The sequence below is a fragment of the Periplaneta americana genome, chromosome 15 (genome assembly GCF_040183065.1).
Source record: "Periplaneta americana isolate PAMFEO1 chromosome 15, P.americana_PAMFEO1_priV1, whole genome shotgun sequence".
Classification (NCBI taxonomy): Eukaryota; Metazoa; Arthropoda; class Insecta; order Blattodea; family Blattidae; genus Periplaneta; species Periplaneta americana.
The window spans coordinates 172233194-172305282 of NC_091131.1; positions in this window are offsets into that span (position 1 = coordinate 172233194).

Below are 72089 nucleotides of genomic sequence, written 5' to 3' on the forward strand. Positions count from 1 at the left end.
TCTAACCAACGAGGGAAACGTCTAGAGGAATTTATAAAGGCAAATAATGAAGAGACGACAACTCCAACATTTGAAACAGATAGAGGTAGTAGTCGCATCGATCTCACTATATCAAATTACAATATAGTGCAATTCGTAACAGATTGGAGCTGTGGTTTCTTGGAAAGCTGTTCTGAACACGCGCTAATCTCTTTCAAGGTTGGAAGAGAGAAACAAACCAACAAGCAGATATTCACTGCAAAATTATATATAGTGAAGAATGAAATATATGAAATATTTGAAAACGCCCACTTGCTAATCTAGCCAAAAACATTAAATGTAGAAATAATACAATAGACATGGAAGAGATAGATAAAGAGATCAGCAGCAAGGTAAGCTCCTCACACAGCCCCGAAAAAGAAACTAAACTCATTCATTCGTGCATAGAGGCGGCATGCAATAAAGCATTCTACATATCGTCGGACAAGAAATCTTCAAGGAAAGGCAAAACTGTACCGTGGTGGACTGACCAACTACAACTATTAAGGAAAAAAGTCAACGCACTGAGGAGGAGATATCAGAGGACTACCAACAACACGCAACTCAGGCAAGAGAGAAGAATTGCATACACACAGGGTAAACGACAGTATAAAACACAGCTCCAACATGAAAAATTCAGTTCGTGGAAAAAGTATTGCACTCTCCTGGAAGGGCAAACCCGTGGAATGCGGCTCAAAAATTGGCGAATGGAAGATTAAGGAACCAAACAAGCTTAACAACGCTTAAAAAATCAGACAGAACTTACACCAAAGATATACAAGAAACAATCACACACATGCTTAATTATTTGACACCTGAAGACGACAAGGAGAGCGACAACAAACAGCACCAGCAGATTAGAAGGGAAATAAAGAGTCAATTACAAACACCGGACGACAAAGAATTTACACAGGAAGAAATACTAACAGTTATACAGAAATTTAATCATGCAAAAGCACCAGGGGAAGATGGCATTACTTGTGACATCATATTGTGAGCTTTCACGAAGATCCCTAAATCATTAACTGCAATTTACAACTTGTGCTTGAAACAAGGACATTTCCCAAAGCTGGGAAAAGAAGAGAGTCAAGAAGCCACGAATTTCAGACCTATAAGTCTTCTCAACATTGAAGGAAAAATTTTTAGGACAACTAATGATATACAGAATAAATCACCACATGTACTCAAATAACCTATTAAACTCAAACCAGTATGGATTCACTCCGCAGAAGGATACTGTGGACGCTGCTATGGCCGTTAAAAACTTCATACAGAAAAATCTAAATCAAAAGAAGACCATCATTATAACGAGTCTAGATGTAAAGGGAGTTTTTAATGCTGCATGATGGCCGGGGATACTCCACAATCTAAAAACACTGCAGTGCTCAAGGAATTTGTATAGCCTCGTTACATAGTCCTAACCACAGGCGACAGTATGGAAGAAGCTGAAATGTATGCCAACACAGACGTGAAAAAAATTGGAGACTGGTCGGAACAAAATAAAATACAATTCAATGAAGTTAAGTCCAAAGTTCTGCTAGTAACTAGGAAGATTAGAGAACAATTAGTATTTACGTACTTAAACAACAAAACACTGGAACAAGTTCAGGAAATCAAGTATCTTGGGATAATACTGTATTTGACAGTAAATTACTCTTCAATAAACACATCCAATATGTCAGTGACAGATGCATTACACTAATCAATGTACTCGCAAAATCTGCAAACCTTAACTGGGGACTGGGTCATCAAGCCCTCAAAACAATCTATAAAGGGGCTATACTCCCAATGCGCTAGTGTTGCATGATAGTATCTGGAAACACAAAAATATTACTAAATACAAAAGAGTACAGAGACTCATGAACATATAGATTTCCAAATCCTACAGAACTATTTCTTATGAAGCTTCATGTATAGTAGCCGGACTCACAGCAATAGACATAATAATAGAGGAGAGAATGGAAATCTACAAGACAATGCATAACGAGAGTGAAACACTTTCACAAATTGAGACCGCCCCAGAACTGGAAAACTGGAAGTACCCAGCGGAAAGAGTAAAGAGGCGGAAGAAAATAAAGATAACCCGATAGAAATTTATACAGATGGAAGCAAGATTGATGGAAAAGTCGGTGCTGCTAAGGTCGTCTTTCAAAATGGAAATGTGCTTCACAGACTGAAGTTCAAACTGCACAACGAATGTTCAAATAACCAAGCTGAACAAATAGACATTTTGCAATCGCTTCACACACTCCAAGAAAATCCAGAAAACAGAATCACTGAAAGAAGAGCAGTAGTATACACTGACAGCCAAATAACCATACATCTCTTAAAAAACGACCAGAACCGAAATGTAATAATACACGATATTAAACGAAAATACAAACAGCTTGAAGACGATAGATCGACGATTCACATAATATGGATGAAGGCTCACATAGGGATCTACGGAAATGAACTGGCAGATGAACTCGCTAAGGAGGCAGCAAAACAAGACAATCTACAAATTATATACACGAAGATACCGAGAAAGGAAATAATACACCGCATAATAGTAGAGAGCACAGAAGAGTGGCAACTGCAATGGAATCTGAAAACAAAAGGAGAACAAACCAAGCAGTTCTTTCCAATCACCAATGATAGGTTAAAAACAAACATCAGGCCCACACCAAACTTCACTGCAATAGTCACAGGACACAGCAAAACAAGATCATATCTCCACCGCTTCAAGATAGTAAATTCTCCAATGTGACGCTGCAACAGAGGGAACCAGACAGTGGATCACAAATGTCATGCTGTTAAAACAATGAATTAAAAAAAACACATACCACACAACCACCCGCCCACTCGCCCACCCAACCAACCGCCCGCCCACCAACCCAACCGCCCGCCCACCAACCCACCATCCCGCCCACCCGCCCACCCACCCGCCCGCACGCCCAACCACCTACATGCCCACCCAACCACCGTCCCGCCCGCCTGCCCACCCACCCACCCAACCACCCGCCCGCCCACTTACCCGCCAGCCCACCCATCCACTCATACACCCGCCCATCCACCCACCCACCAACCCAAACAAACATCCACCCAATCATCCACCCACATCCCCACCTACACACACCCACCCAAACACATACAAACACACCCAACCACCTACTCACCCACTCACCCACCCAGACACCTACCACCTACCCACCCACCTACCCACATCATGACCCACCCACCCAACCACCCACCCACCAAACCACCCACCCACCAAACTTCCCACCGAGACATCCATCCACCCACACACCCACACACCTACCCACCAACCCACCCACCAACACACCCACCAACCAACCAATCTGCCCACCAACCCACCCGCCCACCCACCTACCTTCCCACACACATTCCTTAATCTTCTGTCTTGCTGTACATTGGCTTCATTCCTTGACCTACTTTCTTGCTGTACGTTGGCTTCATTCCTTGACATTCTTTCTTCCTGTACGTTGGCTTCATTCCTTGGCCTTCTTTCTTCCTGTAAGTTGGCTTCATTCCTAGACCTTTCTTCTTGTACGTTGGCTTCATTCATTGGCCTTCTTTCTTCCTGTAAGTTGGCTTCATTTCTAGACCTTCCTTCCTGTACGTTGGCTTCATTCCTTGACATTCTTTCTTCCTGTACGCTGGCTTCATTCCTTGACCTTCTTTCTTCCTGTACGTTGGCTTCATTCCTAGACCTTTCTTCATGTACGTTGGCTTCATTCCTTGACCTTCTTTCTTCCTGTACGTTGGCTTCATTCCTTGACCTTCTTTCTTCCTGTACGTTGGCTTCATTCCTTGACCTTCTTTCTTCCTGTACGTTGGCTTCATTCCTTGACCTTCTTTCTTCCTGTACGTTGACTTCATTCCTTGACGTTCTTTCTTCCTGTACGTTGGCTTCATTCCTTGACCTCCTTTCTTCCTGTACGTTGGCTTCATTCCTGGACCATCTTTCTACCTGTACGCTGGATTCATTCCTTGACCTTCTTTCTTCCTGTACGTTGGCTTCATTCCTTGACCTTCTTTCTTCCTGTACGTTGGCTTCATTCCTTGACCTTCCTTCTTCCTGTACGTTGGCTTCATTCCATGACCTTCTTTCTTCCTGTACGTTGGCTTCATTCCTTGACCTTCTTTCTTCCTGTACGTTGGCTTCATTCCTTGACCTTCTTTCTTCCTGTACGTTGGCTTCATTCCTTGACTTTCTTTCTTCCTGTGCGTTGGCGTCATTCCTTGACCTTCTTTCTTCCTGTACGTTGGCTTCATTCCTTGACCTTCTTTCTTCCTGTACGTTGGCTTCATTCCTTGCCCTTCTTTCTTCCTGTACGTTGGCTTCATTCCTTGACCTTCTTTCTTCCTGTACGTTGGCTTCATTCCTTGACCTTCTTTCTTCCTGTACGTTGGCTTCATTCCTTGACCTTCTTTCTTCCTGTACGTTGTTTTTATTCCTTGACCTTCTTTCCTCCTGTAAGTTGGCTTCATTCCTTGCCCTTCTTTCTTCCTGTACGTTGGCTTCATTCCTTGACCTTCTTTCTTCCTGTACGTTTGCTTCATTCCTTGGCCTTCTTTCTTCCTGTATTTTGGCTTCATTCCTTGACCTTCTTTCTTCCTGTACGTTGGCTTCATTCCATGACCTTCTTTCTTCCTGTACGTTGGCTTCATTCCTTGACCTTCTTTCTTCCTGTACGTTGGCTTCATTCCCTGACCTTCTTTCTTCCTGTACGTTGTTGGCTTCATTCCTTGACCTTCTTTCTTCCTGTACGTTGGCTTCATTCCTTGACCTTCTTTCTTCCTGTACGTTGGCTTCATTCCTTGACCTTCTTTCTTCCTGTACGTTGGCTTCATTCCTTGACCTTCTTTCTTCCTGTACGGTGGCTTCATTCCTTGACCTTCTTTCTTCCTGTACGTTGGCTTCATTCCTTGACCTTCTTTCTTCCTGTACGTTGGCTTCATTCCTTGACCTTCTTTCTTCCTGTACGTTGGCTTCATTCCTTGACCTTCTTTCTTCCTGTACGTTGGCTTTATTCCTTGACCTTCTTTCTTCCTGTACGTTGGCTTCATTCCTTGACCTTCTTTCTTCCTGTACGTTAGCTTTATTCCTTGACCTTCTTTCTTCCTCTACGTTGGCTTCATTCCTTGCCCTTCTTTCTTCCCGTACGTTGGCTTCATTCCTAGTCCTTTCTTCCTGTACGTTGGCTTCATTCCTTGACCTTCTTTCTTCCTGTACGTTGGCTTCATTCCTTGACCTTCTTTCTTCCTTTACCTTGACTTGGGTCATGACATGTCCTTCCCCAGTATCCCCCTCCCGGACATCCGATTGGGGGGATAGTTTACGTCCGGAATTTTTTACCAGGGAAAGACTCATCATGCCATTTTTTGAACTTATATCGTCTTGGGATGTAAAAATGCGGCAGCTCCCCATTGCTGTCCGCACACCACTCTCTTTCGCATCTTAAAAGATCCCAGGGGGCCCCAGCGTGGAGGTGAGGAGAGTGGATTTGACTAATTAGGCCCTCAAGACTTCACCGAAATTCACCGCAAGTGTCAAATATCAGTTCCATCAGGGTTTTTGACCCGATCAGAGACCGGGAAATCCCAATTAACCTTTGCCCCCCCCTTTTTGAGTCTAAAGCATTATGAAGGTCATCAATGTGAAAAGGCCAACTAAGATCCATATCGAACATGACACCAAGAAATTTAGTCTACGAGGATGATTTAATATTAATGTTATGTCATTGAAATACTAGATATGTAAAATTAACATTATTACTAAAAGTTAACATGATGTGTGTCTACATTAATAATCAGAACGACACCATTTTTAATTTCACAAATACAGTTAATTAATTTTCAGTGTACACACTGTCTACATGCTGTACAGTAACAAGATGAAGTGATTTTTTTTTTCCATATCTGTATATACTCGTAGTTCTGTGGTTGATACTTTTGTACGCTGTTTGGAACTGCGGTGTTGCCTAAACCCCAAAAGACACAAAACCCTATATGTAAGAACATACTGTTTCATCGTCGTTAAAATCTACTTATTTTCACACATTCGACCATGCAAGCTATTAAAAAATCGCTTCAAACTAATGTCAAGAATTAAGGAGAATTGCCTGTTCAAGACTTGATGAAAATACAATACATTAACATGAACATTCCCAAAGCAAAAGCCTTAAATTTCTAGAGGTAAATGATCTTAAACCCTCAGTTTCTTACTACTCTAATGCAGACCAGGAATATTGATGGAGTAATAGTTCATGCTAATTCAATTTTGTGATCTAAAAACGAAGATGAAAGCTGCAAGGTCTTACCTTGTTGGCGAAACGCTTAATACACCACCATTAATTCCGTTTGGTATCTCATTCCTTTATCTGGTATCCTGCTGTAGCCAGATTTTCGGCTGTGTTAGTTGCAGGGTCCCACTCAATGGGCTGCATGAATCATTTAAAGTTCCCTTTCTTTAAAAATTTTCTCTGTCGCAGGAAGGCTACAAGAGATGTCTGTGTAGGCCTACAATAATGCAAGAAACTTAATTGAATTACATGTAGATTCCTGGAATAATTTCGAAATTTCTAAAAGACTTATAAAGCCGCGTAAAATTTGCGGAACACTTGGAATTTAATTTAACATAGCTAATGATAACCGGCGTAGATGGAGTAGGGAAAGGGATTCGTGTGTTGTGGATGTGAGTTTGATTACACTCTGACTGATTGATTATATGTGCACATATTTTCTCTTTCCACACTCTCGGAGGCAGTGCCGAAAATGCAGTACACAGTGCAGCAAGCATTTCCAAACACCTCTATGTACCTGACTTAAAAACCAATCACCGTCTTTTCTCTGTTGGCATGGCAGCAGTCTGACTGTCGAGTGCGTGATATTGTTGTTTTACGTGTGCAGATTGTGTGAATCTGTTCGTAAGCCTCCTGCAAAATTATTCCAAGTAGTAGAATCCTAACAGAACACGTTAACTTTCCCACTCACAAGGGACCACGTGAAGACAAAACTGGACATGGTACTGTCGAAATACCTTGGTTACAGCACTGTGCCCAATGTAGAAAATAACGAGCAAATGAGGCGTGCTTGAACCTGAATCTTACAATATCACAATTTGTACACAAACATTTTGTCAGTAACTTCACGTGATGTTAAACGATAAGTTTTAGCATTGAAAAATCTCCTTTTAAGAAGCAAATTACGACAACAGATAAGCTTCAAACGCTGTTGGCTGTGTTTTGTAACCAGATAAAATAAGGTAAACAAAGAAATGAAGCGCACATATTGGATCTTGGTACAAAATGCCTGGCATATCGTTCTCATTTTTTACAATAGTAGTAAACTCTAGTTAAATTGGATTTTGCTTGTTTTTGCAAATGTCTTGTTTTATTATGCACATTTAGAGACTTTGTGTTTAAATCCTGGGCTTGCTTATGAGTGTATGTTTGGGAAGTTTCTCCAGGCGGAGTATCAATTTAAAGGACCACAACTCGACTCCTTTTAAACCCTAGTTCATCCTTCACATCACTTCTCATCTACCGAGCTAGGTCTTTCACCTCTCCGTTAGTATCGCACCTGGCTAAACAAGCTTTTTGTGGGTATGACAGTGACCCACGTCAATGTGGTAAAAGCTGGAAAAACACAAGTAATATATAACTTGTTCCAAGGTAACCGCAAATTTCATAATCCCAATGTAAATGTGAAATAATAATCAGCTCCAAATAAAGTAAAATTGAAAATCAACATGCTCTTATGTGTATCATTTAAAATCCTTGATTCGCGTCAGGAAGAAGGGAGTTAGACTTGTGACACTTCTTTTGTGCACTGGGCCGATATCAGAGCGGTGGGGATTTGCCTCGCTACATCTTCAAAAATATATCACATACATTATCCTACCTATCGAAGGTGAAGGCCTGCCTAGCCAGGATACAACAAAGTGCCGCTCGCTTGTTGCGGCCCTATACTGTACCATCTGCACACGCACTTACACACTCTACTGTTACCGCACATTAAGTTCATTTAACATGTACAGCATTACAGCGTCACTTCGTAGCAATGCCGCATTGTGTCTTTGGTCCAGGGAAAATATAATGCGTTGTTGTAACGAAATGGCGTGAGTGCGTTTTTCATAATGACGAGTATTTTCCGTAGACCAAAAATACAAAAGGGATTTCCTAAGAAATAGAAGTGATGTACTACGTATTTACCAATTTAACTTTTTACTTTTCGAAACATCAATCAACCACCACTACTAAAAGACTTGATCGACCACTTTAACGTTTCCTTGCGCTTTAGGATTTAGGTTTAAACATAAGCGCAGCTTTGGCTACTACCGACCCGCGGCTATAAAGCATTCAGTATTGTTAATGAAAAGTGAAATTGAATAAAAAATTGTAAGATAAATATTACTACTGGGAAACGAACTAACTTATTAATGTGTAGGGCCCGGATTTTTAGGTTTTTAAAAAGACCATTTTAGGTTCTTGGAATAGGTGAAATATGCTTTTTTTTTTAGGTTTTATGTCCAACCTGTGAAAGGGGTCGCAAAAAGTGCCAGATCGTTAAAAATGTATCCTTACAGTTATTCTTAAAAAATAAGTATACATTTATTAAGGCAACCTAGGCCACGAAACTGACCTTTCGAAGAATCAAACTATTTGTCAAAATTTATAACACTCGAAATTTTTGTTCGTTCCTCTTTAACATTAGTTGTAGTTTGAATAAATTATTGCAACAATAAGCATTTTAAATAATATAATTTGCCTTGATATAACTACATAAACTTCAATGTTCAATAGATAAAAGTACAGTACAGATACTACTTTTGAATTATATTTGTTAAAACGTTATCATCAATTATTTTAAAATGTAACAAACAAGCAAAACAATATTATCTACTGATACTCTTCCTGGTTTCAATATATAACCAAATACTTTCAAGATTCCCGACTAAGAATTTTTTTCTATTATCTCTCAAAATACATTTGAAGGAAGAAATGGCTGTTTTGATAGCACATGACGTCATAGGTGCAAATTTCATAGCTGCCACTGTAGCAGCTACCCACTGTAACTGACAATTGAAGCTTTTACTCTGGAGAATGGAGCACACATTTTTCATTTTTTTAAATACTGGATTCCTATGCAATAGTTTCTTCGTTTTAAAGTCACGGCTTCACCCACGGTACTAGTTTCTGTAGAAGCGAGTCAGTGACAGCAATTGCATCATCTAGTTGTAGCGACGAAGATTCCAAGTACTCAGTATATTTTTGGGAGATCACTGAAATGTGCCTTGAGGAAAGTAAGGGAGCCATAGATGTTGTCACTGCTAAGTACAGATTTTGCCTTACGGGTTAACCCAGATAAGCCCAAAAATTTTTTTGTGATAAAAATACAGTAGCACATTAGTTACTCTCAAAAATCGGTTAAATGATGTTGAAATAAACTGAAACAAGGAACTATGTTTTCTAAAGCTAACAGATACTACCAACATTATCGCACAACTTATAAAATGTCCCTAACACCAACAATGACATAATATCCGAAGGCACTGCAACTGTCCTTAAAAAAGGACGGTGGGAAAATCTGGGGTAAGGCAGCCTCCTCCACGTCGAGGGTATTCTCTCTCTCACTCACTCTCTCTCTGTCTGTCTCTCTGTCTGTCTCTGTGTGTGTCTCTCTCTCTGTCTCAATGTATTGATATTTCTCTCAGAATAAAAAATCAATATATAACGCAGGAAATTCAAGATAATGCTTACCAACGATGATTTAGGGTTTTTTAGGTTCTAAGATCCGATTGTTTTTTTTTTTTTTTTTTTTTTTTTTGTTCAAAAGAATTAACATATACGACTCCTACTATCGGGATTCAGTAAAGTATTGGACAAATTAGGAATTCAGAAGCAATAAAAAAAGGTGATATCCTACAATTCCGTTCCTTATAATGTGCTCAATAGTCCATTTTGCAGTTGGATGTTGATTTATTTTTTTAAATTATGTTTTTGAATGAGTTCCTACGTTTCATTGTCGTGTATGCGGTATTATCATTGAACGAACGTATAGGGTTAAACGACAGCAAAAATAAGTGTAACTGTGTTTCAAGGCTACAGGCATAATAGGCATTCATATTTCTGTCCTGACTGCCTGGACACTTGGATAGGAAAAGTAATCATAAATATCACTCGTTTCGAGTTGTGTTTTGTCGTTTATTTTAGCATTATATTTACTACATTAAAAGCTTGAGAATTGCGTGTTAAATTAATGCTCTTCTTTTCTGTAAAGAACTCAATTCAAATATTTAACAGCAAAGTTTTAGGAACAGCGGCAAATTTAACATGCGGTTTGGGCCAATGGCTGAATGACACTACACGATAAATCTGCTCTTCGCTACCAGCAATCGAACTTGTACGTACCTGAAAGCACCACCAATTCAGAATGTAAACAAAATTACTGTACCCTACCTTCTTCACTGCTTGAAGTCATCGTGCTTGCTTTTCTGTCCAGATATTGACCGCTCGACGTCGCGTTGACTTCATACATAAGCTCCTTGTGTATCTGTTTGGACTCATCTAAAATGGAACATAATTCTGATTTTAAATCGTCGTAATAAACTGTCTCTTAACTAATTTAATGAACAGAATAAATAGGTAGCATATTAAGTAGCACAATATATATGTCATCTAACTATTAACAATAAATAAATTATAAAAGTGAAGTTTGAAAATGAATCAAAAGTTACGCGCGTACTAAAGTTACTTCTAACGCACATCTAGCCTTGAACACAGTACAATATAAAATAATATTATTCCGAACATTTTAGGTTTCGAAATAATAAACTAGTCATTACGAAGTTAACAGACCAGAGCGATGATTAGAAATGTTGTTGATTTCTAGTGCCTTACATTTGTCAATGAAACTATTAACAGTGATTAGAAATGTTTTCCATTTTTATTTTACTTCTAAACAAGCTTTAAAAATTCTCTCCGGTAAAATTTACAAAACAGTAGATAGAACCTTGTTAGTCTGAGCACTCGATTATTCGGCTTGGTTAAGTGGTAATGATTTTACCGCCAAATATAGAGTTTAGAAAAAAATATTTCTAATTTTTTATCATATTTCCTTATTAAACGGCGTGATAGGACGGAGTTGTTAATCTAGTTTCAGACAAAGTACCACATAATCTTTAAAAATTCTTGAACATTCGTAATTACTAACTACATTTAAAAAAACAAAGAAAATGCATGAGCTTAGCTAGCAGTAAGTCTGTTGCCCTTCACACATTAATTTCAGTGCACTCTATTGCCAGCTAGAGGGAAAGAAATTTCTCGGGACGGAAGTGTGAAAAAAATACGCACCAAGAAAAAAAGTACATTCCTTCACAGTTGCATGACCATAAAAATGATTAATTCATAATATTACATACCAAACATTTCTAAGCGTGATGTGCCTATCGGGATACAAAAGAATTAAATGGAAGATGCTACCACACGAGCTTAATTATCGCCATATTGAGTGGAGCCAAGGAAAGGAGCGTGAGATTCAGACATATTTTAGCACATAAAGAAAAAGGCCGCCAAACAAAACGTAAGTTTTAATGGTTGGTGACATTAAGGACTGCACATAATGTACACTCTTAGACAAAAAAAAAAATAGCCGGACTCTTGAAGTGTAAATTTGCCTAAGTTCCGTTCGCCTGTTCGCCTGGTACACAAGACTAAAATCAAAGTAGTAAGGTCGAAACCAGCGAGATCCAAGAACATACTCTTATATCGGCAAACAACGGTGAACTCTGTGAGTGTATGTGCGTGCGTGCGTGCGTGTGTGTGTCATAGCTCCGTGGTAATACTCTAGCATCACACGCAGAAAACCCAGATTCGTATCCGTCTTCGTATAAGTGTATATATATATATATATATATATATATATATATATATATATATTTGTTTCGTTTTATTTTTTCTCTAGCTAGAAACAAATTATACATTTATTAACGTGCACAGGAGTTTGGATTAGTTGAAAATTAAACAAAAACATTCAGTAATATCGGTGACTTCTTCCTAATTACCCTTGAATTCAAATAGATGCTCAATTCTTGGATCTTCTCCCTTCTTCATAAGGAGTATTGATCAGTTACTATAATTTCTATCAGCAGTAATAATAATAATAATAATAATAATAATAATAATAATAATAATAATAATATTACTAATAATAATAATAATAATAATCATGCAACAACCAGAATAATGATAATAATAATAATAATAATGATTATAATAATAATAACAATAATAATAATAATCACCATCATCATCATAATGTGTTTTTTATTGCAAAAACGAGATGAATAATGTTAAAGACAAAACCAATGTGTTCCAGGTATAGGCTACACCCCTAAATAGTGCCGATATATATATCTGCTTTGTAATAGCTCCGTGGTAACAGCCTTGCTTCTTGTGTAGGCGATTCTAGGTCGTGTACCCCGTAAGGACGTCAGATGTTTATTTCTATATTGATGTGTAATTTAATCAGAGACATCTGGAACTTCTGAAAACATAAGTAGTTTAATACCAAAGACGGATATACAGTGTCTCCATAGTTTTGATCTAGAGTCACATTTTGTTTCTCTTTGTAATATTTTAACACAATTTGTTTTTATAGATGTAGTGTTAGAGTTTGCATATAGTTCACCATTACTGAAAAGATCGTGAAAAAATGTATAAGAATCCACATTATCTATATTTCAATGCGAGGTCAGATGTCCGTCTTTTATATTAAACTACTCACATAGTTCTGTTGCTCATGTAACTGCGCATATTAAACGTGAAACAACCATTCTCTCTTGTCATTATCAAGGATAACATGGCTGACAGAAGACATAGGCCAGATACGTGTAGGCAAGCTCTTCTTATGATACAGTAGTGGCAGTGGAGTGTTGGAAACATTTACGACAGAAGAAATTCGTGCGCGTGTGTATCATGCTCTGACGAATGCACCCGAAGTCTTCCGAATCGGACATAGAATGTGGAGCCAGGTAATTTTTTTTTTTTTTGTCTAATAGCGTACATCTTGAACTTGATTTTTTATTTTCTCGTTTGCTATAATGTAGTCTATGAGTGATTTATTTCCCCTTTCGCAACGTGTATATTTATGTATTTCTTTTTTCTTGAAGAATGTATTCATTATTTTCAACTTATTATATGTTGTAAACTGCCTCAATTCTTCACCATTGTAATTTATGTGTAGCTCTCCATATGTTCCAACTACTCCTGGTATTGGTAAATTACCAACTCTTGCATTTATATCGCCACATATTATAATATTATCTGATTTATTGATTTTGTTGAGCACCTCTTACAGTTCGTCATAAATAACTTTTTATCACCCTTTCTTCCCTCTTGGGGGGCGTAAACCCCGACAATTTTTTAATACCCTCTATCAATTTGAAATTTGCATGTTATTATTCTCTCATTTATAAAACAGTAACTTATAATGTTATTTTTCCATTTGTTATTCACTAAGATAGCTACGTCACATTGGGCATGTACGCTCTGAGGAACACCACTGTAAGTCATCGTATAGTCTTCTAATTCTTTAGTGCCTTTTAATTTCATTTTAGTTTCTGTAATTATTGCTGTTTCTATATGTTTTCTTTTCAATTCATTATTAAGTTCTTCTTTCTTATTACTGAGGCCTCTGACATTCCAGGTACCAATTTTAAAACTGTCCTTTATCCCAAATCGTTTATCCTTAACATACCTTTGTCGTTGTCCAGTATATCCATCCGGCTGATTAATGTGAAGATCACGAGTAATTTGAATTCCCCAAGTAGAGCTACCAACACTACCTTGAGTATTCTGGTGGAAGGGCTGCCTCCTTAGAACCTCCAGAAATGTTCGCATGTGTTGTAACCCCACATGCAGGGCTGCCTCTTTTATCGAGGTCTTTCTCCACGTTACCCCGGAGAGGGCCTCCACATTTGCCCCCTGGAGGATGGTGCTCCGTCCGCTCCCCAGACCAAGTTGGTCGCCGATGTCTCCCACGCCGCTCTGGAGACCATTGAAGTCTTCGCACGTATCCCTGTGCAGGGGGACTCAATATACCCTGAGACACTGGGTCCTCGACAGAACTTAGCCACCAAAAGGTGCCCACCCCCGCGCCGTGGACGCGTCTGTCGAGAATTATCCAAGTATGTACAGTTATGACAAAATGCCTGCCCTGTACATCATGGACCGAGTTAGTAGCCTTGTATGGTACCAAGGCTAGAGGCAAAAAAATTAGAAAAAAAATTAAGTAAGTAGGTAAGTAATTAAGTAAATAAATAAATAAGTGAATAAAAATTAATAAATATATATATATATAAATAAATAAGTAAAGGAATAAGTAAATAAAAATAAATAAATAAAAATAAATAAATAAGAAAATAAAAATAAATAAAAATAAATATATAAATAAATAAATCAATAAATAAATAAATAAACAAATAAATAAATGAATAAGTAAGGAATAATTATAAAAATAAATATATACATATAAATATAGAAATAAATAAATAAGTAAATAAATAAGTAAATAAACAAATAAATAATAAACAAAAAATAAGTAAATAAGTAAGTAAATCAATAAGTAAGTAAATAAATAAATAAGTAAATAAACAATTAAATTAGAAAATAAATAAATAAATTAGTAAATAAATAAGTAATGAAATAAGTAAGTGAGTAAAAACGAAGTAAGTAAATAAGTATGTAAGTAAATAAGTAAGTACATAAAAAAGTTAGTAAATAAATACGTAATTAAATAAATAAATAAGTAAGTAAATAAATAAATGAATAAATAAAATATATTAAATAAAATAGACAAAAAAATAAATAAGTAAATAAATAAATAATTAAATAACTAAAATAAAATAAATAACTAAATAAGTAAATAAATATATAAATAAATAAGTAAATAAATAAATAAATAAATAACAATTAAATAAATAAATAAGTAACTAAATGAAAAAAAAAATTAATAAATAAATAATCGAATAAACAATAAATAAATAATATAAATTAAATAAAATAAATAAATTAATTAAATAAATAAAGAAATAAATAAGAACATAAATAATCAAATTAAATTAATTAATTTAAATAAATAAATGAATAAATATATAAGTAAGTAAATAAATAAATAAGTAAGTAAATTAGTAAATAAATAAACAAGTCAGTAAATAAATAAATAATTAAAAAAACAAATAAGTAAATAAAAAAAGAAATAACTACCTATATAAATAAATAAATAAATTGAATAAATTAAATTCAATAAATAAATTCAATAACTGATTTCAGTAAATAAATATATAAATAAATAAATAAAATAAATAAAATAAAATATATTAAATAAATATATATCAGTAAATAAATAAATATAAAAATAAATAAATTAGTAAATAGATAAATAAATATGTAAATAAATAAGAAAGCAAATAAATAAATAAGTAAGTAATCAAATAAATAAATAAATATATATATATAAATAAATAAAGAAGTAAATCAAGAATTAAACGAATTAAATTAAATAAATAAATAGAATAAATAGACTAAATATGTAAATAAGTACATAATTGAATAAATAGATAAATTAAATAAATTAAATGAATAAAATAAAATAAATAAATAAATAAGTAAATAAAAAAGTAAATATATAAAAAATAAATAAATAAGTAAATAAGTATATGAATAAGTAACTAACTAAATAAGTAAATAAGTAACGAAATAACTAAATACGTAAATAAATTAGTACGTAAATAAGTAAATAAATAAATGAGTAAGTAAATAATTAACAAAATAAAGCAATACATAGATAAATAAGTAAGTAATTAATAAGTAAATAAATAAATAAATAAGTAAATAAATAAATAATTAAATAAACAATTAAATAAATAAAAGAGTAATTAAGTAAATAAATCAATAAGTAAATAATAAATAAATAAATAAATAAGGAAGTAACTGAATATGTAAGTAAGTAAATAAAAATAAATAAGTAGGAAAATAAATGAATAAGAACATAAATAAATAAATAAATAAATAAATAAATAAATAAATAAATAAATAAATAACTAAATAAGTAAATAAATAAGTAAGTAAAACATAAGTAAGTAAACAAATAAATAAGTCAGTAAGTACATAAATAATCAACATATAAATAAGTAAATAAATATGTAAATAAGTAAATAAGGAAATATGTAAGTAAATACAATAGTAAAAAGTTTATATATAAATATATAAATAAATAAATAATTAAATAAATATATATGTCCATAAATAAATAATAAAATAACTCAACAAATATTTAAATAAATAAGTAAATGCATAAGTAAGTAAATAAGTAAATAAATAAATGAATATATATATATATATATATGAATAAATAAAATAATTAAGTAATTAAATGAATAAGTAAAAAAGTAAGTACATAAATAAATAATTAAAATGTATATAAATAAATAAATATGTAAATAAATAAATAAGTCAGTAAATAAATATTTAAGTAAATAAATGAATAATTAAATAAATAATTAAATAAGCAAATAAATCAGTAAATAAATAAGTACATGAATAAATAATTAAATGAATTAATAACTGAGTAAATAAATAAACAAGTAAGTTAAAAATAAATAAATAAAGTAAATTTGTAAACAAGTAGTAAATAAGTAATTAAATGAGTAAATAAATAAATAAGTAGAAAACTAAATATATTAATACATAAATAAGTAAATAAATGAATAAGTAAGAAAGTAAGTAGCTAAATGTATAAATAAGTAAATAAATAAATAATTAAGTGAGTAAATAAATAAATAAGTGATTGAGGAAATGAGTAAATAAATAGGTAAATAAATAAATGATCAAATAAATAAATAAGTAAAGAAATAAATAATTTACACAAATAAAATAAAATAAATAAATAAGTAAATATGTCAGTAAATAAATAAATAATTCAGTAAATAACTAAATAAATAAATAGTTTAAATAAAATAAATAGATTAAGTAGATAATTTAAATAAAAATATAAATAAATAAATAAATAAATTATATAAATTAAATAAATAAATATATAAATAAATGAATAAGTAAATCAGTAAGTAAATAAATAAATAAATTGAGTAAATTAAATTAAATAAGTAAATAATTATGTAAATAAGTAAATAATTGAATTAATGATAAATAAATGAAATAAATAAAATTAAATAAATATGTGAAATTAATAAGTTAAATAAATATATAAATAAGTAAGTAAACAAATAAATTAATTAAATAAATTAAATAGATAAATAAATTAGTAAATAAATATTAAAATAAATCCATGAATAAATAGATAAATGAGTAAATAAGTAAATAAATAATTAAGTAAATAAGCAAATAAATAATAAATAATTAAATAATTTAAGAAATAAATTAGATAAATAAATAAATAAATAATTTATTTAATTAATTAATGGAATTAAAATAAATAAATGAATAAATACATAAATAAAAAAATAAGTAAATAAATTAAATAAATTTATTAAACAAATTAATTAATTAATTAATTTGAATTAAATATATATATACAAGTAAGTAAATAATTAAGTAAATAAGTAATTAAATAAATATACAAGTAAATAATTATGCAAGTAATTAAATAAATAATTAATTATATAAATCAATAAGTAAATAAATAATTAAGTAAATAAATAAGTAAGTAAATAAATAAATAAACAATAAATGAATAAAATAAATACTGATGAAGGTGTAGCAAGGTATATATATATATATATATATATATATATATATATATATATCTAAATTTATAAAATATATTGGGAAAAAGAAGGATAATGATTTCAATGTTAAATCTAGGGTACACACACACACACACTCACACGCACGCTCGCACGGACGGACACACACACACACACACAAATTGATATTGCTTTCGCACAAGAACCGAACATTATCAACAATAAGTTTGCAGCGATCCCTAAATTCCTCAAAGTATACTCCTCTGGAGAAGGAAGAAATAGGTAATCTGTATTTGTAAATTCTAAAAGGACGGACGTGCTAGTCATAAATCAATTGTCAGATGAAGACTGCACAGTGATAGAAATAAAAAAACGAATCCCAAAGATGTATGCTGTTTCTGCATATTTCGACATAGAAAAAGATATTAATGGAGACTTAAGAAAAATGGAAAATATAACTATTTACACCACAGGACATAAACTAATAATCACAATTGACTCGAATGCTAGGAGCACGATGTGGTGTGACAGACTGTCTAACCAACGAGGGAAACGTCTAGAGGAATTTATAAAGGCAAATAATGAAGAGACGACAACTCCAACATTTGAAACAGATAGAGGTAGTAGTCGCATCGATCTCACTATATCAAATTACAATATAGTGCAATTCGTAACAGATTGGAGCTGTGGTTTCTTGGAAAGCTGTTCTGAACACGCGCTAATCTCTTTCAAGGTTGGAAGAGAGAAACAAACCAACAAGCAGATATTCACTGCAAAACGATATATAGTGAAGAATGAAATATATGAAATATTTGAAAACGCCCACTTGCTAATCTAGCCAAAAACATTAAATGTAGAAATAATACAATAGACATGGAAGAGATAGATAAAGAGATCAGCAGCAAGGTAAGCTCCTCACACAGCCCCGAAAAAGAAACTAAACTCATTCATTCGTGCATAGAGGCGGCATGCAATAAAGCATTCTACATATCGTCGGACAAGAAATCTTCAAGGAAAGGCAAAACTGTACCGTGGTGGACTGACCAACTACAACTATTAAGGAAAAAAGTCAACGCACTGAGGAGGAGATATCAGAGGACTACCAACAACACGCAACTCAGGCAAGAGAGAAGAATTGCATACACACAGGGTAAACGACAGTATAAAACACAGCTCCAACATGAAAAATTCAGTTCGTGGAAAAAGTATTGCACTCTTCTGGAAGGGCAAACCCGTGGAATGCGGCTCACAAATTGGCGAATGGAAGATTAAGGAACCAAACAAGCTTAACAACGCTTAAAAAATCAGACAGAACTTACACCAAAGATATACAAGAAACAATCACACACATGCTTAATTATTTGACACCTGAAGACGACAAGGAGAGCGACAACAAACAGCACCAGCAGATTAGAAGGGAAATAAAGAGTCAATTACAAACACCGGACGACAAAGAATTTACACAGGAAGAAATACTAACAGTTATACAGAAATTTAATCATGCAAAAGCACCAGGGGAAGATGGCATTACTAGTGACATCATATTGTGAGCTTTCACGAAGATCCCTAAATCATTAACTGCAATTTACAACTTGTGCTTGAAACAAGGACATTTCCCAAAGCTGGGAAAAGAAGAGAGTCAAGAAGCCACGAATTTCAGACCTATAAGTCTTCTCAACATTGAAGGAAAAATTTTAGGACAACTAATGATATACAGAATAAATCACCACATGTACTCAAATAACCTATTAAACTCAAACCAGTATGGATTCACTCCGCAGAAGGATACTGTGGACGCTGCTATGGCCGTTAAAAACTTCATACAGAAAAATCTAAATCAAAAGAAGACCATCATTATAACGAGTCTAGATGTAAAGGGAGTTTTTAATGCTGCATGATGGCCGGAGATACTCCACAATCTAAAAACACTGCAGTGCTCAAGGAATTTGTATAGCCTCATTACATAGTCCTAACCACAGGCGACAATATGGAAGAAGCTGAAATGTATGCCAACACAGACGTGAAAAAAATTGGAGACTGGTCGGAACAAAATAAAATACAATTCAATGAAGTCAAGTCCAAAGTTCTGCTAGTAACTAGGAAGATTAGAGAACAATTAGTATTTACGTACTTAAACAACAAAACACTGGAACAAGTTCAGGAAATCAAGTATCTTGGGATAATACTGTATTTGACAGTAAATTACTCTTCAATAAACACATCCAATATGTAAGTGACAGATGCATTACACTAATCAATGTACTCGCAAAATCTGCAAACCTTAACTGGGGACTGGGTCATCAAGCCCTCAAAACAATCTATAAAGGGGCTATACTCCCAATGCGCTAGTGTTGCAAGATAGTATCTGGAAACACAAAAATATTACTAAATACAAAAGAGTACAGAGACTCATGAACATATAGATTTCCAAATCCTACAGAACTATTTCTTATGAAGCTTCATGTATAGTAGCCGGACTCACAGCAATAGACATAATAATAGAGGAGAGAATGGAAATCTACAAGACAATGCATAACGAGAGTGAAACACTTTCACAAATTGAGACCGCCCCAGAACTGGAAAACTGGAAGTACCCAGCGGAAAGAGTAAAGAGGCGGAAGAAAATAAAGATAACCCGATAGAAATTTATACAGATGGAAGCAAGATTGATGGAAAAGTCGGTGCTGCTGCGGTCGTCTTTCAAAATGGAAATGTACTTCACAGACTGAAGTTCAAACTGCACAACGAATGTTCAAATAACCAAGCTGAACAAATAGACATTTTGCAATCGCTTCACACACTCCAAGAAAATCCAGAAAACAGAATCACTGAAAGAAGAGCAGTAGTATACACTGACAGCCAAATAACCATAGATCTCTTAAAAAACGACCAGAACCGAAATGTAATAATACACGATATTAAACGAAAATACAAACAGCTTGAAGACGATAGATGGACGATTCACATAATATGGATGAAGGCTCACATAGGGATCTACGGAAATGAACTGGCAGATGAACTCGCTAAGGAGGCAGCAAAACAAGACAATCTACAAATTATATACACGAAGATACCGAGAAAGGAAATAATACACCGCATAATAGTAGAGAGCACAGAAGAGTGGCAACTGCAATGGAATCTGAAAACAAAAGGAGAACAAACCAAGCAGTTCTTTCCAATCACCAATGATAGGTTAAAAACAAACATCAGGCCCACACCAAACTTCACTGCAATAGTCACAGGACACAGCAAAACAAGATCATATCTCCACCGCTTCAAGATAGTAAATTCTCCAATGTGACGCTGCAACAGAGGGAACCAGACAGTGGATCACAAATGTCATGCTGTTAAAACAATGAATTAAAAAAAACACATACCACACAACCACCCGCCCACTCGCCCACCCAACCAACCGCCCGCCCACCAACCCAACCGCCCGCCCACCAACCCACCCTCCCGCCCACCCGCCCACCCAACCGCCCGCCCGCCCAACCACCTACATGCCCAACAAACCACCGTCCCGCCCGCCTGCCAACCCACCCACCCAACCACCCGCCCGCCCACTTACCCGCCAGCCCACCCATCCACTCATACACCCGCCCATCCACCCACCCACCAACCCAAACAAACACCCACCCAATCATCCACCCACATCTCCACCTACACACACCCACCCAAACACATACAAACACACCCAACCACCTACTCACCCACTCACCCACCCAGACACCTACCCACCTACCCACCCACCTACCCACATCATGACCCACCCACCCAACCACCCACCCACCAAACCACCCACCCACCAAACTTCCCACCGAGACATCCATCCACCCACACACCCACACACCTACCCACCAACCCACCCACCAACACACCCACCAACCAACCAATCTGCCCACCAACCCACCCGCCCACCCACCTACCTTCCCACACACATTCCTTAATCTTCTGACTTGCTGTACATTGGCTTCATTCCTTGACCTACTTTCTTGCTGTACGTTGGCTTCATTCCTTGACATTCTTTCTTCCTGTACGTTGGCTTCATTCCTTGGCCTTCTTTCTTCCTGTAAGTTGGCTTCATTCCTAGACCTTTCTTCTTGTACGTTGGCTTCATTCATTGGTGTTCTTTCTTCCTGTAAGTTGGCTTCATTTATAGACCTTCCTTCCTGTACGTTGGCTTCATTCCTTGACATTCTTTCTTCCTGTACGCTGGCTTCATTCCTTGACCTTCTTTCTTCCTGTACGTTGGCTTCATTCCTAGACCTTTCTTCATGTACGTTGGCTTCATTCCTTGACCTTCTTTCTTCCTGTACGTTGGCTTCATTCCTTGACCTTCTTTCTTCCTGTACGTTGGCTTCATTCCTTGACCTTCTTTCTTCCTGTACGTTGGCTTCATTCCTTGACCTTCTTTCTTCCTGTACGTTGACTTCATTCCTTGACGTTCTTTCTTCCTGTACGTTGGCTTCATTCCTTGACCTCCTTTCTTCCTGTACGTTGGCTTCATTCCTGGACCATCTTTCTACCTGTACGCTGGATTCATTCCTTGACCTTCTTTCTTCCTGTACGTTGGCTTCATTCCTTGACCTTCTTTCTTCCTGTACGTTGGCTTCATTCCTTGACCTTCCTTCTTCCTGTACGTTGGCTTCATTCCATGACCTTCCTTCTTCCTGTACGTTGGCTTCATTCCTTGACCTTCTTTCTTCCTGTACGTTGGCTTCATTCCTTGACCTTCTTTCTTCCTGTACGTTGGCTTCATTCCTTGACTTTCTTTCTTCCTGTGCGTTGGCGTCATTCCTTGACCTTCTTTCTTCCTGTACGTTGGCATCATTCCTTGACCTTCTTTCTTCCTGTACGTTGGCTTCATTCCTTGCCCTTCTTTCTTCCTGTACGTTGGCTTCATTCCTTGACCTTCTTTCTTCCTGTACGTTGGCTTCATTCCTTGAATTTCTTTCTTCTTGTACGTTGGCTTCATTCCTTGACCTTCTTTCTTCCTGTACGTTGTCTTTATTCCTTGACCTTCTTTCCTCCTGTAAGTTGGCTTCATTCCTTGCCCTTCTTTCTTCCTGTACGTTGGCTTCATTCCTTGACCTTCTTTCTTCCTGTACGTTTGCTTCATTCCTTGGCCTTCTTTCTTCCTGTATTTTGGCTTCATTCCTTGACCTTCTTTCTTCCTGTACGTTGGCTTCATTCCATGACCTTCTTTCTTCCTGTACGTTGGCTTCATTCCTTGACCTTCTTTCTTCCTGTACGTTGGCTTCATTCCCTGACCTTCTTTCTTCCTGTACGTTGTTGGCTTCATTCCTTGACCTTCTTTCTTCCTGTACGTTGGCTTCATTCCTTGACCTTCTTTCTTCCTGTACGTTCGCTTCATTCCTTGACCTTCTTTCTTCCTGTACGTTGGCTTCATTCCTTGACCTTCTTTCTTCCTGTACGGTGGCTTCATTCCTTGACCTTCTTTCTTCCTGTACGTTGGCTTCATTCCTTGACATTCTTTCTTCCTGTACGTTGGCTTCATTCCTTGACCTTCTTTCTTCCTGTACGTTGGCTTCATTCCTTGACCTTCTTTCTTCCTGTACGTTGGCTTTATTCCTTGACCTTCTTTCTTCCTGTACGTTGGCTTCATTCCTTGACCTTCTTTCTTCCTGTACGTTAGCTTTATTCCTTGACCTTCTTTCTTCCTCTACGTTGGCTTCATTCCTTGCCCTTCTTTCTTCCCGTACGTTGGCTTCATTCCTAGTCCTTTCTTCCTGTACGTTGGCTTCATTCCTTGACCTTCTTTCTTCCTGTACGTTGGCTTCATTCCTTGACCTTCTTTCTTCCTTTACCTTGACTTGGGTCATGACATGTCCTTCCCCAGTATCCCCCTCCCGGACATCCGATTGGGGGGATAGTTTACGTCCGGAATTTTTTACCAGGGAAAGACTCATCATGCCATTTTTTGAACTTATATCGTCTTGGGATGTAAAAATGCGGCAGCTTCCCATTGCTGTCCGCACACCACTCTCTCTTTCGCATCTTAAAAGATTCCAGGGGGCCCCAGCGTGGAGGTGAGGAGAGTGGATTTGACTAATTAGGCCCTCCAGACTTCACCGAAATTCACCGCAAGTGTCAAATATCAGTTCCATCAGGGTTTTTGACCCGATCAGAGACCGGGAAATCCCAATTAACCTTTGCCCCCCCCTTTTTGAGTCTAAAGCATTATGAAGGTCATCAATGTGAAAAGGCCAACTAAGATCCATATCGAACATGACACCAAGAAATTTAGTCTACGAGGATGATTTAATATTAATGTTATGTCATTGAAATACTAGATATGTAAAATTAACATTATTACTAAAAGTTAACATGATGTGTGTCTAGATTAATAATTAGAACGACACCATTTTTAATTTCACAAATACAGTTAATTAATTTTCAGTGTACACACTGTCTACATGCTGTACAGTAACAAGATGAAGTGATTTTTTTTTTCCATATCTGTATATACTCGTAGTTCTGTGGTTGATACTTTTGTACGCTGTTTGGAACTGCGGTGTTGCCTAAACCCCAAAAGACACAAAACCCTATATGTAAGAACATACTGTTTCATCGTCGTTAAAATCTACTTATTTTCACACATTCGACCATGCAAGCTATTAAAAAATCGCTTCAAACTAATGTCAAGAATTAAGGAGAATTGCCTGTTCAAGACTTGATGAAAATACAATACATTAACATGAACATTCCCAAAGCAAAAGCCTTAAATTTCTAGAGGTAAATGATCTTAAACCCTCAGTTTCTTACTACTCTAATGCAGACCAGGAATATTGATGGAGTAATAGTTCATGCTAATTCAATTTTGTGATCTAAAAACGAAGATGAAAGCTGCAAGGTCTTACCTTGTTGGCGAAACGCTTAATACACCACCATTAATTCCGTTTGGTATCTCATTCCTTTATCTGGTATCCTGCTGTAGCCAGATTTTCGGCTGTGTTAGTTGCAGGGTCCCACTCAATGGGCTGCATGAATCATTTAAAGTTCCCTTTCTTTAAAAATTTTCTCTGTCGCAGGAAGGCTACAAGAGATGTCTGTGTAGGCCTACAATAATGCAAGAAACTTAATTGAATTACATGTAGATTCCTGGAATAATTTCGAAATTTCTAAAAGACTTATAAAGCCGCGTAAAATTTGCGGAACACTTGGAATTTAATTTAACATAGCTAATGATAACCGGCGTAGATGGAGTAGGGAAAGGGATTCGTGTGTTGTGGATGTGAGTTTGATTACACTCTGACTGATTGATTATATGTGCACATATTTTCTCTTTCCACACTCTCGGAGGCAGTGCCGAAAATGCAGTACACAGTGCAGCAAGCATTTCCAAACACCTCTATGTACCTGACTTAAAAACCAATCACCGTCTTTTCTCTGTTGGCATGGCAGCAGTCTGACTGTCGAGTGCGTGATATTGTTGTTTTACGTGTGCAGATTGTGTGAATCTGTTCGTAAGCCTCCTGCAAAATTATTCCAAGTAGTAGAATCCTAACAGAACACGTTAACTTTCCCACTCACAAGGGACCACGTGAAGACAAAACTGGACATGGTACTGTCGAAATACCTTGGTTACAGCACTGTGCCCAATGTAGAAAATAACGAGCAAATGAGGCGTGCTTGAACCTGAATCTTACAATATCACAATTTGTACACAAACATTTTGTCAGTAACTTCACGTGATGTTAAACGATAAGTTTTAGCATTGAAAAATCTCCTTTTAAGAAGCAAATTACGACAACAGATAAGCTTCAAACGCTGTTGGCTGTGTTTTGTAACCAGATAAAATAAGGTAAACAAAGAAATGAAGCGCACATATTGGATCTTGGTACAAAATGCCTGGCATATCGTTCTCATTTTTTACAATAGTAGTAAACTCTAGTTAAATTGGATTTTGCTTGTTTTTGCAAATGTCTTGTTTTATTATGCACATTTAGAGACTTTGTGTTTAAATCCTGGGCTTGCTTATGAGTGTATGTTTGGGAAGTTTCTCCAGGCGGAGTATCAATTTAAAGGACCACAACTCGACTCCTTTTAAACCCTAGTTCATCCTTCACATCACTTCTCATCTACCGAGCTAGGTCTTTCACCTCTCCGTTAGTATCGCACCTGGCTAAACAAGCTTTCTGTGGGTATGACAGTGACCCACGTCAATGTGGTAAAAGCTGGAAAAACACAAGTAATATATAACTTGTTCCAAGGTAACCGCAAATTTCATAATCCCAATGTAAATGTGAAATAATAATCAGCTCCAAATAAAGTAAAATTGAAAATCAACATGCTCTTATGTGTATCATTTAAAATCCTTGATTCGCGTCAGGAAGAAGGGAGTTAGACTTGTGACACTTCTTTTGTGCACTGGGCCGATATCAGAGCGGTGGGGATTTGCCTCGCTACATCTTCAAAAATATATCACATACATTATCCTACCTATCGAAGGTGAAGGCCTGCCTAGCCAGGATACAACAAAGTGCCGCTCGCTTGTTGCGGCCCTATACTGTACCATCTGCACACGCACTTACACACTCTACTGTTACCGCACATTAAGTTCATTTAACATGTACAGCATTACAGCGTCACTTCGTAGCAATGCCGCATTGTGTCTTTGGTCCAGGGAAAATATAATGCGTTGTTGTAACGAAATGGCGTGAGTGTGTTTTTCATAATGACGAGTATTTTCCGTAGACCAAAAATACAAAAGGGATTTCCTAAGAAATAGAAGTGATGTACTACGTATTTACCAATTTAACTTTTTACTTTTCGAAACATCAATCAACCACCACTACTAAAAGACTTGATCGACAGCTTTAACGTTTCCTTGCGCTTTAGGATTTAGGTTTAAACATAAGCGCAGCTTTGGCTACTACCGACCCGCGGCTATAAAGCATTCAGTATTGTTAATGAAAAGTGAAATTGAATAAAAAATTGTAAGATAAATATTACTACTGGGAAACGAACTAACTTATTAATGTGTAGGGCCCGGATTTTTAGGTTTTTAAAAAGACCATTTTAGGTTCTTGGAATAGGTGAAATATGCTTTTTTTTAGGTTTTATGTCCAACCTGTGAAAGGGGTCGCAAAAAGTGCCAGATCGTTAAAAATGTATCCTTACAGTTATTCTTAAAAAATAAGTATACATTTATTAAGGCAACCTAGGCCACGAAACTGACCTTTCGAAGAACCAAACTATTTGTCAAAATTTATAACACTCGAAATTTTTGTTCGTTCCTCTTTAACATTAGTTGTAGTTTGAATAAATTATTGCAACAATAAGCATTTTAAATAATATAATTTGCCTTGATATAACTACATAAACTTCAATGTTCAATAGATAAAAGTACAGTACAGATACTACTTTTGAATTATATTTGTTAAAACGTTATCATCAATTATTTTAAAATGTAACAAACAAGCAAAACAATATTATCTACTGATACTCTTCCTGGTTTCAATATATAACCAAATACTTTCAAGATTCCCGACTAAGAATTTTTTTCTATTATCTCTCAAAATACATTTGAAGGAAGAAATGGCTGTTTTGATAGCACATGACGTCATAGGTGCAAATTTCATAGCTGCCACTGTAGCAGCTACCCACTGTAACTGACAATTGAAGCTTTTACTCTGGAGAATGGAGCACACATTTTTCATTTTTTTAAATACTGGATTCCTATGCAATAGTTTCTTCGTTTTAAAGTCACGGCTTCACCCACGGTACTAGTTTCTGTAGAAGCGAGTCAGTGACAGCAATTGCATCATCTAGTTGTAGCGACGAAGATTCCAAGTACTCAGTATATTTTTGGGAGATCACTGAAATGTGCCTTGAGGAAAGTAAGGGAGCCATAGATGTTGTCACTGCTAAGTACAGATTTTGCCTTACGGATTAACCCAGATAAGCCCAAAAATTTTTTTGTGATAAAAATACAGTAGCACATTAGTTACTCTCAAAAATCGGTTAAATGATGTTGAAATAAACTGAAACAAGGAACTATGTTTTCTAAAGCTAACAGATACTACCAACATTATCGCACAACTTATAAAATGTCCCTAACACCAACAATGACATAATATCCGAAGGCACTGCAACTGTCCTTAAAAAAGGACGGTGGGAAAATCTGGGGTAAGGCAGCCTCCTCCACGTCGAGGGTATTCTCTCTCTCACTCACTCTCTCTCTGTCTGTCTCTCTGTCTGTCTCTGTGTGTGTCTCTCTCTCTGTCTCAATGTATTGATATTTCTCTCAGAATAAAAAATCAATATATAACGCAGGAAATTCAAGATAATGCTTACCAACGATGATTTAGGGTTTTTTAGGTTCTAAGATCCGATTGTTTTTTTTTTTTTTTTTTTTTTTTTTGTTCAAAAGAATTAACATATACGACTCCTACTATCGGGATTCAGTAAAGTATTGGACAAATTAGGAATTCAGAAGCAATAAAAAAAGGTGATATCCTACAATTCCGTTCCTTATAATGTGCTCAATAGTCCATTTTGCAGTTGGATGTTGATTTATTTTTTTAAATTATGTTTTTGAATGAGTTCCTACGTTTCATTGTCGTGTATGCGGTATTATCATTGAACGAACGTATAGGGTTAAACGACAGCAAAAATAAGTGTAACTGTGTTTCAAGGCTACAGGCATAATAGGCATTCATATTTCTGTCCTGACTGCCTGGACACTTGGATAGGAAAAGTAATCATAAATATCACTCGTTTCGAGTTGTGTTTTGTCGTTTATTTTAGCATTATATTTACTACATTAAAAGCTTGAGAATTGCGTGTTAAATTAATGCTCTTCTTTTCTGTAAAGAACTCAATTCAAATATTTAACAGCAAAGTTTTAGGAACAACGGCAAATTTAACATGCGGTTTGGGCCTATGGCTGAATGACACTACTCGATAAATCTGCTCTTCGCTACCAGCAATCGAACTTGTACGTACCTGAAAGCGCCACCAATTCAGGATGTAAACAAAATTACTGTACCCTACCTTCTTCACTGCTTGAAGTCATCGTGCTTGCTTTTCTGTCCAGATATTGACCGCTCGACGTCGCGTTGACTTCATACATAAGCTCCTTGTGTATCTGTTTGGACTCATCTAAAATGGAACATAATTCTGATTTTAAATCGTCGTAATAAACTGTCTCTTAACTAATTTAATGAACAGAATAAATAGGTAGCATATTAAGTAGCACAATATATATGTCATCTAACTATTAACAATAAATAAATTATAAAAGTGAAGTTTGAAAATGAATCAAAAGTTACGCGCGTACTAAAGTTACTTCTAACGCACATCTAGCCTTGAACACAGTACAATATAAAATAATATTATTCCGAACATTTTAGGTTTCGAAATAATAAACTAGTCATTACGAAGTTAACAGACCAGAGCGATGATTAGAAATGTTGTTGATTTCTAGTGCCTTGCATTTGTCAATGAAACTATTAACAGTGATTAGAAATGTTTTCCATTTTTATTTTACTTCTAAACAAGCTTTAAAAATTCTCTCCGGTAAAATTTACAAAACAGTAGATAGAACCTTGTTAGTCTGAGCACTCGATTATTCGGCTTGGTTAAGTGGTAATGATTTTACCGCCAAATATAGAGTTTAGAAAAAAATATTTCTAATTTTTTATCATATTTCCTTATTAAACGGCGAGATAGGACGGAGTTGTTAATCTAGTTTCAGACAAAGTACCACATAATCTTTAAAAATTCTTGAACATTCGTAATTACTAACTACATTTAAAAAAAAACAAAGAAAATGCATGAGCTTAGCTAGCAGTAAGTCTGTTGCCCTTCACACATTAATTTCAGTGCACTCTATTGCCAGCTAGAGGGAAAGAAATTTCTCGGGACGGAAGTGTGAAAAAAATACGCACCAAGAAAAAAAGTATACTCCTTCACAGTTGCATGACCATAAAAATGATTAATTCATAATATTACATATCCAAACATTTCTAAGCGTGATGTGCCTATCGGGATACAAAAGAATTAAATGGAAGATGCTACCACACGAGCTTAATTATCGCCATATTGAGTGGAGCCAAGGAAAGGAGCGTGAGATTCAGACATATTTTAGCACATAAAGAAAAAGGCCGCCAAACAAAACGAAAGTTTTAATGGTTGGTAACATTAAGGACTGCACATAATGTACACTCTTAGACAAAAAAAAAAAATAGCCGGACTCTTGAAGTGTAAATTTGCCTAAGTTCCGTTCGCCTGTTCGCCTGGTACACAAGACTAAAATCAAAGTAGTAAGGACGAAACCAGCGAGATCCAAGAACATACTCTTATATCGGCAAACAACGGTGAACTCTGTGAGTGTATGTGCGTGCGTGCGTTCGTGCGTGTGTCATAGCTCCGTGGTAATACTCTAGCTTCACACGCAGAAAACCCAGATTCGTATCCGTCTTCGTATAAGTGTATATATATATATATATATATATATATATATATATATATTTGTTTCGTTTTATTTTTTCTCTAGCTAGAAACAAATTATATATTTATTAACGTGCACAGGAGTTTGGATTAGTTGAAAATTAAACAAAAACATTCAGTAATATCGGTGACTTCTTCCTAATTACCCTTGAATTCAAATAGATGCTCAATTCTTGGATCTTCTCCCTTCTTCATAAGGAGTATTGATCAGTTACTATAATTTCTATCAGCAGTAATAATAATAATAATAATAATAATAATAATAATAATAATAATAATAATGCAACAACCAGAATAATAATAATAATAATAATAATAATAATGATTATAATAATAATAACAATAATAATAATCACCATCATCATCATAATGTGTTTTTTATTGCAAAAACGAGATGAATAATGTTAAAGACAAAACCAATGTGTTCCAGGTATAGGCTACACCCCTAAATAGTGCCGATATATATATCTGCTTTGTAATAGCTCCGTGGTAACAGCCTTGCTTCTTGTGTAGGCGATTCTAGGTCGTGTACCCCGTAAGGACGTCAGATGTTTATTTCTATATTGATGTGTAATTTAATCAGAGACATCTGGAACTTCTGAAAACATAAGTAGTTTAATACCAAAGACGGATATACAGTGTCTCCATAGTTTTGATCTAGAGTCACATTTTGTTTCTCTTTGTAATATTTTAACACAATTTGTTTTTATAGATGTAGTGTTAGAGTTTGCATATAGTTCACCATTACTGAAAAGATCGTGAAAAAATGTATAAGAATCCACATTATCTATATTTCAATGCGAGGTCAGATGTCCGTCTTTTATATTAAACTACTCACATAGTTCTGTTGCTCATGTAACTGCGCATATTAAACGTGAAACAACCATTCTCTCTTGTCATTATCAAGGATAACATGGCTGACAGAAGACATAGGCCAGATACGTGTAGGCAAGCTCTTCTTATGATACAGTAGTGGCAGTGGAGTGTTGGAAACATTTACGACAGAAGAAATTCGTGCGCGTGTGTATCATGCTCTGACGAATGCACCCGAAGTCTTCCGAATCGGACATAGAATGTGGAGCCAGGTAATTTTTTTTTTTTTTGTCTAATAGCGTACATCTTGAACTTGATTTTTTATTTTCTCGTTTGCTATAATGTAGTCTATGAGTGATTTATTTCCCCTTTCGCAACGTGTATATTTATGTATTTCTTTTTTCTTGAAGAATGTATTCATTATTTTCAACTTATTATATGTTGTAAACTGCCTCAATTCTTCACCATTGTAATTTATGTGTAGCTCTCCATATGTTCCAACTACTCCTGGTATTGGTAAATTACCAACTCTTGCATTTATATCGCCACATATTATAATATTATCTGATTTATTGATTTTGTTGAGCACCTCTTACAGTTCGTCATAAATAACTTTTTATCACCCTTTCTTCCCTCTTGGGGGGCGTAAACCCCGACAATTTTTTAATACCCTCTATCAATTTGAAATTTGCATGTTATTATTCTCTCATTTATAAAACAGTAACTTATAATGATATTTTTCCATTTGTTATTCACTAAGATAGCTACGTCACATTGGGCATGTACGCTCTGAGGAACACCACTGTAAGTCATCGTATAGTCTTCTAATTCTTTAGTGCCTTTTAATTTCTTTTTAGTTTCTGTAATTATTGCTGTTTCTATATGTTTTCTTTTCAATTCATTATTAAGTTCTTCTTTCTTATTACTGAGGCCTCTGACATTCCAGGTACCAATTTTAAAACTATCCTTTATCCCAAATCGTTTATCCTTAACATACCTTTGTCGTTGTCCAGTATATCCATCCGGCTGATTAATGTGAAGATCACGAGTAATTTGAATTCCCCAAGTAGAGCTACCAACACTACCTTGAGTATTCTGGTGGAAGGGCTGCCTCCTTAGAACCTCCAGAAATGTTCGCATGTGTTTTAACCCCACATGCAGGGCTGCCTCTTTTATCGAGGTCTTTCTCCACGTTACCCCGGAGAGGGCCTCCACATTTGCCCCCTGGAGGATGGTGCTCCGTCCGCTCCCCAGACCAAGTTGGTCGCCGATGTCTCCCACGCCGCTCTGGAGACCATTGAAGTCTTCGCACGTATCCCTGTGCAGGGGGACTCAATATACCCTGAGACACTGGGTCCTCGACAGAACTTAGCCACCAAAAGGTGCCCACCCCCGCGCCGTGGACGCGTCTGTCGAGAATTATCCAAGTATGTACAGTTATGACAAAATGCCTGCCCTGTACATCATGGACCGGGTTAGTAGCCTTGTATGGTACCAAGGCTAGAGGCAAAAAAATTAGAAAAAAAATTAAGTAAGTAGGTAAGTAATTAAGTAAATAAATAAATAAGTGAATAAAAATTAATAAATAAATAAATATATAAATAAATAAGTAAAGGAATAAGTAAATAAAATAAATAAATAAAAAATAAATAAATAAGTAAATAAAAATAAATAAATAAATCAATCAATCAATCAATCAATAAATAAATAAATAAACAAATAAATAAATGAATAAGTAAGGAATAATTATAAAAATAAATATATACATATAAATATAGAAATAAATAAATAAATAAATAAGAAATAAATAAATAAGTAAATAATAAATAAGTAAATAAACAAATAAATAATAAACAAAAAATAAGTAAATAAGTAAATAAGTAAGTAAATCAATAAGTAAGTAAATACATAAATAAGTAAATAAACAATTAAGTAGGAATATAAATAAATGAATTAGTAAATAAATAAGTAATTAAATAAGTAAGTAAGTAAAAACGAAGTAACTAATAAGTATGTAAGTAAATAAGTAAGTAAGTACATAAATAAGTTAGTAAATAAATACGTAATTAAATAAATATATAAGTAAATAAATAAGTAAGTAAATAAACAAATAAATAAGTAAGTAAATAAATAAATGAATAAATAAAATATATTAAATAAAATAGACAAAAAAATAAGTAAGTAAATAAATAAATAATTAAATAACTAAAATAAAATAAATAACTAAATAAGTAAATAAATAAATATATAAATAAATAAGTAAATAAATAAATAAATAACAATTAAATAAATAAATAAGTAACTAAATGAAAAAGAAAATAAATAAATAAATAAAAAATCGAATAAACAATAAATAAATAATATAAATTAAATAAAATAAATAAATTAATTAAATAAATAAAGAAATAAATAAGAACATAAATAATCAAATTAAATTAATTAATTTAAATAAATAAATGAATAAATATATAAGTAAGTAAATAAATAAATAAGTAAATTTGTAAATAAATAAAGAAGTCAGTAAATAAATAAATAATTAAAAAAACAAATAAGTAAATAAATAAAGAAATAACTACCTATATAAATAAATAAATAAATTGAATAAATTAAATTCATTAAATAAATTCAATAACTGATTTAAGTAAATAAATATATAAATAAATAATTAAATAAATGAAATAAATAAAATAAAATATATTAAATAAATATATATAAGTAAATAAATAAGTATATAAATAAATAAATTAGTAAATAGATAAATAAATATGTAAATAAATAAGTAAGCAAATAAATAAATAAGTAATCAAATATATAAATAAATGTATATATAAATAAATAAAGAATAAATCAAGAATTAAACGAATTAAATTAAATAAATAAATAGAATAAATAGACTAAATATATAAATAAGTACATAATTGAATAAATAGATAAATTAAATAAATTAAATAAATAAAATAAAATAAATAAATAAATAAGTAAATAAAAAAGTAAATATATAAAAAATAAATAAATAAGTAAATAAATAAATAACTAACTAAATAAGTAAATAAGTAACGAAATAACTAAATACGTAAATAAATTAGTACGTAAATAAGTAAATAAATAAATGAGTAAGTAAATAATTAACAAAATAAAGCAATACATAAATAAATAAGTAAGTAATTAATAAGTAAATAAATAAATAAATAAGTAAATAAATAAATAATTAAATAAACAATTAAATAAATAAAAAAGTAATTAAGTAAATAAATCAATAAGTAAATAATAAATAAATAAATAAATAAGGAAGTAACTGAATATGTAAGTAAGTAAATAAAAATAAATAAGTAGGAAAATAAATGAATAAGAACATAAATAAATAAATAAATAAATAAATAAATAACTAAATAAGTAAATAAATAAGTAAAACATAAGTAAGTAAACAAATAAATAAGTCAGAAAATACATAAATAATCAACATATAAATAAGTAAATAAATATGTAAATAAGTAAATAAGGAAATATGTAAGTAAATACATTAGTAAAAAGTTAATATATAAATATATAAATAAATAAATAATTAAATAAATATATATGTCAAATAAATAAATAATAAAATAACTCAACAAATATTTATATAAATAAGTAAATGCATAAGTAAGTAAATAAGTAAATAAATAAATGAATAAATAAATATATATATGAATAAATAAAATAATTAAGTAATTAAATGAATAAGTTAAAAATTAAGTACATAAATAAATAATTAAAAAGTATATAAATAAATAAATATGTAAGTAAATAAATAAGTCAGTAAATAAATAATTAAGTAAATAAATGAATAAGTAAATAAATAATTAAATAAGCAAATAAATCAGTAAATAAATAAGTACATGAATAAATAATTAAATGAATTAATAACTGAGTAAATAAATAAAAAAGTAAGTAAAAAATAAATAAATAAATAAAGTAAATTTGTAAACAAGTAGTAAATAAGTAATTAAATGAGTAAATAAATAAATAAGTAGAAAACTAAATATATTAATACATAAATAAGTAAATAAATGAATAAGTAAGAAAGTAAGTAGCTAAATGAATAAATAAGTAAATAAATTAATAATTAAGTGAGTAAATAAATAAATAAGTGATTGAGCAAATGAATAAATAAATAGGTAAATAAATAAATGATCAAATAAATAAATAAGCAAAGAAATAAATAATTTACACAAATAAAATAAAATAAATAAATAAGTAAATATGTCAGTAAATAAATAAATAAATAAGTAATTCAGTAAATAAGTAAATAAATAAATAGTTTAAATAAAATAAATAGATTAAGTAGATAATTTAAATAAAAATATAAATAAATAAATAAATAAATAAATAAATTATATAAATTAAATAAATAAATATATAAATAAATGAATAAGTAAATCAGTAAGTAAATAAATAAATAAATTGAGTAAATTAAATTAAATAAGTAAATAATTATGTAAATAAGTAAATAATTGAATTAATGATAAATAAATGAAATAAATAAAATTAAATAAATATGTGAAATTAATAAGTTAAATGAATATATAAATAAGTAAATAAACAAATAAATTAATTAAATAAATTAAATAGATAAATAAATTAGTAAATAAATATTAAAATAAATCCATGAATAAATAGATAAATGAGTAAATAAGTAAATAAATAATTAAGTAAATAAGCAAATAAATAATAAATAATTAAATAATTTAAGAAATAAATTAAATAAATAAATAAATAATTTATTTAATTAATTAATGGAATTAAAATAAATAAATTAAATAAATTAATTAAACTAATTAATTAATTAATTAATTTGAATTAAATATATATATATATATACAAGTAAGTAAATAATTAAGTAAATAGGTAATTAAATAAATATACAAGTAAATAATTAGGCAAGTAATTAAATAAATAATTAATTATATAAATCAATAAGTAAATAAATAATTAAGTAAATAAATAAGTAAGTAAATAAATAAATAAACAATAAATGAATAAAATAAATACTGATGAAGGTGTAGCAAGGTATATATATATATATCTAAATTTATAAAATATATTGGGAAAAAGAAGGATAATGATTTCAATGTTAAATCTAGGGTACACACACACACACTCACACGCACGCTCGCACGGACGGACACACACACACACACACACAAATTGATATTGCTTTCGCACAAGAACCGAACATTATCAACAATAAGTTTGCAGCGATCCCTAAATTCCTCAAAGTATACTCCTCTGGAGAAGGAAGAAATAGGTAATCTGTATTTGTAAATTCTAAAAGGACGGACGTGCTAGTCATAAATCAATTGTCAGATGAAGACTGCACAGTGATAGAAATAAAAAAACGAATCCCAAAGATGTATGCTGTTTCTGCATATTTCGACATAGAAAAAGATATTAATGGAGACTTAAGAAAAATGGAAAATATAACTATTTACACCACAGGACATAAACTAATAATCACAATTGACTCAAATGCTAGGAGCACGATGTGGTGTGACAGACTGTCTAACCAACGAGGGAAACGTCTAGAGGAATTTATAAAGGCAAATAATGAAGAGACGACAACTCCAACATTTGAAACAGATAGAGGTAGTAGTCGCATCGATCTCACTATATCAAATTACAATATAGTGCAATTCGTAACAGATTGGAGCTGTGGTTTCTTGGAAAGCTGTTCTGAACACGCGCTAATCTCTTTCAAGGTTGGAAGAGAGAAACAAACCAACAAGCAGATATTCACTGCAAAACGATATATAGTGAAGAATGAAATATATGAAATATTTGAAAACGCCCACTTGCTAATCTAGCCAAAAACATTAAATGTAGAAATAATACAATAGACATGGAAGAGATAGATAAAGAGATCAGCAGCAAGGTAAGCTCCTCACACAGCCCCGAAAAAGAAACTAAACTCATTCATTCGTGCATAGAGGCGGCATGCAATAAAGCATTCTACATATCGTCGGACAAGAAATCTTCAAGGAAAGGCAAAACAGTACCGTGGTGTACTGACCAACTACAACTATTAAGGAAAAAAGTCAACGCACTGAGGAGGAGATATCAGAGGACTACCAACAACACGCAACTCAGGCAAGAGAGAAGAATTGCATACACACAGGGTAAACGACAGTATAAAACACAGTTCCAACATGAAAAATTCAGTTCGTGGAAAAAGTATTGCACTCTTCTGGAAGGGCAAACCCGTGGAATGCGGCTCACAAATTGGCGAATGGAAGATTAAGGAACCAAACAAGCTTAACAACGCTTAAAAAATCAGACAGAACTTACACCAAAGATATACAAGAAACAATCACACACATGCTTAATTATTTGACACCTGAAGACGACAAGGAGAGCGACAACAAACAGCACCAGCAGATTAGAAGGGAAATAAAGAGTCAATTACAAACACCGGACGACAAAGAATTTACATAGGAAGAAATACTAACAGTTATACAGAAATTTAATCATGCAAAAGCACCAGGGGAAGATGGCATTACTAGTGACATCATATGTGAGCTTTCACGAAGATCCCTAAATCATTAACTGCAATGTACAACTTGTGCTTGAAACAAGGACATTTCCCAAAGCTCTGGAAAAAATCTGTAATAATTCCAATAGCAAAGCTGGGAAAAGAAGAGAGTCAAGAAGCCACGAATTTCAGACCTATAAGTCTTCTCAACATTGAAGGAAAAATTTTAGGACAACTAATGATATACAGAATAAATCACCACATGTACTCAAATAACCTATTAAACTCAAACCAGTATGGATTCACTCCGCAGAAGGATACTGTGGACGCTGCTATGGCCGTTAAAAACTTCATACAGAAAAATCTAAATCAAAAGAAGACCATCATTATAACGAGTCTAGATGTAAAGGGAGTTTTTAATGCTGCATGATGGCCGGGGATACTCCACAATCTAAAAACACTGCAGTGCTCAAGGAATTTGTATAGCCTCGTTACATAGTCCTAACCACAGGCGACAGTATGGAAGAAGCTGAAATGTATGCCAACACAGACGTGAAAAAAATTGGAGACTGGTCGGAACAAAATAAAATACAATTCAATGAAGTCAAGTCCAAAGTTCTGCTAGTAACTAGGAAGATTAGAGAACAATTAGTATTTACGTACTTAAACAACAAAACACTGGAACAAGTTCAGGAAATCAAGTATCTTGGGATAATACTGTATTTGACAGTAAATTACTCTTCAATAAACACATCCAATATGTCAGTGACAGATGCATTACACTAATCAATGTACTCGCAAAATCTGCAAACCTTAACTGGGGACTGGGTCATCAAGCCCTCAAAACAATCTATAAAGGGGCTATACTCCCAATGCGACTATATGGAGCGCTAGTGTTGCAAGATAGTATCTGGAAACACAAAAATATTACTAAATACAAAAGAGTACAGAGACTCATGAACATATAGATTTCCAAATCCTACAGAACTATTTCTTATGAAGCTTCATGTATAGTAGCCGGACTCACAGCAATAGACATAATAATAGAGGAGAGAATGGAAATCTACAAGACAATGCATAACGAGAGTGAAACACTTTCACAAATTGAGACCGCCCCAGAACTGGAAAACTGGAAGTACCCAGCGGAAAGAGTAAAGAGGCGGAAGAAAATAAAGATAACCCGATAGAAATTTATACAGATGGAAGCAAGATTGATGGAAAAGTCGGTGCTGCTGCGGTCGTCTTTCAAAATGGAAATGTACTTCACAGACTGAAGTTCAAACTGCACAACGAATGTTCAAATAACCAAGCTGAACAAATAGACATTTTGCAATCGCTTCACACACTCCAAGAAAATCCAGAAAACAGAATCACTGAAAGAAGAGCAGTAGTATACACTGACAGCCAAATAACCATAGATCTCTTAAAAAACGACCAGAACCGAAATGTAATAATACACGATATTAAACGAAAATACAAACAGCTTGAAGACGATAGATGGACGATTCACATAATATGGATGAAGGCTCACATAGGGATCTACGGAAATGAACTGGCAGATGAACTCGCTAAGGAGGCAGCAAAACAAGACAATCTACAAATTATATACACGAAGATACCGAGAAAGGAAATAATACACCGCATAATAGTAGAGAGCACAGAAGAGTGGCAACTGCAATGGAATCTGAAAACAAAAGGAGAACAAACCAAGCAGTTCTTTCCAATCACCAATGATAGGTTAAAAACAAACATCAGGCCCACACCAAACTTCACTGCAATAGTCACAGGACACAGCAAAACAAGATCATATCTCCACCGCTTCAAGATAGTAAATTCTCCAATGTGACGCTGCAACAGAGGGAACCAGACAGTGGATCACAAATGTCATGCTGTTAAAACAATGAATTAAAAAAAACACATACCACACAACCACCCGCCCACTCGCCCACCCAACCAACCGCCCGCCCACCAACCCAACCGCCCGCCCACCAACCCACCCTCCCGCCCACCCGCCCACCCAACCGCCCGCCCGCCCAACCACCTACATGCCCAACAAACCACCGTCCCGCCCGCCTGCCAACCCACCCACCCAACCACCCGCCCGCCCACTTACCCGCCAGCCCACCCATCCACTCATACACCCGCCCATCCACCCACCCACCAACCCAAACAAACACCCACCCAATCATCCACCCAAATCCCCACCTACACACACCCACCCAAACACATACAAACACACCTAACCACCTACTCACCCACTCACCCACCCAGACACCTACCCACCTACCCACCCAACTACCCACATAATGACCCACCCACCCAACCACCCACCCACCAAACCACCCACCTACCAAACTTCCCACCGAGACATCCATCCACCCACACACCCACACACCTACCCACCAACCCACCCACCAACACACCCACCAACCAACCAATCTGCCCACCAACCCACCCGCCCACCCACCTACCTTCCCACACACATTCCTTAATCTTCTGTCTTGCTGTACATTGGCTTCATTCCTTGACCTACTTTCTTGCTGTACGTTGGCTTCATTCCTTGACCTTCTTTCTTCCTGTACGTTGGCTTTATTCCTTGGCCTTCTTTCTTCCTGTAAGTTGGCTTCATTCCTTGACCTTCTTTCTTCCTGTACGTTGGCTTCATTCCTTGACCTTCTTTCTTCCTGTATGTTGGCTTCATTCCTTGACCTTCTTTCTTCCTGTACGTTGGCTTCATTCCTTGACCTTTTTTCTTCCTGTACGCTGGCTTCATTCCTTGACCTTCTTTCTTCCTGTACGCTGGCTTCATTCCTTGACCTTCTTTCTTCCTGTACGTTGACTTCATTCCTTGACCTTCTTTCTTCCTGTACGTTGGCTTCATTCCTTGACCTTCTTTCTTCCTGTACGCTGGCTTCATTCCTTGACCTTCTTTCTTCCTGTACGCTGGCTTCATTCCTTGACCTTCTTTCTTCCTGTACGTTGGCTTCATTCCTTGACCTTCTTTCTTCCTGTACGCTGGCTTCATTCCTTGACCTTCTTTCTTCCTGTACGCTGGCTTCATTCCTTGACCTTCTTTCTTCCTGTACGCTGGCTTCATTCCTTGACCTTCTTTCTTCCTGTACGTTGACTTCATTCCTTGACCTTCTTTCTTCCTGTACGTTGGCTTCATTCCTTGACCTTCTTTCTTCCTGTACGCTGGCTTCATTCCTTGACCTTCTTTCTTCCTGTACGCTGGCTTCATTCCTTGACCTTCTTTCTTCCTGTACGTTGGCTTCATTCCTTGACCTTCTTTCTTCCTGTACGTTGGCTTCATTCCTTGACCTTCTTTCTTCCTGTACGTTGGCTTCATTCCTTGATCTTCTTTCTTCCTCTACGTTGGCTTCAATCCTTGACCTTCTTTCTTCCTGTACGTTGGCTTCATTCCTTGACTTTCTTTCTTCCTGTGCGTTGGCGTCATTCCTTGTCCTTCTTTCTTCCTGTACGTTGGCTTCATTCCTTGACCACCTTTCTTCCTGTACGTTGGCTTCATTCCTTGCCCTTCTTTCTTCCTGTACGTTGGCTTCATTTCTTGACCTTCTTTCTTCCTGTACGTTGGCTTCATTCCTTGACCTTCTTTCTTCCTGTACGTTGTTGGCTTCATTCCTTGAACTTCGTTCTTCCTGTACGTTGGCTTCATTCCTTGACCTTCTTTCTTTCTGTACGTTGGCTTCATTCCTTGACCTTCTTTCTTCCTGTACGTTGGCTTCATTCCTTGACCTTCTTTCTTCCTGTACGTTGGCTTCATTCCTTGACCTTCTTTCTTCCCGTACGTTGGCTGCATTCCTTGACCTTTCTTCCTGTACGTTGGCTTCATTCTTTGACCTTCTTTCTTCCTGTACGTTGGCTTCATTTCTTGTCCTTCTTTCTTCCTGTACGTTGGCTTCATTCCTTGACCTTCTTTCTTCCTGTACGTTGGCTTCATTCCTTGACCTTCTTTCTTCCTCTACGTTGGCTTCATTCCTTGTCCTTCTTTCTTCCTCTAGGTTGGCTTCATTCCTTGACCTTCTTTCTTCCTCTACGTTGGCTTCATTTCTTGCCCTTCTTTCTTCCCGTACGTTGGCTTCATTCCTAGACCTTTCTTCCTGTACGTTGGCTTCATTCCTTGACCTTCTTTCTTCCTGTACGTTGGCTTCATTCCTTGACCTTCTTTCTTCCTTTACCTTGACTTGGGCCATGACATGTCCTTCCCCAGTATCCCCCTCCCGGACATCCGATTGGGGGGATAGTTTACGTCCGGAATTTTTTACCAGGGAAAGACTCATCATGCCATTTTTTGAACTTATATCGTCTTGGGATGTAAAAATGCGGCAGCTTCCCATTGCTGTCCGCACACCACTCTCTCTTTCGCATCTTAAAAGATCCCAGGGGGCCCCAGCGTGGAGGTGAGGAGAGTGGATTTGACTAATTAGGCCCTCCAGACTTCACCGAAATTCACCGCAAGTGTCAAATATCAGTTCCATCAGGGTTTTTGACCCGATCAGAGACCGGGAAATCCCAATTAGCCTTTGCCCCCCCTTTTTGAGTCTAAAGCATTATGAAGGTCATCAATGTGAAAAGACCAACTAAGATCCTTATCGAACATGACACCAAGAAATTTAGTCTACAAGGATGATTTAATATTAATGTTATGTCATTGAAATACTAGATATGTAAAATTAACATTATTACTAAAAGTTAACATGATGTGTGTCTAGATTAATAATTAGAACGACACCATTTTTAATTTCACAAATGCCGTTAATTAATTTTCAGTGTACACACTGTCTACATGCTGTACAGTAACAAAGTGAAGTGATTTTTTTTTTCCATATCTGTATATACTCGCAGTTCTGTGGTTGATACTTTTGTACGCTGTTTGGAACTGCTGTGTTGCCCAAACCCCAAAAGACACAAAACCCTATATGTAAGAACATACTATTTCATCGTCGTTAAAATCTACATATTTTTATACATTCGACCATGCAAGCTATTAAAAAATCGCTTCACACTAATGTCAAGACTTCATGAAAATACAATACTTTAACATGAACATTCCGAAAGCAAAAGCCTGATATTTCTAGAGGTAAATGATCTTAAACCCTCAGTTTCTTACTACTCTAATGCAGACCAGGAATATTGATGGAGTAATAGTTCATGCTAATTCAATTATGTGATCTAAAAACGAAGATGAAAGCTGCAAGGTCTTACCTTGTTGGCGAAACGCTTAATACACCACCATTAATTCCGTTTGGTATCTCATTCCTTTATCTGGTATCCTGCTGTAACCAGATTTTCGGCTGTGTTAGTTGCAGGGTCCCACTCAATGGGCTGCATGAATCATTTAAAGTTCCCTTTCTTTAAAAATTTTCTCTGTCGCAGGAAGGCTACAAGAGATGTCTGTGTAGGCCTACAATAATGCAAGAAACTTAATTGAATTACATGTAGATTCCTGGAATAATTTCGAAATTTCTAAAAGACTTATAAAGCCGCGTAAAATTTGCGGAACACTTGGAATTTAATTTAACATAGCTAATGATAACCGGCGTAGATGGAGTAGGGAAAGGGATTCGTGTGCTGTGGATGCGAGTTTGATTACACTCTGACTGATTGATTATATGTGCACATATTTTCTCTTTCCACACTCTCGGAGGCAGTGCCGAAAATGCAGTACACAGTGCAGCTTTCCACATTCGAATGTGGAAAGATAAAATGAATGCACTTTTTTCAAAATAAATCGATGATGATCTATGAGATTATGTGACCTAGAGTGATCAGACCTAATAGGATTCAATATATTTCAATTTTTGTTAATGCTGAGACTGCTTATAATAATAAAATAGTAACTTTCGAGAAATATCACTTTTATTGACGTCATACAACATTTTGTCCAATATTCTTTTGAGAAGTCGGCCTGGGTAGCGTAGTTAGTATATTGCTGGCCTTCTGTGTTCGAAGTTGCTAGTTCGACCTCGGCCCAGGTCGTTGGTATTTAAGTGTGTTTAAATGCGACAGGCTCATGTCAGTAGATTTACTGGCATGTAAAAAAACTTCTGCGGGATAAAATTCCGGCACAGTGGCGACGCTGATATAACCTCGGGAGTTGCAAGCATCGTTTAATAAACCATAATTTAAAAAAATTCTTTTGAGGAGGTTAGCTCCTTATGTAAATGTAATTATTGGGGATCATCAATGTAGTTTTAGGCCTAGTAGATAGACTATTGATCAGATTTTTTGTATTCGACAGATATTGGAGAAAAAATTGAAGTATAAGGGCACAATACACCAGTTAGTCGTAAAGTTCAAAAAGGCATAGTCTATGACTCGTTTGAGAGGGAAGTTTTATATAATATTCTTATTGAATTCGGTATTCCCATGAAACTATTTCGTTAATTAAAATGTGTCTCAGTGAAACGTGCGGTAGGATCCGTATATGCCAATTACTGCCTAAGGAATTTTCAAGTCACTTTGGGATAAAACAAAGAGATGCACTATCAAGTTCTCCTTTTAACTTAGCTCTAGAATATGCCATTAAGACAATCCAGGAAAACACAGAGTGTTCGGAATTGAATGGATTACATCCGCTTCTTGTTTATGCGAATGACGTGAGTGTGGTAGGATAAAATTCACGAAGCGTTAGGGAAAACACGAGAATTTTACTTGAAACAAGTAATGAAATTGGAAGTAAATCCCGAAAAGACAGAGTATATGATTATGTCTCCTGACGAGAACATAACACGAAATGAAAATATAACAATTGTAAATGTATCCTTTGAGATGGTGGATAATTTCAAATAACTTCCAGCAACAATAACAAATATAAATGACACTCGAGGAGAAATTAAACGTAGAATATAGGGTAGAGTTGCCGAATTTGGACCGTTGCCTAAATTGGACCGCAGTTGTATTTCCATATATAGAAGTATTTCAAACATTTCAGTTGGCACCACTCCTTGCTGACGCTGCCTAAAGCCTCGTTCACACTTTTCAAGTAACTTGAATTCAAGTCACTTGAAAGACGAACTTGAAAAGTGTGAACTATTTTTCAAGTTGACTTGAAATCAATTAACGGCTTGAATTCAAGTTTCAAGTGAAGTGCATCCCTTTCTACTTTTTACTTGACTTGAAAGGACACTTGAAAAGTGTGAACGTCACTTGATAACTTGAATTCAAGGACAAAAGCGCGGGAATTCAAATTAACAATTGTTTTGAGAGCATTAAATTAACAACTGATTGTTTTTCTGTTCTACTGGGAATGTAAAAACAATATGAAACAATAGGAAGTGAAATAATGACCAAGTATTTGAGTTTCTGAAGTTGTATAAAATTCACGAAGGCCTGAGGACTATAGAAACTGCAAAGTTTCGTAATAAAAATGCAGAGGAAGCTGCCAAGGAGTACATTGTAGAACTGAACAGCAGAGATTTTAACGTGGACACATGAGATAGCCTATGAAAGGCAATAATAAAAACCATTAAACTGTGGATGGAAAAGAAGTGAGGAAGATAAGAGAGATTAAGAAAAGAAGAGCGTTGCTTGAAGGGATGACATTTATCGCCGAAACTGGCATGGTTCAGTGTGGTTGATAGATTTTTTTTTTTTTGGAAACTGTAACAGCTTCGAGATAATCATTTACAATTATGGTAAATCAGACTTGCTAATATTTAATTACATTTGCGATAAGAATTATCAAATCTGATTGATGATTTCACTTATTCTATTTGTAATGGTCAATGGTCATATATTTCTCTTACTAAGCTAATTCCTAACCAATACTGAACAACGCGTCTTCCATTTCTTCAATATATTTATCATTTCCCTAGCACGAAGGTTTGCTACTACAGAAATTCCTAATTGCACAACATCCATCGACGCCATTTTATCCTACTTGAAAACAAAATAACTTGAATATGTCTGAACTGAGACTTGAATTCAGGTTACTTGAAATCACGTGATTTCAATTCAAGTTACTTGAAAAGTGTGAACGAGGCTTAAGGCACTCATCTCGAATTTCAGTGAGCTGCAATCGTCTTAGCGAATAGGATTGCCGTTAATGTGTGTTGGTGTTTTCTCTTACAATTTTTACGCTACGGATTTTAAGCTTTTATATACAGTTGGAGTAAGTAATAACAATTTCTATACTATACGTCACAAGTATTTTTCATTAGCTACTATCTGCGTGTTTTAAAACTAGATTTTAATTTCATGTGTTTGTTTAGTGTCGTCTGTTTGCATAAGTGAACAAGTTGCATAGGTTGGACCTCTGCGCGTTGCCTGGATTGGACTGGTCCAATTTAGGAAACTGTTAGTATTTTTTTTCAACATGAATATAAAGCATTACATGGTCAACGTTAAGAAAAAGTAGTATATTGGGGGATTCTGTGTCTTTATGTTTCCAAGAAGTCAAAAAGGGGAACCTACCAGAAATGAAATGATGCTTTGAAGATGGCGGTAGCAGCATAAAGAAATGGTGACTGTGGACTCAACGAGTGTGCTCGCATATATAGAGTGCCATAGACTATGCTGATTGCAAAAACGCTTTCCAATGAAGTCCTTCAGAAGGCAAGCAACTTTCAATTGAGATGTAGAAAAAATTATTGCGGACCACATTCTCTTGTTTCAAGAAAGGTTTTGTGGGTTGACAATCAAAGATATGCATAAACTTGCTTTTGATGTCGCAGGAAAATATGATGCTCCCTACACTTTTAACAAGGAGAAAAAAATGGCCGGAAAGAAGTGGTTCTGTGCTTCTATGAAGCCAAACTCAAAACTTTATCTCCGTCACCCAGAAAGAGCATAAATGACCTGAGCTAAGGGGTTCAATAGGAAGAGTGTTATCCAGTTTTCCGACCTGCTGAATAAAAAAAACTGTCTATGAGAATGGTATCATAGCAAATACTGTGTTCAATGTTGACGAATGTGGATTTACAGCGGTGCAAAAGAGGCAACAGAAAGTTATAGCTCAGAAAGAGAAACACCAAGTTGGAGCCGTAAGTGGTGAAAGAGGTGTAAACACCACAGTAGTCTGTGTTGTCAATGCGGCGGGGTTCTTTATACTGCCACTGGTAACTTTCAAACGCAAGAGGAAATCATGTCAGCTTTTTATTTTTTATGTCTACGTTTCCTTATTCACATGAGTTTCGTAGCCAAACAGGGATTTTCCAATTTTATGTAACATTTTTGCATTTTTTTTTAACTTTTCTGACTCTTCCTGTAATTTTGAAATAGGTTATGTAACCGAGACAAGCAACTAATATAAAACTAATTCAGTGCAAAGGGAAATATTCTGAGTGTAACAATCAGCTTGAATGCAATAGTGTTTCTGAAATTAATTTATCTTGTTTTTCTTTAATTTTTCATCAAAGTACAGAGAATTGTGTAACTTCTTTCACCAAATGTTAATATCTGATACATTATAACGTAAAATTTGGTGAATTAAAGATATTTATAATAATTACCCTTCTTCTACTTATGTGTTTACTATTACCAATGTATTTTTGCGAGGTCCAAATTGGGACACTATGAGTCCAAATTAGGCAACCGGTTTCCGAATTTGGACCATTTTCATGATTTTGGTTTTACCTTTTTATATTTATTAGGAATTGTGTAATTTAAAATATAACACTATAAGATGAAAGTACATAGAATGTAGAATGTACTAGAACATATTTTGATTTAATTTAATCATTATTAAAGACATGGGATTAAAAAACAAAAAACTGGTCCAATATAGGCAACCTTCTCCTACATTAAAGTCTAGAAACAAATTTTGAGACGGAAAATCAATAAGTTTATGAAGACATACTTTAATTATTTTCTTCTGTAATAAATAAATTGGATTAAAATTGGATTTAAATGAGCTACCCCACCCTATAATTCCATACATAATTACCGATTGAAATAAAGTTAAATATATTGTACGTAATAAACTTATTGACAAGTAATTCCTCAATAAAACAAAATAATATACTATTTTACGTAATTTATTACAAAGGTAATTGATGTGTTGGTTCCATTTTAAATGATTATCGAAAATTATGCCTAAATACTTAACTTCAGAGGACTCTTTAATAATCGGACATTTACACTGTATAAGACAACAATCAGAATTATGTAATTTAATACTTAATATAGATGTAGGAGGTTTGTTACATTTTTCAGATAATGAGAATGGAATAATTATGGTTTTATTTTCGTTGTTAGAAAGATAATTGATGTCAAACCATTTTTTATTAATTTAAGTCCATTATTTGAATTATTATATGCATCATACCAGGTTTTTCCACCAAAAAGTAAAACTGTGTCATCTGCATAAGAATAGTGAACACCATTGCATTATTGTAAGTCAATTTTTAATAAGTCATTAATATATATTAAAAATAGAATAGGGCCTAGAAATGTGCCTTGGGGAACACTTATATTAATAATTAAAGGTTCACTTGAATAATTGTCAATTTTCGTTATTTGAATTCTGTCGTTAAGATAAGATTTTGTTAAGTTTAAAGCATTACCTTTGATTCCTAATAAGTCTAATTTCTCAATTAGGATATCATGTTTCACTGTATCAAATGCTTTTCTTAAGTCCAGGAAAATACCAATACATTTGTTACCTTGATCAAATTCTCTAACATTTTTTTGGTAACTTGATATATTGCATTATTTTACTGAATTTTTTTCGAAAACCAAATTGATTATCACTTAATATATTATGTTTATCAAGATAATTCATTAATCGAACTGTAATACATTTTTCTAGTAATTTTGAAATACATGAAAGTAATGACATTGGTCTATAATTGTTCATATTTCTTTTGTCTCCTGTTTTAAAAATAGGTTTCACAATTGCATTTTTAAATTTATTTGGGAATTTGCCATTTAGAAAACATAAATTAAAAATATGAGTTAGAGGTTTGGCAATATAATTTATAACCATCTTAAGTATTTTAGCACTTATGTTATCAGGACCGGGTGATACATTATTTTTTAAAGTTTTGGCTATATTGATTATTTCGTCACCTGTTACGGGGTAAAGATACATACAAACATTTACTGAAGTTACATTGCTAAGAAAATTGCTATTTTTTATAGACGATACAATATCCAAGCCAATGTTTGTAAAATACGAGTTAAATTCTGTTACAATATGTATTTTATCACTTAAGATTAAACCATTTCGAGAAACAATCTCATTAAATTGTTCTTTTTTATTTACTTCAATATTTGCCGCTTCTCGCACAGTTTGCCAAAACATTTTAGAATTGTTGCTATATTTTTCTAATTTGATAGAGAAATAATTAGCTTTCGCTCTCTTTATTACGTTAGATAATATGTTACGAAATTTTTTAAATTTGCTTTTTTTTATATAATATTAAATGGTTCTTTTCTTAATTTGCTTGCAAGTTTGCCTCTCGTACGGATTGACTTAACTACACCATTTGTAAACCATGGTTTAATCTTTTTAAACTTACTAGAAACTTTTTGAGTAGTTTTATTTGTGTGTTTTATAATATTCGTATTTAAAATTTGATATAAAATTTCGATACCAATATTGGGATCATTACAACTCATTACAGTATCCCATGTTTCATTACTTATATCTAACAATAGGTCATCATAGTTGACATTACTGTTATATGCATTTCTGGATTCCCCCATACGTGCTACATGCCCTGCCCATCTCAAATGTCTGGATTTAATGTTCCTAATTATGTTAGGCGAAGAATATAATACGTGCAGTTCTGTGTTCTATAACTTTCTCCATTCTCTTGTAACTTCATCCCTCTTAGCCTCAAATATTTTCCTAAGCATCTTATTCTCAAACACCCTTAACCTATGTTGCTCTCTAAAAGTGAGAGTCCAAGTTTTACAACCATGAGAACAACCGGTAATATAACTGTTTTATAAATTCTAACTTTCAGATTTTTTGACAGCAGACTGGATGATAAAAGCTTCTCAACCGAATAATTTCCCATATTTATTCTGTGTTTAATATCCTCCCGAGTGTTATTTATATGTGTTACTGTTGCTCCCAGGTGAAGACTGTACATTAGGATGCATAATTATTAAACCGTAAAGAATCAAGTTACAAATCATGCTGCTCTTGTAAATTCTAGAAGACTGTACATTAGGATGCATAATAAAATTATTAAACTGTAAAGAATCAAGTTCCTAAAGTCGTATAATTTGTAACAATTTTTTGTTAAGTGCATAAGAATTATGTAATATTTAGTTAAAAATTTAAAAACAAAATCTGTACAAAGCAATTATTAGGCTAACAACACATTTTTAGCTTCAGAACACTAGCCAATTAGAGAAATGATACTTCTGAATAGTTCATTCTATACTGGTAGTATTTTTTAATCCTTAAAACTAAAAAAACCGGTATTTTACTAAGAACTTTAAGTTAATGTAACTCTGAATGAGATTAGAACACATGTTTACCTGACTTTTTTGCTCAGATTGTCTTCGGAAATAAGCTCCGTAAGTGACGGTAAATCATCGTGAATCACCCTATGTTAGTTTTATGGTTTAAACGTCATGTTATTCTGTGTTGCAATAGAGTCATAGTCATTCATGAATTTGTATTAATTGAGAATCTTTTTGATACAAAAAAAAACAGAAACAAGGGAGTAATATTAATTTATTTTCAGAACCATCCCCTCTTGTGTTTATTATTTGCCCATATACAGTCCCTTCCTTTAAGTTATTAAATTTCAAGATAAATTATTTACACTTTTATGGAATTTTATAGTAAATTTAAGACATTTTTGGTCATTTTTTTTCAGTTATTTCTAAGTCATCAACATCCGTCCCTTTCTTATTACTAGGGCTCGGGTTTCTTTGACGTATCATATTTTACCTGATCTCTTTTTACAAACCTAAGTTACATTAAACACATTTCTAGCACTTCTAAACACGGTTATTATTGGCCGTATAAATGTATATTTTTTTTACCATTTTATCATTGTCATAAATGTCTGTCGTGTTAGCTCTGTGGTAGCGTTTCTGTCACCAGATTAGCCCGTGTCAGAGATGTTCATGTAAAATTTATATCTTGGGACAAGGAGAGTTGGGGGTGCACAACTCTTAATCACTAAATTGTGCACCAGTATGCCTGGGTTAAATCCCAAATATCTCCACAGTGCTTATGAAGAGAAGGCATATGTCACTGTTGATAGTGATTCGTGCGTCTGATGGTGACGTTAAGCCTGGCGGCCCAATTGATGCTATTATTTATTTATTTATTTATTTATTTATTTATTTATTTATTTATTTATTTATTTATTATTTATTTATTTATTTATTTAACCTGGTAGAGATAAGGCCATCAGGCCTTCTCTTCCCCTCTAACAGGGGATTACAACTACAATATAAAGAATACAATTATAATTAGAATTAGATTTAATATTGAATTTACAAATACAATAAAACTAAAAGAATTAACAGACTAATAAAAGCTAGACAGTTCATTGTAAAAATTAAAAAGAGAGAATTTTTTTATTAACTAAGTAAAAATTAAACCTAATCTACGCAGCAAGAAAATGCTTAATAAGTTTGCTTTTGAACGCTACTAAATTCCGACAGTCTCTGATGTCACTGGGTAGGGTATTCCACAAGCGCGAAAGCGAGATAGTGTATGATGATGAATACGATGAAGTCTTATGTGTTGGTATGGCTAGTATGAGGCTATTTTGAGTGCGTGTGAAGAGATTATGATATGACGACAGGTAACTGAAACGGGAGGCAAGGTAGGTAGGTGTAGAGGTGTGAAGGACTTGGAAAAGGAGAACAAGAGAATGAAAATTTCTACGTTCGTTAAGCCGTAGCCAGTTTAGAGTTTGGAAGGATGGGGTAATGTGGTCAGCGCGACGGACATCGCAGACGAAGCGAACACAAGAATTATGAACACGTTGTAATCTTTGCGACTGGTTGACATTGAGGTCGGTCAGTAGACAATCACAATAATCGAAGTGGGGCATTACTAGTGTTTCCACTAGTATTTTCTTGAGTGATAGCGGGAGGAATTTTCGAATGCTGTTTAAGGAATGTAGTATGGAAAGCACTTTTTTGATAATATGGGTTACTTGATAATTCCAGTTTAAATGCGTGTCAAAGTAAACTCCAAGGTTTTTAACACAGGAAGCAAAAGGGATTATTGTGTCGTTTAACGTGACTGGAAGAGCAGGAGTAATGTTGCATAATAGACGTTGGTGTCCCACTAGGATTGCTTGTGATTTTCTTGCATTGAGAGTCAAACCAAACTTTCTGGCCCATGCAGATATGGATTGAAGGTCCTCGTTAAGATTGTGTATTGCGTCATTGAGTGAGTCAGGGGTTGTATGGATATAGATTTGTAAATCGTCTGCGTAAAGGTGATGCTTACAGTGCAGTAGAGTCGAAGGGATGTCATTTACGTAAATAGTGAATAGTCGACAGGAGTAGGGTACAATATGTCGGCATGGGGTTTCCCCTTCTCCCTTCCTCACCCATTCCCTAACGAACACTTACACATACACTCACTCTAGTACACGACTAACTCTTCACAGATACTCAACATGTACAGTGTAACCCGCCGAAGTGGTGTACATATTGAAAATGTGTCACAGTGCTGCAATATGTGGACCCGGAATCACGTAAGTGACATGAGTAGGCATTAGACACACACATCATTGTCATAATTAACCAAAAATGTTAGACAGGCATGTTTTTGATCGTATTAAAATAGTTTTAATAATTCAGGCATCAATCGCAATTGATTTTGTTTTCGTTTGGTTATTTACTTTTGGCCGATCATGTTTTTAACAACCTCACCGATGTTGTTGGTAGGCTTTGTAAATTGTAAGTTAAACTTGCAACACAGTGCGGTAAGTTAATAAATCGAATCAACTTTTATTTATTTACTTAAAAGTAACGAACTATCACTGTCGCACACCGCTATATGCTTTGAGGAAATAACTAAATGTCTTATTACAGTGAAACCTCTCGTTTACGGACATTGAAGGGACGTAAAAATCTGTTCGCATCTGGGAGGTGTCCTTTATTGGGAGGGAGGCTCCCCAATCTAACAGTAAATTTATAATATGTATTATCGTCGCTTAAGAAACAATACCGCGTAACTGACATTTTTGGTCAAAACTGTTTTTTTGCACAGATGATACCTCCATTGTCATCTGCATGCATTGACATGCAAGGGAATTTGATTGCATGAATGGCCTGTGTGCGAAGGAGGGGGGTACAATATCGCGTATCTGAAGTCACGAGAAGTCTGTAGGAAATACCGCGTATCTGACAACAGATATTATGTCTGCGTCCTCAGTACGGAAGCTGGTTCTCGTTACTGCCTTGTAAAATTGTGTCAATAGTGTGTGATATTCTGAGAAGATTAAAGAAGTGTTCAGTTTCAATTATTTAAAAGGTAAATGTAATAGATTATTTCACTAATGTCAATTGAATGTTTGTTGAGCTGAATTTACGCAGAATCTTACTACTAGTTCATTCACTGAAATATAGTAACTTACATTCATTATTTTATTATTATATAGACCTACAGATACAAGAAAAGAAATGAATCGGACGACGGTCAGTTTAGCGAGAACAAAATCCTATCTGTGCTATGTTCTGCATTCCAGACGGGAGAAACTTCTGTGAACATTAACAAAGGTATGGCATAACATGAGAAAAAAATTCAGGTTTGCAAAAAGATGTTTCTGTGTACATTGGGAATTAAAGAATGGACTGTGTGATATTGGTTAGCTAATAGTACTGATGGCGTCCCTTCTGTAAAAAATGAGTCATGTCAGCGTGCAAAATCACAGAAAAAAGAGCATTCGAATGAATTTCTTACTTCTTTCTTCAGTAGCCTGCCTAAATTACAGTCACATTATTGTAGACGAACGTCCACAAAATTGTATCTAGAACCGATTGTGCAGTCACAGTCCAATTATATGAGCTTTACTAAGAAAAATGTGATGACAGTAACCTAAGCCGACATACTTTCGACAGTTTGTTCCAGGAGTCTAACCTCAGTCTCTTTAGGCCCAAGAAGGTTCAATGTAATGTTTGCTGCAACTATAAAGCCGGAAATATCAAAGAAGAAGAATGGAAAACTCATAATGAAAGGAAAGAATTGGCAAGAAATGAAAAATATAAAGACAAAGAAAATGGGCAGAAAAATTTGTGTATAGTTTACAGTATACAATGGATCTTCAAGCAGTTAAGATGGCACCATTTGTGCAGGCTAGTTCCATGTATTATAAAAGAAAATTAGCTGTGCATAATTTTACAATGTACAACCTAGCCACTCAGGAAGCAGTATGCTACTGGTTTGATGAGACAGAGTCTGATCCAGTGGCGTCAACTTTTGCATCATGCGTGTAGGATAGCCTACGTTAACCAAGCAACTGAAAGATCGTCTACTCCCAGGTATTCTGTATTCCGATGGTTGTAATTACCAGAATAGAAACGTACTAATGGAAAATGCCTTATTAGGATTAGCCATTAATACTGGTGTTACAACAACACAGAAATTTTTGGAAAAAGGACATACGCAAATGGAATACGATTCCGTCCACAGTTCTATTGAATGTAAACTGAAAGGACGTGAAATAACTCTTCCTAGCCAGTATGCTTTGATTATTTCTAAAGAGGCTAGGAAGAAACCATTCCCCTATGAAGTCCATTATCTGACTCATAACTTTTTCACCAACTTTGCGACTAAAGATGCCTAAGCGCCCTAAGAAGCTCTCCAGGAATGTCGTTTTTCCAAAACTGTACAATGATAGGCTGAAGATTAATGAGTCAAAATGGAATCATCTGCAGTAATTGAAGAATGTTATTCCAAGAGGCTGCCATAGTTTTTATGATAGCATTCCACAATAGGGTTAGTCAAGGATTAACTTTTTATGATTCCAGTGTAGGCCTATAATTATTTCTTTATTGTATTTAACGAATATTGTGCCTGAAAAATTGTTACCATCATTATTACATTTTTATATGATTTTCTATTCACTATTAGCAAGTCAAGTCCATTGTCAATAATAATAATAATAATAATAATTATTATTATTATTATTATTATTATTATTTATCATCATTTTATTATAAAATTATATTTGTCAGCAACGTTTTAGTAACAATTATACTTATCTATTCAAATACATAGTGTGAAAATAAACTACCTGTTATCAGATTGTCATTATTATTATTATTATTATTATTATTATTATTATTATTATTATTACTACTACTACTACTACTACTACTACTACTACTACTATTACTATAAACATTGAACTGTGTCTTCGCTTTTCCTTTCCCATAGTTTCAGCATTTGATTGACTTTAAGAATGCAGCAATCATTGTCTGGAACGTAGATCTACTGCTGACTCAAGCTACAGCCTACCGACCTTGACCTCAAGTCAGATGGTAGGACAACAATTCAGATAACACATTAACATATACAAGAGCACGATATTTCCACAAGACAGTTTTAACGCAAAGTAAACGCTAGTCAACATGTGTCCTGAAGCTGTTAAAGTTGTCTCACAATACCGCGTAACTAACAAAATGTAGTCAACGGCAGAGTTCCATTACCGCGTAAGTGACATGGCCAAATGTCTATGGCCATGATCATCCAGTTTTACTTAGTTACAAATTAGTTAAGCTATTTCATAGCCATACACCACTTTTCAAGACTATTGCGTTATTTTTATGGTTTTTATTCTGTTTTTTTCCTTCTCCTGTAAAATTTGTATTTTGTCAGTTACGCGGTATTGGTTCTTAAGCGACGTTATGTATCCTTTCATGCTTTAAATGTACTGTAGTTTAATTCTAAATACAGTATACTTTGAACTACAGTAGATAAGACCGAAAAAGGAAAATACAGTACTGTGTAATTCAATTTCATTCTAGGTCTACAGTTATGCAGTGCTGTAATTTACAGCTTTCAACTTAACCTTTACGTTTAAGTGCCATGTCTCTCAAAACAGAACAACTGATTGAAGTGAAGAGAATAATCCTACTAACCCTATTATGTGTCTAATACAATTTCACGATCGAGGAAACCTTGGACCATCAGACAGGTTAAATTTTATGATTCTGTTATCCACCCGCTTCCAGCTAACAAGGAGTAACCGGCTGGGATAGTGGTAGCCTACGAGAAAATTATTGTCTTCTTTCATGTTAAGAAATTTCTGTACAGTTCTCAAAACTAAATTTTCCATTTTTTTACCACATTAGGTCTTGAAAGCCAAGTTCTGTCCGCAGTCAGAAGGTAAAGCAAGCTCTGGGACTGTGAAACAGCTGTCCGTGTCCGTGTCTGAGAGTGTCCGTAAACGAGAGTTAAATTTATCATTATTTCTATATTATTTCAGTTGGGACAAAAAAATCTGTCCGTATTTGAGGAGTGTCCGTATCTTGGGGGTGTCCGTAAGGAGAGGTTTCATTGTATACCTGTATTTTTTTGAATTAATATAGATAAGACGTAAGCGTGAAAACCATTGCTGACGACTTTCTGTTGTTGCTCTGAGCACCACTCATGGGGTCGTGGCTGAACGCGAAAACATCCATGGAGTAAAGTACATATTCAAGCATTAACCTATACCGGTATGCAATTTATTTACACTGATGTATTTTTAATGTGTCACCTACAAACATTTTCTATATGCTATTTATTTATAATGATGTATGATTAATGTGTCACCTACGTACTTCTTTGAAGAAAAGACTAAACTTTCTATAATTTATTTCATTACAACATTTTCACAATCGTCGAATAATAATAAACGGTCTACACTAGTGGAGTAACGGTTAGCGCGTCTGGCCGCGAAACCAGGTGGCCCAGGTTCGATTCCGGTCGGGGCAAGTTACCTGGTTGAGGTTCTTTTCCGGGGTTTTCCCTCAACCCAAATGAGCAAATGCTGGGTAACTTTCGATTCTGGACCCTAGACTCATTTCACCGGCATTATCACCTTCATCTCATTCAGACGTTAAATAACCTAAGATGTTGATAAAACGTAGTAAAATAACCTACTAAAAATAACAAATGTCACCTATCGACAAATAACAAGCAAACGGCGATCGCACATGTAAATGTTAGCGTCCAAAAACAAACTATTTATTTGTATTAAATGATTAATAATTATTATTTTTTTATTAAGATCCGCAAAATATAGTATGCAATACATTGTTAAGTGCATAACAGAATCTCGGAAATAGAGAAGACTTGATTTCGTCTCGTCTTCTCTAATTACCTCGATTCTAACGAAGGCGTGAAGAGCAAGAAACCTGACATGTTAGAGAGTGCGGAAATCGGAGTTTTGTCGAGGACAGCAAATTCCGATCGAGAAGCATGAGGCAGAACGACCCCGGCCCGGTGGATGACGAAAGGTGAAGATAGAGGAAGGACCGTGAGGAGTCGAGAGGGGAAAAGTTGCATGAACGTATGGAAGAAATCTGTAGTGACGTCACCACAAGGTCACAACAAGAGTGTAATGTGTCAAACGAATAGGAGCGGTAATGTAGACGTGTGTGGTGTCAGCGAAAGAAATGAAGGCAACGTGAGACAACAGCTGGGAAAGGTTAATGTGCAAAAGAAAGTCGATAGGGATAAGAAAGAGGGGTTAGTGGTAAGAAGTGAAAATATAGAGAAGGTAAATAGAGCAGATAGAGGAAATAAGGCGGAGAGCAGCAAGGATAAACCAGCATACAATCTAAGGAAATGTTGTGTCAGTGGAATGAAGGATTAATTAAGGGTGCAGTGAATATGGGTGAATAGTGTTTAAGTATGAGAAGGGTCATGATGAGTTATTTAATTAGTAGGAATGAGTAGAACGTATTGTAAATATAGGAAGAGTAGAGGAGCTAAAAGTAGGACTAGACTAGATAGGTATCATAGGACAAAGAAGTAATATAGATACTGTAGATGTAAAGCAAATAATGGAGGGTAGGCTTAGTTAAGACTATAGTACAGTAAATGATTGTAGTGATATGTTAAATAAGTTGGTCTGTGAAAATGATGAATAGAAAAAGTAATTGTTACGTTGTTATTAGGAATAGGAAATAGTAGAAGGTAGGAGTAGAGGGAAAGAAGGAATATTTAATAAACGCAGAAATATAGGAAGTGTGGTGAACGAACATGAAAGACTTAGTGGGTGAACATTAAATGATGAAGAGATGTCGGTCATTAACATCGAGTATTATACAAGTTGTAAATAGTATATGGAAGGGACTGCTGGCCCGAATACTGTGTAATGTGAAGGGCCAGCAGGACCAAAGGTTAGAGTGAGAATAAACCATACCATACCATACCAATTACCTCGATTCTGCTATAATGCACTTGTATCGCAATATATTATTGGCTATGCATTCCTTAGAAATGGTTAAATGAAGTTTGAAGGTATCTGGTTTCGCCAGCAGCAAGTTGTGAAGATACAAATGACAAAATAATGTTAGAAATATGGCCAGATTTTTGTTAGTCGGTCTCATCTTCAACTTCTTCACATGTGACACTTAAGAGTTTGCAACTCCGCTGTTGCCAAGAAGTAACATAGCTGTAAAAGAACTTATCACGCAGAACGCAGACTTCTGACATCTTTAATTTTCCTTTCACCCCTTCTGTTTCAATAGGCTGAACAGTCTACCACGGGCAATACAAGGAGTTCATGCAATAATTCTCTGGAATGGCGAAAAAAAAAAATTTTAGCTAAGTGATTTTGGGCAATATTTAATTTTGTTTTGCGTCATGTTTCCAAGTTTTATGCCATATTTTCGTAATTTTAGGGCATAATTCCAAACTTCCACAATTCTTAGGTCAAGTAAATCCGAACCAAACTCATTAATGTATACGAGTGTATGATTTCTTTGGTTTATAAAGTGCCGGTCTGTGGCTGCCTGGATTTGTTGCTGGTGATGTTTGGAGAACAAAAGGATGGTCTCTATTTCATCTTATGTATTCCCTCTTTCAGTCAGTTTCATGCCGTCAATATTTATGTTTACAATATATTGACGCATTAGCTTCGATTACGCCGGCTGAAGATGTTGAGGTAGATTAGCTACTTCCCTCCGTAAAACACTCTCGACCATGGTTGATGAAGGAGAATAAGGGGAACACAGGGACAACAAGGCTAATACATGGAGATAAAGACGAATACAAGGCGAAAAAGACACATACAAAAGAACAAATGTAACAGAATAAGAATACAAGAAGAACAAGAAGAATAGAGAGATAACAAGGAGTATACAAGGAGAACAAACGAGGAGAATACAAAGAAAACAAGGGCAACGTAACGAGAACAAGGAGAATATAAGGGTAACAGTTGAAATACAAGGAAAATCATGGAAATAAAAGGAGAACAAGGAGAAAATAAGGGTAACAGTTGAAATACAAGGAAAATCAAGGAAATAAAAGGAGAACAGGCAGAATATAAAGAAAGCAGTTGGAATACAAGGAAAATCATGGAAATAAAAGGAGAACAAAGAGAATGCTTGGGTAACAGTTGGAATACAAGGAAAATCATGGAAATAAAAGGAGAATATAAGGGAACAGTTGGAATACAAGGAAAATCATGGAAATAAAAGGAGAACAAAGGGTAACAGTTGGAATACAAGGAAAGTCATGGAAATAAAAGGAGAATATAAGAGTAACAGTTGGAATACAAGGAAAATCAAGTAAATAAAAGGAGAACAGGGAGAATATAAGGGTACCAGTTGGAATACAAGGAAAATCATGGAAATAAAAGGAGAACAAGGAGAATATAAGGGTAACAGTGGAATACAACGAAAATAATGGAAATTAAAGGAGAACAAGGAGAAAATAAGGGTAATAGTTGGAATACAAGGAAAATCATGGAAATAAAAGAAGAATATAAGGGAACAGTTGTAATACAAGGAAAATCATGGAAATAAAAGGAGAACAAAGGGTAACAGTTGGAATACAAGGAAAATCATGGAAATAAAAGGAGAACAAAGGGTAACAGTTGGAATACAAGGAAAATCATGGAAATAAAAGAAGAATGTAAGGGAACAGTTGGAATACAAGGAAAATCATGGAAATAAAAGGAGAACAAAGGGTAACAGTTGGAATACAAGGAAAGTCATGGAAATAAAAGGAGAATATAAGAGTAACAGTTGGAATACAAGGAAAATCAAGTAAATAAAAGGAGAACAGGGAGAATATAAGGGTACCAGTTGGAATACAAGGAAAATCATGGAAATAAAAGGAGAACATAAGGGTAACAGTGGAATACAACGAAAATAATGGAAATTAAAGGAGAACAAGGAGAAAATAAGGGTAACAGTTGGAATACAAGGAAAATCATGGAAATAAAAGAAGAATATAAGGGAACAGTTGTAATACAAGGAAAATCATGGAAATAAAAGGAGAACAAAGAGAATATAGTACAATGAAAATAATGGAAATTAAAGGAGAACAAGGAGAATATAAGGGCAATAGTTCGAATACAAGGAAATTCATGGAAATAAACGAATAAGGAGAAAATAAGGGTAACAGTTGGAATACAAGGAAAATCATGGAAATAAAATGAGAACAAAGAGATACTTGGGTAACAGTTGGAATACAAGGATTGGAGTTGCAAAGGAGAATAAGAGGAATACAAAAAGAACTAGGGAGTACGAAGAGAACAGAGGAAGGGGGAATATGCGGAGAACAGGTAGGACACGAGGAAAACACATGATATAAAAAAAGAATAGATATCCCCCATTTTCGGAGAATGCGAGGAACGCGAGAACACGTGAGACACAAGGAGAATGGGGGGTGCAAGGAGAATAAGGGGAATACAAAAAGAACAAGGGGAAATATGGGGAGAACAGGGAAAATACGAGGAAAATACGGGAATATGCGGAGAACAAGGGGAACATGTGAACACGTGAAATACAAGGACACTAGGGGGTATGGAAGGAGAATAAGAATACAGAAAGAACAAGGGGAATACAGGGATAACAGGGGAAATACGAGGAGAATACGGAGGATATGCGGAGAACAGGTGGGACACGAGGAAAACACATGAGATACAAAGAGAATAAAGAGAATATGGGGAATACAAGAAGAACAAGGAAAATACGAGTGGAACAGGAGGATACGAGGAGAACAGGGGGATACGAGGAAAATGGAGGATATCAGCAGAACACGAGGTATACAATGAGAAAAGTTTGCAAGAGAGGGGATACAATTAGAACAGGGGGGATAGAGAAGAATAGGTGGATACTAGGAGACTACGGTGAAACTAGGAGAACAGGGTGGATAAGAGGAAGTCAAGGGGGACAAGGCGAATGTAAGGACAAAAAGTTGAATACAAGGATAACAAATGAAAGGGGAGGAAAACAAGGGCAATACAAGGAGAACAAGATTAATACAAGCAGAAAGAAGAAAAGACGAGGAGACAATGGGGAATACATGGAGAAAAAAACACGCAATATTAAGAAGGAGATGCAAACGAGAATTAGATTATTGAAAGGAGAAAGAGGGGAACAGGGAGAAAAAAGGGGAATGGAGGGATTAAAAGGAGAATAGAAGAAGAAGGTGAGGGATAGAAGAAGAACAAGGGGAATACAAGAAGTACACGTGGAATACAAAGAGAAAATTATAGTGCAAGGAGAAAAAGAGGAACACGAGAAAAAGGGGAATACAAGGAGAAGAAGGGGAATACAAGAAGAACAAACAAGGTGAGCGCGATAAATACCAGAATAATAAAGGGTGAACAAGCGGCATACAACGAGGACAAGCGACGTACAAGTATAACAAAGGTAACACAAGGGAACAACCGGAATACTAGGAGAGCAACCGAGATATAAGTGCATGGGGACTGGAAATATTATAAGAAGAATGCAAGAAAAACAAGTGGAATACAAAGATAACTATGGGAATACAAGTCGAACAGAGAGCATACCGGGAGAACACGAGCAATTCAAAGAGATTATGTGGAGTACAAGAAGAATAAGCTGAAATCTAAGCGAAGAAAGGAATACAAGGAGAAGAAGGTGAATGCATACAGAAAAATGGAGTACATGGATTAAGCGGGGAATACGTGGAGAACAGGAGGAATATCTGGTTAACGAAGGTAATAAAAGAACAAACAAGGAGTACACAAGGGAAATACAAGGAGAACAATTGTAATATAAGGAAAAGAGGGGAATACAAGGAGCACGCATATTAAACAAAGAGAATGCAAGGATAACATAGGGAATGCAAGGAAAACAAGGGAAATGCAAGGTAAACAACGTGTATGGCAGAGAAACAAGGAGAATGCAAGGAAAGCAAGCGGAATACAGACATAACTATCAGAATAAAAGTCGAACGGAGGGAATACAAGGAGATTAAGTGGAGTAGAAGGGGAACAAGTTGACAACAAAGGAAACTTGTGGAGAACAAGATGAATACAAACAGAGAAAGGAGAACACATGGAGACATCGGTATGTACAAAGAGAACAAGGGGAATTCAAGGACGACATAGATCTTTGAAAAAGAAAAGGTGGAATGGAAGAAGAGAAATATGAGAAAAATGGAATACGTGGAGAATAAGGGAATACAAAGAGAAGAGAGGGAATACAAGAAGAACAAGAGACGTCCGAGGAGAGAAAGGGGAAAACAAGAAGAGCAAAGGAAAAGACTAGAACAACAGAAATGCAAGGCGGACAAAGCGAATATAAAGACAAAAAGGGGAATGCAAGGAGAACAAATAGAAGAGAAGTAAAACAAAGAGAACAAGGATAATACAAGCAGAACGAGGCGAAGACGGGGAGGAAAGTTGAAGACATGGACAAAAAGCATACAAGGAGGAAGAGTACATGCACTGAGAACAAGAGGATGCAAGGAGAATGAGATTAATAAATGGAGAATGAAGGACATCAGAGTGAGGAAAAGGAGAACAAGGGGAATACAAGGCGAATAAGACGAATACAACGAGAACAATTAGAATATAAGGATTACAAGAGGAATACAATATTAACAATGGGAATAAAATGATAGCAAGGGGAAATGCAAGGAGAATTAAGGCAACACAAAAAAACATGGCAGATACATGGAGAACAAGATGAATATATTGGGAACAAAGTTATAATATAATAAAATATATGAAATGCAGGGAGAACTAAAGGATTAAAAAGTGAACAAGGGGATTATAATGAAAACAAGGTGAAGCCGAGGGGAAAAGAGGAAGATGAGAGAAAGGGGAAGACGAGAACGAAAAGGAGAATGAAGGACAATATAGTTAATGCGAGGAGGAATACAAGGGGAACAAGGGGAATCAAATAAGATCAAGTTTAAGTCAAGGATGACGAAGGGAATAGAAGAAGTGTAAAGGAGGGCCCTTCCATTGGCCAAATTGGGGATCGATCGTTATTATTTTTGGCGACATTGCAGTTTCTGTTTAACTATAGTAATTACAGTATGTCACTTTTTAACACACTATTAATTTCATTTTCAATCTAATAAGTAGAGATGGAACAAATTTTTCGTAAACAAGGTACCGTTCAATAACATATTATAATGTTTTCTTAAGTGAACAGTTTGGTAGTTAGCAAGTGAAGATACGTTTGTAACGTGCAGTGCAGTTTTATTAAGATAGAATGAGCACCATAACGCGTTTTCAAATTGAATTTCATGGTTGTACAGCTACCTTGTTTAAGAAGGAATTGTAGTCATCACTACACAGAATTAAAATCGACTACTTCTGACGCCTCAAAGAACAAAATCTGTAAACTAAATTGAAGAAGACATTACCCTTCTTCTTCTTGAACTTGAAGTACATGTGTTAAAATCTTGTCAAATCTTTAGCAATGTGAAATAATCTTTGAAAAATACATTTTTTCTATATATATATATATATATATATATATATATATATATATATATCAGTCTAAGTTTTCTTGTATAGTATTGAATTGGACCATGTATTGTGGGTCCCTATCACCACGGCAGGGCGTGTCCTCAGGTTGCGGATCAAGGAGACGGCCTCCAGGTAAGGAGGGTAGCTGTGAATATATTGAATAAGCAGTCGCAGACAGCCGATGAGGGGTGGTCCTCCAGTTTGGGGATTGGACGAAGGGCTAACAATCCATCACCGTAAAAAATAGCTTGTTACGAAACCTCAAAATAAGCCTCGGAATGGGACTGATTCTCTGGCACGACCACAGCAAAGGAATAAGGTTATGAGATTTGGTACTTGGAATGTTACAAGTCTACATAGAACAGGAGGGGTAACATTAGTATCAAAAGAACTAACTAGATATAGAATAGACTTTGTGGGAGTACAGGAGGTTAGGTTATATAGGAACGGCGTAACACAAATAGGAGATTACTTGTTGTATTATGAGGAAGGAAACGATAATCACCAATTAGGAACAGGATTCTTTATTCATACAAGAATAAAATCAGCAGTAAAAAAGTCGAATTTATCAGTGATAGGTTATCGTATTTAGTACTTAACGGTAGATGGTGCGATATCGTAGTCATAAATGCTCACGCCCCTACAGAAGAGTCCACACCTGTCGAGTAACGGTCAGCGTGTCTGGCCGCGAAACCAGGTGGCCCGGGTTCAAATCCCGGTCGGGGCAAGTTACCTGGTTGAGGGTTTTTCCGGGGTTTTCCCTCAACCCAATACGAGCAAATGCTGGGTAACTATCGGTGATGGACCCCGGACTCATTTCATCGGCATTATCACCTTCATATCATTCAGACGCTAAATAACCTGAGATGTAAAATAACCCAATAACACTACAGAAGAGAAAGACGACCATATAAAGGATAGCTTCTATGAGGAATTGGAACACACTTTTGATCAGTTACCTAGATATCACATGAAAATTTTTAATCGGAGATTCCAATGCTAAAGTAGGACGGGAGGATATTTTTAAACCGACTATTGGAAAAGAGAGCCTACACATAACTAGTAATGATAAAGGAGTTAGATTAGTCAACTTTGCCACATCAGAAAAATTTTAATTGTCAAAAGTACAACATTCCCCCATAAGGATATACATAAATATACTTGGACTTCTCCAGATGGATTGACACATAACCAGATAGATCACATCTTGATAGATAAAAGAAGGCATACTAGTATAGTAGACATTCGAACCTTCAGGGAGGCAGACCGTAATTCTGACCATTATTTGGTAATTGGAGAACTAAGAGAAAGACTATCAGTAGCCAAGCGAGTAGAGCAACAAGTTAATATTAGAAGATTCAATATTCCGAAATTAAAGGATGAGGAAACTAAGCAACATTATCAGATCGAAATTTCAAATAGGTTTGCCGTATTAGCAAATTCCGACGAAGTTGAGGAAGAATTGGATGTTAACGACGTGTGGGGAAATATCCGAGATAATATAAAAATTGCAGCTGAGCAGAGCATACATTATTATGATACTAAGAACAAGAAACCGTGGTTTGATGAAGATTGTTGCATGGTAGTAGAAGGATACAGACAAAACTGAAATTCTTACAGGATCCAGTTGAGGCGAATAGAGATAATTATTTCAATAAAAGACTGGAAGCAAATCGTACACTTAGGAATAAAAAGAGAGAAAACTTGAAGGAAAAACTTAATGAGGTATATAGAAATAGTGAAAATAAAAACATTAGAGATTTATATAAGGACATAAAGGAATTTTAGAATGGGTATCAGGCAAGGGTAAACGTGATCAAGGATGAGAATGGTGTCTTGCTTGCAGATTCTCATGCAATCCTGAACAGATGGAAAAACTATTTTGGGCAACTACTAAATATACGTAGGCCAAATAGAAATGATCGGGACGAAATTGAAATACAAACTACTGTGCCATTTATACCCGAACCCACACTTTCTGAAGTCGAAATTGCGATAGAAACTCTGAAAAATTATAAGTCTCCAGGTATCGATCAAATTCCAGCAGAATTAATACAAGAGGGTGGAAGCGCATTATCTAACGAAATTTATAAGCCTGTACTTGCTATTTGGGAAAAGGAAATTGTACCAGGACAATGGAAAGAGTCCATAATCGTACCTATCTTTAAGAAGGGGAATAGGACTAATTGTAGTAACTTTCGAGGAATATCACTTTTTTTGACGTCGTACAAAATTTTATCCTAAAATTCTTTTGAGAAGAAGATGTAGATTAAATTATTGGGGATCATCAGTGTGGTTTTAGGCATAATAGATCAACTATTGATCAGATAATTTGTATTCGACAAACAATGGAGAAAAAATGGGAGTATAAGGGTATAGTGCATCCGTTATTCATAGATTTAAAAAAGGTATATGACTCGGTTAAGAGAGAAGTTTTATATGATATTATTATTGAATTTGGTATTCCCAAGAAACTAGTTCGATTAATTAAAATGTGTCTCAGCGAAACATACAGCAGAGTCCGTTTAGGTCAGTTTCTTTCAGATGCGTTTCCAATTCACTGTGAGCTAAAGTAAGGAGATGTACTATCACCTTTACTTTTTTGTCTTTACTCTAGAGCATGCCATTAGGAAAGTCCAGGATAACAGAGAGGGCTTGGAATTGAACGGGTTACATCAGCTGCTTGTCTATGCGGATGACGTCAATATGTTAGGAGAAAATCCACAAACGATTAGGAAAAATACGGGAATTTTACTTGAATTAGGTAAAGAGATAGGTTTGGAAGTAAATCCTGAAAATACAAACTAGATGATTATGTCCCGTGACGAGGATATTGTACGAAATGGAAATATAAAAATTGGAAAGTTATCCTTTGAAGAGGTGGAAAAACTCAAATACCTGGGAGCAACAGTAACAAATATAGGCCTAAATGATACTCGGGAGGAAATTAAACACAGAATAAATGTGGGAAATGCCTGTTATTAATCGGTTGAGAAGATTTTATCATCTAGTCTGCTGTCAAAAAATCTGAACGTTAAAATTTATAAAACAATTATATTACCGGTTATTCTTTATGGTTGTGAAACTTGGACCCTCTCTTTGAGAGAAGAACATAGGTTAAGGGTGTTTGGGAATAAGATGCTTAGGAAAATATTTGAGGCTAAGAGGGATGAAGTTACAGGAGAATGGAGAAAGTTACAATACACAGAAGTGCACGCATTGTATTCTTCACCTGACATAATTAGGAACATTAAATCCAGACGTTTGAGATGGGCAGGGCATGTAGCACGTATGGGCGAATCCAGAAATGCATATAGAGTGTTAGTTGGGAGGCCGGAGGGAAAAAGACCTTTGCGGAGGCTGAGACGTAGATGGGAAGGTAATATTAAAATGGATTTGAAGCAGGTGGGATATGATAGTAGGGACTGGATTAATCTTGCTCAGGATGGGGACCAATGACGAGCTAATGTGAGAGCGGCAATGAATCTCCGGGTTCCTTAAAAGTAAGTAAGTAAATATTGATTGGAAGAAAAATTTGGTCGCGTACAAGCAGCTTAAATCTTTTTATTTATTCTTTTAAAACTTAAACCATGAGTTATATAGAGAAATGGCACATTTTTTCCTGTTACAATGAACTTAATTTTCATCTGAATTTACCTAAAAATGGAAGAGAGAGCTCCGGTATTTGTTTGAAATTTTTAAATACAAATATAAACAATTTGCCTTGTATTCTTGGTTGTGAAACTTGGACTCTCACTTTGAGTGAGGAACAGAGGTTAAGGATGTTTGAGAATAAGGTGCCTAGGAAAATATTTGGCGCTAAGAGGGATGAAGTTACAGGAGAATGGAGATAGTTACACAACGCAGAACTGCACGCATTGCATTCTTCACCTGATATAATTAGGAACATTAAATCCAGACTTTTGAGGTGGGCGGGGCATGTAGCACGGATGGGCGAATCCAGAAATGCATATAGATAGTTAGTTGGGAGGATAGAGGGAAAAAGAACTTTTTTGGAGGCCGAGACGTAGGTGAGAGGATGATATTAAAATTGATTTGAGGGAGGTGGGCTATGATAGTAGGGAGTGGATTAATCTTACTCAGGATAGAGACCGATGGCGGGCTTATGTGAGGGCGGCAATGAAAACCATAAGTAAGTAGGGGAGGATAGGGCAAATTGGAATGGATTTTGATATCATCTAATCCTGTCTTTGTGTTTAGTTCTATCACAAGGTTTTTGTACACAAACTAAACGTTATACATCTGTCGACATTTAAACACAAAAATAATCTTATAATGAATGAAGACAACAAAATAATTAGAAAAATAAGAGGACCCTTTAATTTTCCACTTTACCCTCACCAAGAGGGCATAGTGGAAACTCGGAGAGGGCAAAGAGGAAATTACATAACACACTATATAAATGAAAATATTGTTTAAGATACGTAAAACATAAAATAATTGTCCATATTTAAAACATTTTCAAGCACTGCAGTTGTCACATAGGCTAGCCTACATAGTCTGGAGATTAATATCAGCACAAAGTTAATGAGTCCAGTCTTTGCATTTACAACACATGATCTAGTCTTCCGATGGTGGGTCAGAATATTGCTCTCCACAGCCCAAACAGAAAACATCTTGCTACCTAGGCGTGTGGTTTAGTGTACTGGCGGCATCGTCTTACCGGCCTTCGTTTTCGCTCCTTTGCCGCCAGGTTTCCCATCTGCCTCTCGCGGACTGCCTTCTTAAATGGAAATGTCAGTATTTCAGTTTTCTGACAACGTCGTTTTCGGTTTGTTTCACCAGTCTGAAGCAGTACGCCTAGGCTTACTTTGGGGAGTGGAGCAATATCTTTTGGTGTCACATGAGGCTGCGCATTCGATGTTCCACACTTTAAGCATCTATCTGTGTATTCTCCTGCTTCATTGGGAGACCTATCTTCGCAATGTAACTACTAGGCTGTACTGGCAATAATGGACAGAAGATGGAGCAAAATCATCTTCATATGTTGCGTCGATATGGAAAAACTTCAGTCCTTGAGAATCCGCTAGTGATATTCGGAAGCACGAACGATTTCTCAAAGTCTTCACGGATCAGACTTGCCACATCATATTCACCGATGTGTCTTCCTGGATAGCTCTTCTGGAATTTGTCTACTGCAACTTCAAAATGCGTCTTGAATGGCTTGTGAACTGCAACATCGACAGGCTGCAGCTTGTGTGTTGTGTGTGAAGGAACCAACATGATTATGATCCCAATTTCTGAAGCGAATTCAAGAGCTTGAAATGACTGGTGAGAAGTATGATCGTCAAGAACCAACAACACTGGCTTTTCTTTGTTAGGTCTGCCAATTTCTGCAAAAGTTTCAACAAGTGCAAAAAATTATCTGCATTTGATCCTGCCAGACTCGGAGCACCAATTGAAGCAGGATTGCTGGGTAACTTTCGGCGTTGGACCTCAGACTCATTTCGCCATCATTAATTCACATATCAATGATATCATCATTATTGATACCATATCCCGGGTTCAGTTCATGGTGCAGTGTGCTGTACTTGTACAATACGGCCGTTCGGCAACCCAATCATTCACAGAATAGGAGTGGTAAGTACAATAAGCCTCAGGTAGCAGTGTAAGCCTTCGGATCCCTCCTCCGTAGAACAGGAAAAAAACGTAAACTATAAGCCAAATGCATTAACTATCTTGCAATTGCATATTAGGAGGAAATCCAGACTCTATGAGTGAATTCCAAACTACATGGGCAAAGTGGAAAGTTCACTCTTTCAGTTTCCACTTTGCCCTCCACGTGAGTTGCAGGTTAGATGTGGTTGTATCTTGCCAAATGAATTTTTAGAAAAAAATTAGCCATCACAGCTTCTTCCCAACACTTGTAACTGTGCTTTAAACATTAATAATAAAATCAGACGTTATATATATGGCGATGCCTACAGATTACTTACCATAAACAAATAATTTCTTGCAGCTCGTTTCATTGTAATCACAATTCCACCATGTACAGCGATACTAGCGCTGTGCGGCTAAGTAGAAACATACATACTACCATAAGCTTTGAATATTATACTGAATAGTGCTGCTCTCTATTGTTGTAAGAGCATAACAACGATTTTCCACTTTGCCCTCCCCTTCCACTTTGCCCTCGGCTCCCCTAAGTATGTAAGTATTCTTAGCCGTAAGTGAAGGTCCAAGGTGAATATAGGTGACTTACTATAGTCATTTTGAATGGAGCGGAACTCTTCACAATTATTCGAAATATTATCTTCATCGTCTTCTTGGCCGCTGTCTGTGATGTAGTCGAAGATGATCTCCCTCCATTTGAGTGCTGCTTTCTCTACAAGGGATCGGAGGTCTTCTAGACCAGTTATGTCAAAGCAAGCGCATTTTTCTGACCTTGACGTCGTATGCTGGCATCAAGCGCTAGGTATGGAAGGAGGAAGGATTATGTACAGTGAGTGTAAAAAGTACTTGCACGGTGGGTAATAAAAATATATAGCAATAATAAATATGCTTCAAATCCTATACTCTCAACTTTTTAGACATGAACACAAGTTACGTACAAGTATATACATTCTCTGTCTGCACATACATACAAAATTAATTGTACAATTCTCAAAATAAACAATTATATTTGATTAAAACACTTTACCAAACAAACATACAAACAAATAGTATTCGCACACTGGTCACACTGTAGTCAGTTCCTTTTAAATTACAATACTTAGTAAGGTAGCCCTCGATTTTACAATACCTCCAACTTTCTGGGGATAGAATTAACTAAATTGGAAGTAAAGCTTGCTGAAATGTTGTTCCACTCTTCTATGATTGCAGCCTTTAGAGATTCTTTGCTGGTAATATGTCTGGTTTTAGGTCTTCTTTCTAAATATTCCCAAAGGTGTCGATTAGGTTGATGTCTGGTGACTGGGGAGGTGTCTAAAGTTTCGAAGGGATGTTATAGAGCAGCCGCGGCGAAAATGCGACTCACGAGCACATTGTGGCTCGCAGTGCATTTCCCTTTCTTCCTACCTACAACCCCCACCCTCTTACTCACTGGAATCAAACTCCGTTCCATATATATTTGTCTCTGACCTGCGAGTGGCGTATCGTCGCAATGTCTCTTTCGAAACCATGTACCTCTATAAAAACGAAAGTTTCAAGTAGGATGGGAGGATGCATTTTTTGCTGACAATATGATGAGAGTATTAAATGTATGATTTATTCACAAGTATTACTAGGAAAACGGTTGTATAACATAAAACGGCATTATAAGTTACTAGGCCTACATGTTACTGATGAAACATTAAAAGGTTAAGTGTTGTTGTTGTTGTTGTTGTTGTTGTTGTTATCATCATCATCATCATCATCGCTGTACGTCGATCCTTTTTCAGCAGATGTACGAATAATGCGGTTACATCTTCAATTTAAATTCACATATTTACAATGTGATGTTAAATGAAAGCTAGATGTAAGGACTTGACAAATGTTGAACTTTTCAAATCTTTGGCAAAAAATAAATATTTGAAGCTTCGTTCTTTCGCTTGCTCTGTTGAAGCCATGTTCGCTACAACTTACGTTTGTGAAAAATTATTTTCAACAATGAAAATAGTAAAAATCAAATTTAGATCACGACTGACAGACAAATACCATCGTGATCAACTACGACTGGCAGTAAAAGACATAATTCCTCATTTTGAAACTCTGCCGCAGAGACATTCTGAAGACAATTAATTTTAGGTTGTGATAATGTGTCCTATGTTTTTTTGTTCATTTCTTTCTTCGTTACACGTACTAAACATTAGTTTGTAACCTTGTACTGTATATAATTTTATTTAAGTGCTTGACGTAAGGAAAATTAAAAACCGTTAATGTCAGACAGTTGCTTCAATTCCCCTTCGGGTGTCCGCCTCCCTCCATGGGTGCTATGCACGTTGCAGCTTATATAGTGGCTCGGCGCACGATAGCATTTTCGCCACCGCTGTTATAGAGAATCCACAGTCGAGTATTGTAGGCCGTATGTTTGGGGTCGATGTCTTGTATGAATATGAAATTGTCCTTGATGCCTAATTTTTGGGCACTAGGTAGTACATGATCCTTCAGGATATCAATGTAAAGTTGGTGATCCATATTGCCCTCTATAAAAGCCAACAATCCCACTCCTGCCGAACTCATGCACCCTATACTACTGGTGTCACGCCAGGAGAAGTCGCCTGAAGTACTTAGACGGGGCGGAGGGGAAGCAGTCGCGCATGCGCACCGCGCTGTTCACTGCAATATTCCTGTTTCACAAACATCTACTGCACGTGTCTATGAGCCTTTGCGACTTTGTGAAATAATAGTGGGTTTTTATTGTAGTGTTTTATTAGTTTCAACAGGACGATTGTTTTCAATATACCGCAAGTCTGTGTATAGCTTTAGTTATCGTTTGATTTTCGTGTTAATAGTGTTGATAATAATATACAGGGACATCACTTTATTTTTACCAACATTTTTAACATTAACCTGGCTATACTCGGAAACACTGTTTCCCCCTTCCATTACAGGAGTTTGATGTTACTAGTGCAATATGTAAACAAATCATTTTACTAGGTATAGGAGGAGAGAAAAGTAGTGTATCCATTTATGTTGTAGGGAAATACGA